The sequence below is a fragment of the Cupressus sempervirens genome, chromosome 3 (assembly GCF_028749045.1).
Source record: "Cupressus sempervirens isolate cs-2001-9-10 chromosome 3, ASM2874904v1, whole genome shotgun sequence".
NCBI classification, from domain to species: Eukaryota; Viridiplantae; Streptophyta; class Pinopsida; order Cupressales; family Cupressaceae; genus Cupressus; species Cupressus sempervirens.
The window spans coordinates 870,465,139-870,537,227 of record NC_143120.1 but is presented as its reverse complement, the minus strand read 5'-3'; the positions used below and the strand labels follow the sequence as shown (position 1 = coordinate 870,537,227).

Sequence of the window (72,089 nt, the reverse complement as noted above, 5' to 3'; positions counted from 1 at the left end):
CATTATCAAGAGCTTTTACCATAGTTGTACAACACTGTTTAATTATTCATGCACACTTCTGAAACTCTATCTCATAAAAATGATTTGAGTCTACTGAAGAAGTTGGGCTCATGTCAACAATGCTTGACTGTCTATCAGAGGCTTCCATGCCTTAAAAAAAACATGGAAAACAATTTAGAAAGCATTATCACCAATTTAAAAAAATAGAACAAATGTATACTTAATGAGAGGGATAAATATTTTATATCAATAATGGTCTTGAAAAAATAGAACAGGTCACTTAGTACAATCAATTGTGGAGAAAATGAATATAAAACCAAATTGTATTAAAATTTGTAATGAAACTTTGGGTATTGAAACATGGTGATATTATGACCATTCATGGATAGTGAAGAATAGACAAACATAGATTTCAAATATTGAGTAGCAATGTATTGGTTGAAAGTAATGAAGCAAAAACATTATGATTTATTTGAATTGAAGAATGCCTTTATAATTTGAAATAATATTATAAACTTAATTTGTGGACCCAATTGATGATCATAGTTAAATTTAGAAATTAGAGAATTAGTATAATAAAATTTTAGCGTAATGGTACTTGCAAGCATTAAAATGTGCAAATAAAAAGGTTATCATGTGAGATTGAGCATATCAAATTATACTTTTCATTAACTGTGGAATATGAACTATCAATGTGCATAATAAGAATAACAACATAATAGTTGATGATGATGATCACATAATGTAGTAGAACAAATAAATCTTTATTATTAAATAATATGTTTCAAAACATCAATGATTTTCAAGACTTCTCAGTCTACATTCTTCTACTTTTCTCTTTGAAAGTTGTTTTCCACTTTTCATTTTCTCATAATAGTGTCCATATTTGGTGCCCCTTTGAGCCATAAGAAGCCGTGAACATGAGGTGAACCACGATGTTGCCATCATATCTACACTAGAAGTCCTTTACTTTCATACCTTTTTCAAGTATTTCCTTCCTGAACATTGTATTCCTTAAGTGCATGTAATAAGTGACAATATGCGGATAGTCGATGATATTCTACCTTATCCATCTTTGAGCCTCTTGTGGATTAGTAGGTGTTGTACCAGGCATTAGTGCATGTAAATCAGGCCATTGCATATCCACTGCACTTAATGTGAAAAAAATTGTAGGTGTGCCAAGCTGGTCAAGCAAGTCAGTTAATTCTGCTTTACATTTTGCCCAATATGATCTTGTTCCTCTTAGACTTGTTCCAAATCGCATCAGCCTATCTGTGAGATTATTCCAAGGCATATTTTCCATATGTTCACGTAATTCATGAATAGTTATTGGTATTTCCTGAAAGCTCCTTTTTGCAAAAACAGATGCTAAACTTTGTGCGCGATGTCTCATTACCATGTTCTGCACAAAATACCTAAACCTTGGATGTTTTCCAAAGCGATGATCCCTATATTTGATCAAATGCTTTACAAATTCATGCAAGTATACCTACTTCATTCTAGGCTCTAACCAATCACAACTTCCATCTGGAAACAATGTTGGGAAAGTCATATCCAACAACCCAGATGTGACATACTCATTGATAGGTGATGCATCTATAGATGGCCACTCAATTAAAGCAGATGGAATTGCATCAGGATTATTAACCCAAGCATGAATTAATTCCATTTCCCTTTGAGCATTAGGTGGCCTTGAAGCCATAGAGTTTGTGTGCTCAATTATATTACCTTCATTTTTCTCCATGAAAGGACCTAGGAATACAACTTCATTTGCATCAGAATCAAACTCCATGTGCACTGTCTTTAATCTATGAAAAATATTCTCATCCCTATTTGAAGGCAAGTCATTAAGAGAACTTTCATCTATCCTGACATTTGCATAAAATTTATCATTTTCAACTATGTATTTCAATGCTCTATAAACACGATCCCTATTCATAGTAAAGTTATATCCTGTACCACGTTGATCCCTTCTTCGAAGAATGATGATTGGTAAATGATCAATTGTGTGTGGCAAGACTTTTGATAATTGTTCAACATGCTGAGGAAAACGAACTTCAACTTTTGTCCCATAATTGAAGTTCATGTTTTATGTATACCTTTAGCATTAACACAGTAAATAAAAAATATTTGATTATTTCATTATAAACATATAAATCAATCCTCAACACAAAGTTAAATATTTCTAAAATATTCATAATAAAATGCATATGATCACATAAATGTAAAAAAAGTAATATTTATTATTCTACGAAATATTTGCAATCTAATGTTTCAAATATGGTGACATTGTCATCCACTTTTGTAAAATTACATGTATTTTTAATTACAACTAACAGTATAATAAATTGCTTACTATTATAATATTTTAAAAATGGCGGCATTGCCTTCCACTTTTCAAAGATTGATGCCTAAAAATGAATTTTGATATTTTTGAAATTGCACATAAATAATAAGCATAAATTAAATGAATATATGGTTACTCTAATTTTCAAATAACAAAATTGAAAGTATAAATTTATTTTTTCTTATTTACAAACAAATAAATTGATATTTTAATGAAAATATATGGCGGCATTATCATCCACTTTTGAAACATTACAAATATTTTTAGATATAGGTAACATTATAATAGATTGCTTAGTATTATAATATTTAAAGAATGGCGGCATTGCCTTCCACTTTTCAAAGATTGATGGGTAAAAGTTACAATTTATTCTTTTAAAATTGCATATAAAAAATAAGCATAGCTTAAAATAAATATATGGCTACTGTAATTTTCAATCAGCTAAATTAAAAGTGTAAATTTGATTTTTTAATTTAAAAATGAATAAATTGGCACTTTAATAAAATATTTGGAAAATGGCGGCATTGCCATCCAGTTTTCAAATATTAATATACAAAGATTAAATTTAATCTAAATGTAAATTACAAAACTATTATAATTGAAATAGTAATCTAATTCAAGTACTTTAAATCAATATACTAATCTTAATGAAAACATTACAAATATTTTTTCAAATATAATTAATATTATAATAAATTGCTTAGTATTATAATATTTTAAAAAATGGCAGCATTGCCTTCCACTTTTAAAAGATTGATTCCTAAAGTTAATATTTATTATTTTAAAATTGCATATAAAAATAATCATTAATTAAAATAAACATATGGTTACTCTAATTTTCAAATAACAAAATTAAAAGTATAAATTTGATTTTTCATATTTAAAAATAAATAAATGGGTACTTTCATAAAATATTGGAAATATGGCGGCATTGGCATCCATTTTTCAAATATTAATATGTAAAAATTAATTATAATCAACAATGTAAATATATTAATTATAATATGTAACAATTAACACAATCTACCCAGAAAACACAGCTAAGAATTAATTATAATCTCAATGTTGATTACAAAATTATTTTGATCGAAATAGTAATCTAACTCAGAATATTAATATAAATCAATATATTAATCTTAATTAAAAAACTATTATAAATCAAACTACTTTTGTAAATGAAAATAGTAATCATTAAATTTATAAATCACTATTTTTAAAAAATATTGATATGGCGGCATTGCCATCCATATGAAATATTATAGAAAAAAAATACAACATTAATCTATAAAAAAAATTGAAAAATATGAAAAAACAATAATCTACACAAATCATATCTAAATATATAACATGCAACTATATATAAATAATGCATGAAACATGCAAATGTAAATTTGAATACAACAATGTAAAAGCTAAGAAATCTAATTTTAAAAATAAATTACAACTAAATGTAAATAGTGTAACTACAATTCTTAATGCGGATAATAATCAAAATGCAAAATAAAACTTAATATAAACAAAAAATAAATAAATAACTTACTTAGCTTTTTGATCTACTTGTTGATCTTCAAATGTAGAATGCTTTTCGAAATGATTTATCTCCCTCTTTTCTTCTCTCAACAAAAACAATGAAGCTTTATTGAAAACTTGTCTTCTGCAAATGTATTCTTCTACAAATGAAGAGCAAAAATGAGAGGAGATGAGTGTTTTATAATGAGACAGAGAACTCTTCATCTCCCATGGAAAAAACTCTTTATCTCCCATTAAGAAACTCTTCAATTTCCACTTAAAAAACCTTTCAATTTCCACTAAAAAAACCTTTCAATTTCCACTACTCCACTCAAATTCAGAATTCAAATTAACATTAAAAAATTAAATTTTTAAAAAATACACATATCAAATGTGTACACGTCGCTACACATCGGCGCTGATAATAATTTTTTTAAAAATGTATAACGCGATGCGTTTCATTTAAAAAAAATTTAAATGAGGTGACGGGCCACCATCCCTGCCACCCCATTCTTACGTAGCCTGCGGCAGTAACTGCCACTGACAGCAGCGGTTGTTACTGTCGCAGGCTGCGGCCACCTTTTATATAATGTTTTGTTCCTTTTGTTTTTTCGTTTTTTTAAATTTTTAAATTTTTTAAAAAAAAATTTTAAAAATTTAAATTTAAATTTTTTAAAAGAAAATTTTAAAAATTTAAATTTAAATTTTTTTTATTTTTTATTTTTATTTTTAAATTTTTTTCACTTAAAAAAAAATTAATTTCGTATTTTTTTTTCATATTTTAAAAAAGAATATATGTAATTTATTAAAATTTATAAGAGCCTATTTTTTCGGACCCTATTATTTCGGGTTCCATTTGGCTTCCTCTTTGCCAGCTATTATTTTGGGAATGTTTTTTATTTAAAATAAAATTTTGTAACCGCTTTCAATTCTTTTTTATTGACAAGGAATTTTGGCATATTCCCGTGCTGGGCATTTGTGATGCCATTGTATAGAACGCCTCTCGGCATAATTAAATACAAGTCAAAAGCATTGTGTTTTATTTGAACTTTGGATTTTAAACAATGACAATGGTGAGTTGTATATGTAAATCAAATCACTCAAGGAAGTTATATGTAAATTGATTTGAATGTTGTCTATGAAAGTTCTGGTATTCCTATAATATTCAAAGTTGAAGAAAAATAATATAAACTTTTACAAAGCATATTCAAATTACCATTTATCTCTCATTTCTTAATAATTCTACATGCTTACATTATTCATATCACCATTTACAAAAGTTATTAATGCTTCTCGAGCAATTGTTGCAACTGGATTAGCTGACTCACTAGTTGACATATTTGTTCCCCTCTCATCAAAGACATCATCACATGTATTATCTTCATCTTGCATATTTAATGTCATATTATGCAATACACAACAAAAATGTATAGTTCTTGGAAGTACTTCAAAATTTGGATGCCACATTTTTTATTCCAAAATTTGCCACATCCCTTTTAGCCTGCCAAATGCTCGTTCTACCACAATACATGTTGTTAGACCTCCACTAAAAGGTGTAATAAACCATGTCAACAATGGATATCCTCCATCACCAATAATATACTCTCTCATATTCAATGAGCCAATTGACACTAGATGCCCATTTAATCTCTCTCCACCTTCACACATTCTATAGAAACCTGAGTTTCGTAGAAGTCTAGAATCATTTACAAAGCCAGGCCATCCTATAAAAATATCTGTGAAATACATATTGCTATCAACAATTGCCGGTAATGACATGCTATAGTTATGATCGCAATCAAACCAATTAGAACAACACTCATTAGGTGGAAGATGAAATTGAATATGAGTCACATCTATTGCTCCACAACAATTTGGAAATCCTCGTTTCCAACGGAAGCCTTCTTTCACATGCTCAATTGAAATCTGATTACTAGGCCATTAGATATGATTTTTATATCAAGCATAAAAAGACATTTATGAACTTATTTACAACTCTTACAATAGTGGACTTACCACAACCAAATAGTTCACTAATGTTAACCATTGTCATTCCAGATGACAATCGTAAAACTGTAATACCAACCTGTTTCTCAACTGAAAGAACCCTACTTTTTATGGAACTAGCCAATGAATATGGTATTACACCTTGCTTCAAGTAATCATTCAAATTTTTGTAAAGGTTTTTGAATAATGCATAAGGCAACCTAAAAATGTTGCGAAAACATTCATCATCACATCTAACTTGAAAAATGTAGTGGTTCCACCAATGTAAAGAGCATGGCTTGATATACCACTCACCTTGAATTCTTCCTTCCCACTAAGAAATAGATAAATCATTCCCAATAATCTCACCTTCTAGCTCAGAATTGGTTGCATGAAGGACTATTTCCATGTCATATGATTCCATGCTTGAAAATTGTATTCTTTTAAACAAATATACTCTACGTTTCTTACAATTGTTTTGTGACTTTTTGAAATCTGACTATCATTCCAAATTTGGATTGCCAAATGGATAACATTTGATGCAACAGCCAGAAGAAATTGCATTTTTTTGGTACAATTAGAATTCATTATGTAGTATTGAACTCCACCCTGCCAAAAAAAAGAAACACAAAAAAATTAAGTTTTTAAGACTTGAAAAAAATTACATAAACAATAAGGTAAGAATACAATTCTAATATGAATATAACAACAACATAATATACGCCAATTTTTTTAACAAAGATAAAGAATCTCTTGTATCAACTGACAAGAATTATTACAAGCTATTGTTGCCATAAATATAGTTCAGATTTCTCATGGATATTGCTGCTACGATTCACTTATGGGCACCCCTGTCCTAGATATGACATGGCATTTCATCATGAAAATCAAATGAGGCAGATCTGTAATCCAACAAAGACTGGTACATTAATCAAAGTTGAAAGAGTATTTCTAAATTGAAAGATAAGAAATTTGATTTATATGGACAAGTGGTAAAACTATCAACAAGGTCCCTACAATAATGAAACAACAATAGTACAAGGGAAGGAAAAAAGTGATGACAGCTTAATAGCATATGAAAATTCAAAGGGATAGAAACAACTAATAAGGATACACTTCTATATCAAACATCATGGAACGTAATGTGTTGCAGCACTTTATCACAATAGTGATGGATAAAAGTTGGATCCAATTCATTTATTCCACAAGATACATTTTGAATCATACAAAAATCTCTCATACCATAACATGTTTATTGCATTCAAACATGAGTACAGGCATGCCAATAAAGTGACAACCATTTTACAATAGGGTTAAGCCAAATCATTTTGTTTACTTAAGAGCTCAGAAATGTCAAACTCTTAAGCTTTGTCTATTTCAAATGCCAAACAAAATATTATTTAAATGTCATACGAAACTTAAACCTATATATACTAAAAGTAAGATGAATCATTTTTCGTTTGAAAATGATTCCAAAATCTTAACCATTGCTTGACCTATGGAATTAAGGGCAGCAACCAAGCTCATTTGCACATTGACCTTTTGTTCTTCCAACTTTATCAATTTTTCATCATTTTCTACTTTCCTTTGCATCAGAGCATGATCTTTTTCATGATGTTTCATGCGACCCTCTTTAGCAACCTATAATGTAGAAACAACTAGTTTGTTGTTTTCAAGAATTGTATCTTTCATGCCAGTTGCTCTCAAATTTGCCTTCCACTTTTTGCCTGTGTATCCTTTTTGACTTTCATTGTCTGTGTATACTAACCCTTGACATGCTCCATTCATTGCATCGAATGCATCCCTTGGAGAGTTTTCATTTGGAATTGAGTATTTTTCACTAGATGTATAAGTGTTGTAAGATGTATCAATAGTAATATTTCCAGGATCAATAACTCTATCAGTCCCAAAATTTGTCTCCATTGCATCCATAAGCTCCTTTGAAAAGTTTGATGTAAGTCTTTTTTCTTCTCTTTCTTTGATTGTCATAATCCAATAACTATCATGACTAGAGGGAATATGTAACTCATAATCTCTTATTCTCTTGTAGTTTGGCAAAACATGCTCCCATCAGTCTCGACATTGATTTTCTATCTGAAAGACTCCATGATGAGAACAATATTCCTCCACAATTTTCCACTTTTCACTAGCTGATGTAGCCTTCTTCATTGGCCCACCATTTGAAAGTGTTTCTTTCTCATTGTGTTTTGCTTCAATGAGGACTATGGTGTCTAAAATGCTCCATCGCGTCCTTCCTTTTCATGTAGAAGAAACCATAGGTGTTTTTTCTTGAACTTTTGGTTGTTCAAATGGAGTACATGGTATTATTTTTTCATTTTCACTCTATATTTTGAGGAATATTAGAGATGAAATTTTCATTCATTCTCTGAGTGCTTGGTACAAAGTCATTGACATCTTCATTTATGGAATATATATCATTATCTTGTATGTCATTTTGTGACAACATTGCTATAAATTTCCTAAAACCACTCTTTGTCGATATTGGACGATGTAGATTTCGATCCATAATAACTCCAACAAATATATTTTTCTTCACACTGCACATAAAGATTTAAAAATTATAATCTTTCAGTAACAAGATTGGATTGAGATGAAGAAAATCCAAAAAAAGAAAGTAAAGGAAGGGGGAATCTTTTTGCAGAGTTTTTGATAAAAACATTTCATGCAGATGATAGCTTTATCAAAAACAATGGTTTTGGGTTTGGTTCTCCAATTGATTGTTGGCAGGCATTCTTTCACAGTTTGTGTTAAAGGAAAAAGCAGAGTATCAGTGGAGAAGCATGACATCTAAAAAGAATTTAATTTTGTCAATTTGTAATTGAAACATATATCTTTATTGATGTTGAAGGATTTATCAAAAACTTGGCTAAGTACCATGTAATATTGTTGTTCCTCAATGTATGGGCTTGACCCCACTGGAATTTGATTATTAAGTATTCTTCTTTTAACTCTGATCCCATTAGAATTTTGAAAATGTGCCATGTACCATCTTATTTTTAATAACATATTAAAATTTTAATTCTCCCTAATTTATATAACCATATTATCAAAATAAGGATTCTTGCGATTTGTCGTTACTCAATTACAATCCGCCAATCAAAGTGGGGTCACAAACCAAGGGCAGCAACAAAGATCAATTCTTTGTGTCTTATCTATGATTTGAAAGGCAAATGTAAGTAGCCAAAGTGGCCACAAATATGGGCTTGTATATGCTGGTGTGGGAGGGTTGTTTGGCAAAGCAAACAAGATCTGCCTGACGAACTTATCTTCCACATCAACTATTTGGGCGTTGATCAACCCACCTTCACTCTCAACTTTTCTAAAGGTAACTAAAATATATTTTTTTGTTTCCATATATCTGAATTATTTTGCACAAGTCAGATATGACTATCTATTTTCTAAATTCCATTGTAGGATCTACAACTATTATTCTTTTACTTCTAGACAAGAATTAAAAATGGACATGAATATTGACAACCATTTTGTTTGACATATTGTTAACACCATATTATAAGCACTGTTTCTATAAATCTCACTCTTTTATTTAATGTCTTTTATTTAATCAGTGTGATCAAGTAAAATTCAAATTATTATTAAATTATTTTGGAAAACACTGAACACTTTTCAGTCAATTTGTTGCACATTTTTAAATTTCTTTCCATTGTCTAAATATTTAGTGTTCAAAAGATATTATGTATGTTGTTTTTAAGTTTGATTATATGATTTTTTTAAATCTTTTATTATCTTGATGAAGATTATGTTCTCTGTCAAACTAGAAAAATAAAAATGTTTGAACTATTGATAAACTGCTTCTACAAAATGGCAGGTGCCAGCCAGATCATTGCGTAGTACTATCAATTTATTCACCTCGAATTCGAAGTTTGATCCCTAAAAGACCTCCAACTAATGTCCAAGGGAAAACTCTAATTATCAACAACAAGTCATACATTTTATTAAAAGTTCACTCTAATTATTCACCTACTAATGTTGTTGTTCGTCAATATATGGGCTTGCCCCCACTGGAATTTGATTATTAAGTTTTCTTCTTTTAACTCTGATCCCATTAGAATTTTGAAAATGTGCCTTGTACCATTTTATTCTTAATAACATATTAAATTTTAATTCTCCCTAATTTATATTACCATATTATTAGAATAAGGATTCTTGCAATTTGTGTTGTTACTTAATTACAATCTGCCAATCAAAGTGAGGTCGCAAACAAAGAGTAGCAGCAAAGGTCAATTCTCTGTGTCTTAACTATGGATTTGAAAGGCAAATGGGCGACTATAAAAATATGAAAATTTATAGAATAATGATGCATGAATAAACAAATTGTCCGATTGACATTATTAAGCATTTGACTGCAGATGTTGTGCAAGTGAACAAAATAGATGAGCAATTGATGTTACAGATGAAATTTGTTGGGCTATGTAAAAGGCTTAGATTGACTACAACCATGATCATTGGATTCATGGGAAGAAACTGGTGAAATAATTCCTTGTCAGGATTGACAATGTGAAAAATGGCATTGGAATCCAGATTATTGGTGGAAAAATGCATGCGATATCAAGATACATTCATCTAATGTATAACCAAAATGCAAGTCAAATAATTTATAGTGCAGGCAGTGAAAATGAAAATTAGAAACATTTTACTACTTGCATTCTCTGCAATGAAGAAAATGAAAACTATTCATAGGAAACAACTGTACCTTTTTTGTACTTCCTCTATTCACTTCCTCCCTTTGTAGTGTGCATTCACAGTCTGGAAGCAAATGAAATGTGAAAATTGTATTTCTTCATAATATTGATGGGATGAATTGGTTTTTGGTAGGTAAATGAAAAAGATTAATTTATTGACAAGTGGCAAAATTTCCCCCTAAACTGTCGGGGCTAATTCCAGCCCCACCCCTTTTTCATCCGCTCAAAATGAAAAAGCTAAAAAGTAGCAGCTCCTATAAAATACGAAAAGATTCTAATTAAAGCTTTAGCCCCCACCAAAAAAATGCATGGGATCGCTAGTTCCCAAAAAATAGAGCCCAAGCCCCCTTCACGGGACCACTGCCTAAGATGCAACAAGGTTGACTGGAAAGCTTAACTAAGTTCATTAGTGAGTGCTGAGCAAGCTAGTTCAAGCCGAGAAAATTTTCAATTAGTGTCGAACAAAAGTAAAATCTAGTGTGTGTCAAGTAATACAAAAGGAGACGAGTGTGTTCAGGTGCTGAGCAAAGTAAAAGGTGTCGAGCATCATAAAAACTTAGTGGATGCCAAGTGAATCCATAGTAGGTGTCTAGCATTAGTAAAATGTAGTTGATGCCAAGCAACACGATGTGTCGGGCACCAGAATTTCAATAGTTTCGAGCTGCTGTGTTATTGGAAAAGTCAAAGATTTTCCAAATCTGAGCCATTACCTCAAATTTTGTGAACCGATTGGAGGATAAGGATGATGAGTGAGTGGCACAAAATTCTATGTAAACCATTTTGGAGAAAATTCAAGAGGATTCTTCATGATGTTTCTAGAAAAAACAAAATATGGGTTAGATTTAATATATCCTACCTAATCCATTCGAATTGGAATTAAAGGAGGGAAGAATCGAGTGGGAAAAGCAATTCTAGACTTCTATTTAAGGAGTCATAGACCAAGAAGCAAGAGTGGCTAGAGCGCCAAATTGTGAAGTGGTTGAAGGGTGTGAAGGAGAAGACATCAAGAGGAGAAGGAAGAATAGGGCACATAGACTCTGCTTCGATAAGTAGTTAGAAGGAAGATTGCACTAGTACATCGAGCATGAAGACTCAAGGAGACAAAGCTTGAAAGGAGGGCAAGCTATCAAGAGTTGCAGAGACTGCAAGCCAGGCAAATTGTGAAGAGCTAAATTGTGATCTAAAATCTGCAAGATAAGTTGTGAATTGTAATCAGGTCAAAACCCCTTATTGTTATTCTTTAGCAATTGTACCTATTAGGGTAAAAGTTCTATCGACTTAGGTTGGTTTAACAACCATTTGCAAATCCTTTAATAGGGTGGCATTCCAAGTGAATGTTCTAAAGTCCTCTAACTAGACCCACTTCTAACAAGGTGGTTAAATCCTTTAACTAGGTCACATTTAATAGTGTATTGTAGCCTTTAACAAGGTAGGCCTTTTACAGGGCATCACTTCAGAAGAGTGAGAATTGAGTAGCATTTTACTGGTGGTTTTTCCCAAATTGGGTTTCCACGTAAATCACTGTGTTATGTGTTAATCTTTTCATGTGTTATGCTTGCATGATGATTTATAGTAACTTGCTAAGTAGGAAAGTTTAGTCTTGGATGAATGAATAGTCTAATAGGCTCACTTTACTTGGCGAAAAAGTTTTAATTAGACATTTGGACCTTGAATAACTGATTCACCCCCCCTCTTGGTTATTCTAAAGCATTTCTAACATATAATATTATTATTATAATATACAAATTATTATTATTAAATATATTAATTAAATAATAATTAAATCTTAAAGACATGTCTCTTCATGAGACATATCTCCTCCTCTCATATTTATATGAGATCCAAATATGGATTTGGAACATTATCAATTACAATGGCCATGTTAGTACATTTGTAGAAAACAATCCATGTTACTTCAATAATGAGCAAGACTACAAACGACATATCTATTTGAAGCAAGAATTGTGAAAAAATCCCTTTGCCATTTCTTTTGATTCTTATGGGGTGATTATTAACTATAAGTTTTTTTTATTACATTCCAAAAATGTTGTACAGATGTTGATTGAGATTGAAGAGCATTTTGTGTGCATGATCTACTTCAAATATTTGGAAGAATAAGATGAAATATGAGATATTTGCAATTGCTTCTACATTTTCACAAGCAAATGGATTGACAAAGACTAGGATACCTACCCTTTTTCTAGATGTCCTTTTTCATGTGATGATCTTTGTTTCTAGATTCAATTCGAATATTTAATGTTATTAACTATTATTATATCAATTTTCATATAAGTTAGTAACTATTATTACTTTGATATTTTTATATAGTTATTAAATTTTGTTTTTGTTTTTTTGTATGAAGTCAAAACAAATAAGGGAGGCAATGGGCTTTAGGACTTAAACCATATGGAAGATAAAACTTACTATTATGTTCCTTTAGTCTCATGGAATTGCTTACAATCTTTTAGGGTACAAGCACAAACCATAAATCATTTATCTATCCTCACTTGGGGGGACTAGCTCCTTGTTAACCTATACTGCCATTTAGGGTAAGTTTATATGTGAGATTTTCCTTGTCCCAGGAGTCTTCGTTAGAAATTACTACTTACTTATGTTTCAACAATGGAATGAACCATATTATTTTCTTAAGAGCATCAGAAGAGTAGGACTAATTCTGGTTTATTTATTTTCCTTTTGGGGATGGGGAAAGGTGTCAATAATGCCAAAGAAAATGAAATTCTAGCGCATAATAAATTCATATTCTTAGGGCATGCTTTAGCTTTGATTTATTTTGGTGCACTATGGATGTTCATCTTATGGTACTTAATGCTTATGTTTTTCATAGGTCTTATCACCAAGGGGTGAAAGAAAACCTTAAGATACAATCAAGCTTGATGCAAATGAAAATCCTTATGGCAAGTAGTCTTCTCATTCTAGAGTACTCTTGTGGGGTGGAATAAATTGGTCTTAAAAACTATTTCACAAATGTCCACTTTTTGACCAATTTTGACACTAAAATCAATATTTTTGACCAATAACGGGTTCCACTTTTTCACCAATTTTGACACTGAAATCAATATTTTTGCAACAAACATTACATTCAAGTGACTGTATCTCCAAAACTATAAATAATTTCAAAATGACATAAACTAGTGATTTTGAGTACTTTGTTCCTACTTTGTAACTATATTTTTTAATCTAAAAAAAAATTATATATGTCAATTTTTTTTATCTCCTCTGAAAAGTGGTATATAATAAAATTCAATATTTTAAAAAGTGTGTAATGCCCTGCTCAAGAACCCAAGAGAAATAAACCTAACATGTTACAATGTTTACTGAACTATTTTTTTTAAAAAGTTTAAACAACATCAAGATAACATTAATGCGGAAGCAATAAGAACATACATATCAAATACACATTTGCAATTATAGATACAGTTTCAATTCCTCAAGGATTCCTTTACGTTGAGTCACATTTAATAATTTTAAATTAATTAGTTTAAGTTCCAAGTACAATGTCTCAAGATCATAAATAAATAACAGATACATAATCGCATAAGAAAAGCATAAGTATAACTAATACAATGAAAGTACATCCAGTAAATGTGAGAATAGATACAATACATCATGATACATGATAACGTATATACATCATCTGAAAAGAAGTCTCTAAGATAAGAAATAAGAATGATAAAGGTACATCTTCTGCAACGAACATCCAACAGCTAGCAATGTGAGGGGAACCCAAATGGTAAGAAGGCACTACCTCCCGACCGCATGGTTACCTAGTCAGGCTTCCAATCCTACCGTGCAGGGAAGATAATGAATGATCCACATATAGTAAAACAAACATAAAACATTCCTAGGCAAGGTACCCCTAATAGCCAAAACTACCTCAAAGGTAATACATACTACTCAAGAAGATAAAATAATCCAGAAGTAAGAACACTCAATCCAATACCGACACCACATAACCAAACATCATACACAAACCAAGTATAAACCAAATACCAAGGTCATAAGATAAAGTCAACAAAAGACAATCACCTCAAGTCAAAAGCCACATGTCAAAAGTACAACATCATGAATCACCAATCATCATCAATGAAAGTAAATAACCATAATAGACACATCCGGCAATAGATACACCACCAACAATAAGTACACCACCAGAGGTACACAAATCTACAGAGGAGACTCAGGCTACATACTAGGGAGTGTCATCACATGGATGCTTGAGTTACCTTGGACCGATCTCTTAATAGACCTCGGACCCTCAAGCGTTGAGTTACCCTGGACTAGTTACTCTGAACCTCGGACCCTCAACATCACACATATGGAAACTAAAAAGCCCTCTCAAGAAGACGAGGCACTCATCTCATTCCCATCCTTAGTCTATACAAGCACTCAAGGCATGGGTGGATCAAATATCTCTAACTTATCTTTTTAGTGCATTTCCCCCCCATAAATTTTAATTACTAGATTATCACTTATTACATAACTTGCATTAGGTTACCCTGGTACTGACCACTTTGGGTCTCAGACCCCTATGCAAGCCACTCCCAAAGTCATGTACCTAGACAACCTCTCCTAAGCACATAAATCCATAGTTGTGTCCCATACCACAACACTCATAATTTAGATCAAATTCGGTTCCTTAATAGGCAACCTGATAATAAGATGGTAAACCTTAGTACACATAATGGCTCCACAAAGTAAATCTCATAAATATAATTTTTAGTTTGAATCACAAGAATATCATGACATCCAGCCACATAAATGGTATCAAAGAAATCTCACAAAAATCTCTGGTGTACGTTCTAGACTGGGCAACACCTAAACAACACCAAAATCTGAAAGCATAGATATTACAAACAAACAATACAATTCATAGTTGGGTTTGATTTGAAAAGACACAAGAGTCAAAAATAACGTTTTCAATTTGCATTTCAATGAACGTTTAAGTGTATAAGATTCTCAATTTATTAAAGTCGTTATTATCGATAATTTAAATAAGTTCAATACTTGATTCAAATAACTTTCTTATATTAATAAACCTTAGTTAAAAATATTTTAACTAATTTAATTAATACATATATATTTTAAGCAAAACCATTCTAATATTATTTAATTTATTAATTAAATAATACTAATGACAATACTTATTAATTAATTATAAAAATAAATAAATTTTAATAACATTTATTAATCAAATTCATTAATTAAAATTTTGTTGAATTTAATATAATTATAAAAGAAATTTATTAATAATTATATTAAATATCAAATAAAATCGATTAATAAAAATTATTATTAAAATATTTAAAAGCTTTTAAAATATATATATATTTATAACATGTCTGTGTGATTAAAGGCTCGTCAGCCTGTTACCTGCGGCAGCAGGGTACCCTGCTGCACGTAGCAGCAGTACAACTGCTGCCTACGGCAGTAGAGGTACCGGCTGCCGTGGCTCATTAAAGCCAGCAGCAGGTACGGGCGGGGGGGGGGGGTATATCCCAACCCCATTTATTATTATTATTTTTTAATTTTAAGTTTTATCAAAATAAAACTTTTAAGATTTATTTGCAATTATTTGTAAATTTAGTTTTATTTTATTTTAAATAAACCATTTTAAAATATATTTTCAATTTTATATATATATATATATATATATATATATATATATATATATATATATATATATATATTCAATTTTACTTCCTTAAAAAAAATTCTATAATAATATCCCAAATAATTTATTTTTTATTTTTATTTTTATTTTTATTTTAAATATAAAGAAATATAGTTTGATAGAGAAAATAATTCTCACCATTTGAATTTCAATCTAAAATCTTCTTTTTATTTCAAACCCTATTCGAATCAAATTCTAATTTCTTCAATCTACTAAACTAGGGTTTTCTTATTAGTTTTCTAATCCCTATGTACACAAAAGAAATAGACACACACCCAGTAAATTTACAACATTAAATGTTCAAAGTTTTATCACAGAGAATTTATGATTCTACTATCCACAAGCACGAAGAAGACAAGAACGAAAGTTGCATAACTCAATTACTGATCAAAACACAAGACCCTACCTAAATCGATGCTAACCTCTAACAACCATATGCAAATTCCTACGGCAAGAAAAACCTTTCAAGCCACGTAAAATTCTTTTCTTTCCAAACCCTTCGAGTTGCTCTCCATCAACCTGTGTGTGCAATAATGACCCTAAAACCTCTAATATAGAATCTAATTAACTTTTAGGGTTTCTCTCTCCACAACTCTAAAATTATAATTATTTTATTTAATTAAATCATTCTTGCACAATTAATTTTCTTTTTAAATTAAAATATTCTTTTATTATTCCTTCATGCACTTTAAGTGAATTGTTAAATTACTTTATTTAACTTTCCACTTTACTTTACTTTAAATTAATTTATTAACTTTAATCTCATGCGCACTATAATAAAATATCTTAATCAAGTTCACATATTTTATCTTTTAAATTAATTTCTATATTTTAAACTCATTCATGCAAACTTAAATCTTTTTCATAAATTAATATCTTTTCAATTTTTAATTTATTTTTGAACGTTTAATTTGATAAATATTTATTAACTTAAATAACAATAATATTTAGCATTTATTTAAAAATGAACTCTAAATATATTATTATTAAATTAAATAAATATTATCACGTTCTAAATTTATTCTTAAAACTTTTATCTTCAAATTCAATTCTTTATATTTAATTAATTTCTCAATTAATTAAATATTAAAATGTCATAATAATTTTTCAATAAATTAAATCATTAATTTAATCTTTTAATTAGATTTAATTAACAGAAAATTCATCAAAGACTCACAAAACAACATATGCACAAAAATACTCACGAGTTTAAAAAAGGTAGACAGTTTGTTATGAGTCCTCCTTGCAGGACAAGTATTATAGGCTTATGGCTAGGATTGGACGTGATCATTATCTTCCCATTCTCACCATTTGAGTATTTGTAATAGGGCATGCTCATCCTGACAATTCAGGGAAGTCAATGCTCGGTACTTGCATCCTACATAAAAGACGAGCATGTACATGTATATAGTTATATCTAAACTAAACAGACAATGGCGGGGAGTGGTTCATCATGTAGATCCTGACTAGCAGGTGACTACGACTCCCTCCCTTAACCACATCAAACACATCAGACAGAAAGATAAAATAAACACGCGCACCATACACATGCAAGTATGGGGTAAGTATCATAAAAATCACAAGTCTAACATCAAATGTGTACATATAATAATGCATTTCTATCAATATAACATAATCATCATTAAAGACATCATGTTAACATTGTTATAAAAGAAACCACATTTACTAATTAGGAATCATTACGACATCATTAACGTCATGTGAAATGAAATCAACTAAATAATTATAACCGATATATTTGTAATTCAAGACATTAAATAATATCATAATATTGTAAATCCAGTATCTCTAAACTAATCAATGCATAAAATCAGCCTAAAGAATTTGACAATGATAACAGAAATGCGAACTAGGAGCAGGCACTACAAAGTGACAGTCCGTTTGACACACATAACTTTTTTTCTAAAAATGATAATGAAGTAACTCTTTCGACGTTAGATTTGTAACATCAATATCCAGAGGATGCATTTGGTTTGATTTATTTTGGTTGAATATTGTATAGTTTATGAAGTTTTGAAGTGACATGAACCGTAATTCAGACATACGTTTTGTTTGACACAGATAATTTGAAGTCAATTTATCATAAACCAAATTTTTTTTTTTGAATAGAAAGGTATCTCAATAAGCCAGTTTCTTGATATTTTTCAAAAATATTTTGACCTAATTTACTAATTTTCCCGAGGTGTCAAAGTCGGTTGATGTTCAATCGGTAATGAATTAGTAATGAACCTATAATGAGTTAAACTCATATTTGAAAGTCTTAACAATTAAAATATGTATTAAAATTATATTCGTTGGAAAGCTTTCTCCGAGAAGCACATTTTGAGATCTTTTATTTTATAGTCGGAGATCATTCTCCTGCAATTATGGATGTAGTGCCTGCCCCTAGTTCACATTTTGTTATCATTGTTGAACTCTTTTAGAGCTAGATTTATGTTGTTGGTTAGCAGCATTCTTTTGAGAGTATCAGATATTGTGCTATGGATTCAGTTTACTATGTGATGAGATTACTTAGACTCTACATTTCATGTATGTATGATGATTATTTTCAGTGTTTTCAGTTATTAATGATGATTAGTAAGTTGATTTATTATCATATGTGTTTTATTATGGATACTTACCCCATACTTGCATGTGTATGGTGTGTGTGTTTTCTTTGCGTGTTTGCTTTTGTATGACATGTTTGATGTGGTTAAGGAAGGGAGTCGTAGTCACCTGCTAGTTGGGATCTACACAATGCACCACTTTTTTCCATTGCCTGTTTAGCTTAGAATATATATATTGTATGTACATGCATAGTTTTTATGCAGGTTGTAGGTACCGGGTATCGACTTCTCTGAATTGCTAGGATGAGCGTACCCTATCACATTATCTCAATGATAAGAGAGGGGAGATAAATTCTCAAGTCCAAATCTCAACCCTTTAAGCCATTTGTTCTAATTGAAAATTAGGACAAGTATCTGAGTTGAGTACCCTCTGAATGTGTCAGATGACGTAATTCATGATATTAACCTTTGATTTGATTTTGTATGTAGTTTGGCTATGATGGGTTTTCATATTTTTACCTTAAGAGTCTTTGATGTATTTTCTATTAATTAAGCCTAATTAAAAGATTTAATTAATGATTTAATTTAATGAAAAATTAATATGGTATTTTAATATTTATTTTATTTAATTAATTGAAAAATTAATTAAATAAAATAATTAAATTTGAAAATAAAAGTTAAAAGTTTAAATTTGGAATGTGACAATATTTATTTTGATAATAATATATTTGGAGTTCATTTTTAAATAAATGACTAAATAATATTATTATTAAAGCTAATAAATATTTTAGCAATTAAGTTTTGAAAATAGAATTTAGAAGTGGAAAATAGATTTAAAATTATTAAAAGATTCTAGATTTCATGTGATTAAAATATAAATATATTAAGATTGAAAAGTGGAATTATTAAAGTGAGTGCATGAGATTTAATAAATAAATAAATTAAATTGGAAAGAGTAAATTAATTATTATATTAATAATGTGCATTATTTTAATATTTGCTCACATAGGAGTTGACAAATTCTCGGGAGTTGTCATGTAGACAACACAAGAGTTTGTACTCTAAGAATGCACTAGTTGTCTACACTTAGGAGTTAGCATATTTTATTTGAGCACATGGTTTCTACAACCTTAAGACACATCTAGAAAGTTGGAGAAGACCCATGCTTGGTTGTCATGCTTATCTTCTAATTGTTTCTAGAGACACTCTAGATGCATCTTAGAGGCCTTTAAATAGGCTCTCCTAGTGTGTTTGGACAAGCTTAAATGGAAGCTACAAGCTACAAGCTTCAAGCAAAAATGGAAGCTTCAAAGCTTACATCTCTTCTAGTCACTTGGAGGTTTTTGATTGGCTTGGATCTTGGAGGAATTGCGAATGATGGAGAGGGAAGGGATTTTCTATGGACTTCTGAGGCATGGCAGATTAGCATCACTGTCCAAGTGCACTCGTGATATTCGCATATTCTCTTTGCACTCTTTCTCTTCCTGTCTTCATTATGTTTGTTATATGTGTCTGAATATATTCTATGATTGAATCTATAATTGAAATTGGAATCTAGATATTTTATTTGGTTGAGAAGAAAATATTAGAAAATCTAAGATCCAATTAAGGAGAAAATTAGATCTAAATCGGGTTTGGGTTCGACATAGAATCAAATTGAGAAATGATGATTTCAAAATTTATAGTTTAACCTGTTGGATGAAAAAAATTATTTTTAAGAGGAAAATTCTTAATCTAAGAAATTTGAAAGCCCTTCTTATTTGAAAGTTATATATGTGTTTTATTTAAATATATAATAGTTGCATACATATTGCAGTAATGATGAATGGCAACTGGATATATATATATATATATATATATATATATACCTATTCAGATATACATATATATGTAAATAGTAAATACATAATAAATCGCAATTGAAATACTTTTAATAAAATTCGAATCGCATTTTGAAATGTCATAAAATATATAATAAATCAAAGAGAGGCGGAGAGGGACAAGCCCGTACCCCCACCCCCTCTCACGGCATATGAGAGTCGGCAACTCTGCTACCATAGATACTGCAACAGCAGTGCTGTCACAGGTCTGCGTCAGCAGACTACTTCGGCACTATTGCTATATATAGCGCACAGTCGTGACGCACGGCCATGGGGTATAGTCTACCGTGCCAATTTTTATGTGGTTAATGTATTAAGTTGTGTTTTATAATATTAATTATAAATTCGGTTTTTATTAAGTATTATATGTATATATATATATATGTGTGTGTGTGTGTATAAATGTATGCATATATATATATAGATATATATATACATAGATATACATATATATATATATATATATATATATATATATATATATATATATATATATATATATATATATATATATATATATATATATATATATATATATATATGTATATATATAATTAATATTGTAATTCGACTTTGTAATTATTATGAAGTATTGGATATTAATCGGTATGTGTGTGTGTGTGTGTGTGTGTGTGTGTGTGTGTGTAATATTAGTAAAATTTTGTTTAAGTTATTAATCGAGTTATTGAAATTTCAATAAAGCAATATAGTTAGAATTTATAACTATTTAATTAGTCTAAAGACTAATAAGAATGTTCTAAATGAATTAATGGAGGATTTTAATATAAACGATTGTAGATAGAACTGATGGAAAGAGATATATTTATATTAAATACAATTTAATATATATTAAATAATTTAGAGATGGTAATTTTATATTACGAAATCATTTTAAATTAAGTGACTCAAATTTAATTGATATTGGACAATGGGTCATTGTTACATTTTGACCTTGTTATAGCATAGCTACGATTTGAATTATTATATTGATTATAAATTATTGATATGCCTTAAAGGTTAGTTAAATATTAACTAATGGGGTTTATGGAAATATAGTTTGATGAGTTTATTATTTATTAATGTTTGTTGGGTCTAACAAACTATTAATAAATAATGGTTTAAATAGTTACCAATTAATTCGATTAGATTTAATCTAGTGGAGATTATTTAATGATTAAAGTTTGTAAAGATATTAGTTTTTGGTTTGAAGTATGATTGATTTTTAATCAATTAATATTCATTGAGTTGTCAATATAATTATGCGATTGAGATTTATCTTGAAATGACTATCATTAATACGAATTAATTAAGGAAACATTAGTATTCATAAAGAATGATGAATGTGATCTATTAATAAGATTCCCAATATAGCTTGTTATTAAATATTAACAAATTATTATTGAATTATTAATATGATCATTTGAGTATTGAATTATAGTTGACTTTTATCTTATAGAATTCTTGTTAGTTATTAGTCAACTGATATTAATTGGAACGCTGCTATGGTTATGCAATTATTAATTAAATCAATTAGAGTCAATTAGATTTAATTAATAACTATTTTATGTAATAGAGATTTAATTGATATAATTCTTTTAATGAGATTGTAGAAATATTGATATCAAGTTGATAGGTCTTATTCTTATGACTTTAGATATTATATGGTTGTCAATGATGATGATGATTAAATTAAAAGACTCAAACTTTAGTAATACTTAATTAAGTTTCTAATTAAAAACTAATAAGATGTTAATAGGTCATGGATGGTGTACCTATGTTAATGGATTGAGATAAATAAAGTTATCTTCTTCTTATTTGAAGATTGATAATTGTTTCTTTTATAAATGAATAATGATCCTTGATTTATGTTGAAAGTTGAAGTAACATTAAAGTTGAAAGGTTAATCAATTAGAATATGGATCATGGTTAAATATAGAGAACAATTTAATTAAAGGTCAATGATGATCAGTTTAGTGAATATTTATCCTTAAGTTACTCATAGAATGTAATTCTTAATAATGGAAGGATAATGCTGTCGGAGAAAAAATAGGTTGACTTGTAGGTCAAATGATGAAATTTAGATACTTGAGATATACTTGCAAATGGAAAACTGAAACTCCATACATTATTCAGCTATGAGATTCTAGTAAACCAAAACATGTGTTTGCATCGTGTATTCTATATGCTTCTTATTTTGGGTTTCTGGGTTGACTAGTGTTGACCAGTCTTAGGTTGTTACCAGGGGCTCGGAGGTTATGAGATGTGTTAGCATGTTGATTTTTATTGGTCTTGATCTTTATTAACCCAACCATGGTAATGTGATCGTATGCTCTATGAAATATTTGTAATTACTGATTGTTATTGTTCATCAGTCTTCTTAAGTGAAGCTGAGTTATTTGTATCTGAGACACTTGAGAAAATCATTTTTGAGTCATCGATCAGTTATCCTTGGATTATTTTCTAGTCACCATGATGGGACTAAAGTGTTGATTTATTTCTTGATGATGTCATGTTGTGACATGTTTTGACTCAACCATTTTGGAGTCTTCGATCAGTATGATTTTGAGATATTCTTGGTTGCTTGTTGAGAACCAATGGATATTGTGATTTATTTTGAGATATATTTTGGTTATTGAGAACCAATGGATACTTATGATTATCAGTGATGCCTTTAGTTGCCAATAGAGAACTGTTGTGGTCATGATTTTCTATGGATGCTTTCCAGATGCTCATGGAGATTTGATGATTCTTATCATGGAGATTTGATGATTCTTATTGTGGATATTTGATGCTTTTATCATGGATATTTGATGATTCTTTTTATGGATTATCTTTTGGATTTTCTTTCCAGTCGCTTGTATAGGACTGTGGTGATTTATGATTCCATGAGCTTAGGGTAGGTAATCTACTTGTAGTGTCAGAAAGTGGCTGCTAGGGTAACTCGTTGTAAGTTTGGTTAATAAGTGATAACATTTACACACTAAATGGGGATTAAATGAACCTAAAAAGATAATTGTTTTGATGTTCTCGCCCATGCCTTGAGTGCTTGTATAGACTAGGATGGGAGTAGAGAGAATACATGGTTGCGACCATGCATTCTGTAGTATGCCTTGTCAGTATGAGAGGATACTAGTGGCCGCATGAGATCAGTATGGACCCGTGGAGTTTAGCTAACTGCCAGGGTAACTTGTACCATGCACTTAGTCCACAATGTTCTAATGATGCTATTTATAGTTGGGAGGAACCATGCACTTAGTTATTTATGTTTGTAATATATGGTTATCTTTTATGATGGATGTTTATATCTTCTATGATGATGTATCATGTATGGTTTATGGTTTCATTATGTTATTGCATCATGGATTAATATTGGATGATGATGTAATTTATTTACATGGATGTTTATTCTTTTAAGCTTTTCATACCCTGTGACTTGTACAATGGGTGATAGAGCAATCTGAAATATAATTCAAAAAAAAAAAAACACTTGTATATTGTTTAAGAACATTGGTTGTATCATTGTTATTTCATAAGGATGTGATGTTAGATGAATAGTTAATTTAGATGTGATACAACGTTAAGGGATCTTTAAAGAATGTAATCTATTATGTTATGTTATGTTTACTTTCAGTTGGATGTTACTATTGCTTCCGATACTATGTATAAATTGTGAATGGTTTATCTTTTATGTTTTAAAAAAAAATTGTTTGGCAAACTTGGTGAAATTCTATGGATCCCTTGGCGGGGCATTACAATGGAAGTCAAAAGATGAAAAAACAAAAAAAGAAACAAAAAAGAAAGGCAAAAAAATTTGAATTTTGCATGTTCGCCCGAACATGACGTTCATGCAAACATGCTTTCCATGTTCGCACAAACATGTGTTCGAGTGAACATGCCCCCAAATATTTCGGCCATCGAAAAAAATATAGGCACATGTTCGCCCGAACATGTGCGATGTTAACGTGTTCATGCAAACATGTTGAAAAATTCAAAAATGTTGCCATTTGTAAAGTCATTTGTCATTCGTAACACTATTTTCCATCAACCTAACATTGAGTAGTGCATTATCCATCTTTGTCATGAATTTTGTTCTCAAAATCGAAGGTGTCAATTTGGTAAAAAAAATTTACATCTAAATTATTTATTTATTTCTCTAATTAGTGAAGTTGTTTAACGAATGCATTGAAGTTAAATTAAAAATTAGTAACGCATTAATGATGTTAAGAAATGTATATTTTTATTGTGTTACTAATGGTCTCCTTGCAGCACGTGGCAATCGTGGGATGAAGACATGATCATAACAAACTACTAATGCTTGCTTTGCAGGACGTTGTCGAAGAACATTGTGTGTTTGTCAAAATCTTGTGTGTGGATTTATTAGATTAAATAACACTTCATTTGGTGCTTAAAATGAATTTTTTATTTTCTGTCTAGTGTATCTACAGTGTTTAAATCCCTAAGAGTTGCATTGGACGTATCCTCTCCCCTCGCCATTCGTGGATCTTGGGCAGCAACCAAGCTCATTTGCACATTGACCTTTTGTTCTTCCAACTTGATCAATTTTTCATCATTTTCTACTTGCCTTTGCATCAGAGCATGATCTTTTTCATGACATTTCATGCGGCCCTCTTCAGCAACCTGTAATGTAGAAACAACTAGTTTGTTGTTTTCAAGAATTGTATCTTTCATGCCAGTTGCTCTCAAATTTGACTTTCGCTTTTTGCCTGTGTATCCCTTTTGGCTTTCATTGTCTGTGTATACTGACCCTTGACATGTTCCATTCATTGCATCGAATTCATCCCCTGGAGAGTTTTCATTTGGAATTGAGTATTTTTCACTAGATGTATAAGTGTTGTAAGATGTATCAATAGTAATATTTCCAAGATCAATAACTCTGTCAGTCCCAAAATTTGTCTCCATTGCATCCATAAGCTCCTTTGGAAAGTTTGATGTAAGCCTTTTTTATGCTCTTTCTTTGCTTGTCATAATCCAATAACTATCATGACCAGAGGGAATATGTAACTCATAATCTCTTATTCTCTTGTAGTCTGGCAAAACATGCTCCCATCAATCTCAACATTGATTTGCTATCCGAAAGACTCCATGATGAGAACAATATTCTTCCACAATTTTCCACTTTTCACTAGCTGATGTAGCCTTCTTCATTGGCCCACCATTTGAAAGTGTGTCTTTCTCATTGCATTTTTCTTCAATGAGGACTATGGTGTCTGAAATGCTCCATCGTGTCCTTCCTTTTTGTGTAGAAGAAATGATAGGTATTTTTTCTTGAACTTTTGGTTGTTCAAATGGAGTACATGGTATTATTTCTTTATTTTCACACTCTATATTTTGAGGAATATTAGAGATGAAATTTTCATTCATTATCTAAGTGCTTGGTACAAAGTCATTGAAGTCTTCATTTATGGAATATATATCATTATCTTGTATGCCATTTTGTGACAACATTGCTATAAACCTCCTGAAACCACTCTTTGTCAGTATTGGACGATGTAGATTTCGATCCATAATAACTCCAACAAATATATTTTGCTTCACACTGCACATAAAGATTAAAAAATTATAATCTTTTAGTAACAAGATTGGATTGAGATGAAGAAAATTGAAAAAAAGAAAGTAAAGGAAGGGGTAATATTTCTGTAGAGTTTTTGATAAAAAAACATTTCATGCAGATGATAGCTTTATCAAAAACAATGGTTTTTTGTTTGGTTCTCCAATTGATTGTTGGCAGGCGTTCTTTTACAGTTTGTGTTAAAGGAAAAAGCACAGTATCAGTGGAGAAGCATGACAGCTAAAAATGATTTAATTTTGTCAACTTGTAATTGAAATAGAGATCTTTATTGATGTTGAAGGATTTATCAAAAACCTGGCTAAGTACCCTGTAATATTGTTGTTCCTCAATGTATGGGATTGACCCCACTGGAATTTGATTATTAAGTATTCTTCTTTTAACTCTGATCCCATTAGAATTTTGAAAATGTGCCATGTACCATCTTATTTTTAATAACATATTAAAATTTTAATTCTCCCTAATTTATATAACCATATTATCAAAATAAGGATTCTTGCGATTTGTCGTTACTCAATTACAATCTGCCAATCAAAGTGGGGTCACAAACCAAGAGCAGCAGCAAAGATCAATTCTCTGTGTCTTATCTATGGATTTGAAAGTTAAATGTAAGTGGCCAAAGTGGCCAAAAATATGGGCTTGTATATGCTAGTGTGGGATGGGTTGTTTGGCAAAGCAAACAAGATCTACTTGACGAACTTATCTTCCACATCAACTATTTGGGCGTTGATCAACCCACCTTCACTCTCAACTTTTCTAAAGGTAACTAAAATATATTTTTTGTTTTCATATATCTAAATTATTTTGCACAAGTTAGATATGACTGTCTATTTTCTGAATTCCATTGTAGGATGTACAACTATTATTCTTTTACTTCTAGACAAGAATTAAAAATGGACATGAATATTGACAACCATTTTGTTTGACATATTGTTAACACCATATTATAAGCACTATTTCTATAAATCTCACTCTTTTATTTAATTTCTTTTATTTAATCAATGTGATCAAGTAAAATTCAAATTATTATTAAATTATTTTGGAAAACAATGAACACTTTTCAGTCAATTTGTTCCACATTTTTAAATTTCTTTCCATTGTCTAAATATTTAGTGTTCAAAAGATATTTTGTATGTTATTTTTAAGTTTGATTATAGGATTTTTTTTAATCTTTTATTATCTTGATGAATATTATGTTCTCTATCAAACTAGAAAAATAAAAATGTTTGAACTACTGATAAACTGCTTCTACAAATTGGCAGGTGCCAGCCAGATCATTGCGCAGTACTAAAAATTTATTCGCCTCGGATTTGAGGTTTGATCCCTAAAAGACCTCCAACTAATGTCCAAGGAAAAACTCTAATTATCAGCAACGAGTCATACATTTTATTAAAATTTCACTCTAATTATTCACCTACTAATGTTGTTGTTCGTCAATGTATGGGCTTTCTCCCACTGGAATTTGATTATTAAGTTTTCTTCTTTTAACTCTGATCCCATTAGAATTTTGAAAATGTGCCCTATACCATCTTATTCTTAATAACATATTAAAATTTTAATTCTCCCTAATTTATATAACCATATTATTAGAATAAGGATTCTTGTGATTTGTGTCGTTACTCAATTACAATCTGCCAATCAAAGTGAGGTCGCAAACCAAGAGTAGCAGCAAAGGTCAATTCTCTGTGTCTTAACTATGGATTTGAGAGGCAAATGGGCGACTGTAAAAATATGAAAATTTATCGAATAATGATGCATGAATAAACAAATTGTCCGATCGACATTATTAAGCATTTGACTACAGATGTTGTGCAAGTGAACAAAACAAAGGAGCGGTTGATGTTACAAATGAAATTTGCTACGTTTGTGTAAAAGGCTTAGATTGACTACAACCATTATCATTGGATTCATGGGAAGAAACTGGCGAAATAATTCCTTGGCAGGATTGACAATGTGAAAAATGGCATTGGAATCTAGATTATTGGTGGAAAAATGCATGCGATATCAAGATACATTCATCTAATGTATAACCAAAATATGATTCAAATAATTTACAATGCAGGCAGTGAAAATGAAAAGTAGAAACATTTTACTACCTGCATTCTCTGCAATGAAAAAAAATGAAAACTATTCACGGGAAACAACTATAGTACCTTTTTTCTACTTCCTCTATTCACTTCCTCCCTCTGTAGTGTGCAGTCATAGTCTGGTAGCAAATGAAATGTGAAAATTGTATTTCTTCATAATTTTGGTGCGATGAATTGGTTTTTGGTGGGTAAATGAAAAAGATTAATTTATTCATGACAAGTGGCAAAATTTTCCCCTAAACTGTCGGGGCTAATTCCAGCCCCACCCCTTTTTCATCCTTTCAAAATGAAAAAGCTAAAAAGTAGCGATTCCTATAAAATAGGAAAAGATTCTAATTAAAGCTTTAGCCCCCACCAAAAAAATGCATGGGATCGCTAGTTCCCAAAAAATAGAGCCCAAGCCCCTTCCATGGGACCGCTACCTAAGATGCAACAAGGTTGACTGGAAAGCTTAACTAAGTTCATTAGTGAGTGTCGAGCAAGCTAGTTCAAGCCGAGAAAATTTTCAATTAGTATCGAGCAAAAGAAAAATCTAGTGTGTGTCAAGTAATACAAAAGGAGACGAGTGTGTTCAAGTGCTAACCAAAGTAAAAGGTGTCGAGCATCATAAAAACTTAGTGGATGCCAAGTGAATCCATAGTAGGTGTCTAGCATTAGTAAAATGTAGTTGATTGCAAGCAACACAATGTGTCGGGCACCAGAATTTCAATAGTTTCGAGCTGCTATGTTATTGGAAAAGTCAAAGATTTGCCAAATCTGAACCATTACCTCAAATGTTGTGAACTGATTGGAGGATAAGGATGATGAGTTGGTGGCACAGAATTCTATGTAAACCATTTTGGAGTGAATTCAAGAGGATTCTTCATGATGTTTCTAGAAAAAACAAAATATGGGTTAGATTCAATGAACCCTACCTAATCCATTCGAATTGGAATTAAAGGAGGGAAGAATCGAGTGGGAAAAGAAATTCTAGACTTCTATTTAAGGAGTCACAGACCAAGAAGCAAGAGTGGCTAGAGTGCCAAATTGTGAAGTGGTTGAAGGGTGTCAAGGAGAAGACATCAAGAGGAGAAGGAAGAATAGGGCACAGAGACTTTGCTTCGATAAGTAGTTAGAAGGAAGATTGCACTAGTACATCGAGCAAGAAGACTCAAGGAGACAAAGCTTGAAAGGAGGGCAAGCTATCAAGAGTTGTAGAGACTGCAAGCCGGGCAAATTATGAAGAGCTAAATTGTTATCTAAAATATGCAAGATAAGTTGTGAATTGTAATTAGGTCAAAACCCCTTATTGTTATTATTTAGCAATTGTACCTGTTAGGGTAAAAATCCTATCGACTTAGGTTGGTTTAACAGCCATTTGCAAATCCTTTAATAGGGTGGCATTCCAAGTGAATGTTCTAAAGTCCTCTAACTAGACACACTTCTAACAAGGTGTTTAAATCCTTTAACCAAGTCACATTTAATAGTGTATTGTAGCCTTTAATAGGGCATCACTTCAAAAGAGTGAGAATTGAGTAGCATTTTACTAGTGGTTTTTCCCAAATTGGGTTTCCACATAAATCACTATGTTATGTGTTAATCTTATCATGTGTTATGCTTGCATGATGATTTATAGTCACTTGCTAAGTAGGAAAGTTTAGGCTTGGATGAATGAATAGTCTAATAGGCTCACTTTACTTGGTGAAAAAGTTTTAATTAGACATTTGGACCTTGAATAACTGATTCACCCCCCCTCTCAATTATTCTAAAGCATTTCTAACATATAATATTATTATTATAATATACAAATTATTATTATTAAATATATTAATTAAATAATAATTAAATCTTAAAGACATGTCTCTTCATGAGGCATATCTCCTCCTCTCATATTTATATGAGATCCAAATATGGATTTGGAACATTATCAATTACAATGGCCATGTTAGTACATTTGTAGAAAACAATCCATGTTACTTCAACAATGAGCAAGACTGCAAATGACAGATCTATTTGAGGCAAAATTGTGAAAAAATCCCTTTGCCATTTCTTTTGATTCTTATGGGGTGATTATTAACTATAAGTTTTTTTTATTACATTCCAAAAATGTTGTATAGATGTTGACTGAGATTGAAGAGCATTTGTGTGCATGATCTACTTCAAATATTTGGAAGAATAAGATGAAATATGAGATATTTGCAATTGCTTCTACATTTTCACAAGCAAATGGATTGATAAAGACTAGGAAACCTACCCTTTTTCTAGATGTTCTTTTTCATGTGATGATCTTTGTTTCTAGATTCAATTGGAAAATTTAATGTTATTAACTATTATTATATCAATTTTCGTATAAGTTAGTAACTATTATTACTTTGATATTTTTATATAGTTATTAAATTTTGTTTTTGTTTTTTTGTATGAAGTCAAAACAAATAAGGGAGACAATGGGCTTTAGGACTTAAACCATATGGAAGATAAAACTTACTATTATGTTCCTTTAGTCTCATGGAATTGCTTACAATCTTTTAGGGTTAAAGTACAAACCAAAAATCATTTATCCATCCTCACTTGGGGGGACTAGCTCCTGATCAACCTATACTGCCATTTAGGGTAAGTTTATATGTGAGATTTTCCTTGTCCTAGGAGTCTTCGTTAGAAATTACTACTTACTTATGTTTCAAAAATGGAATGAACCATATTATTTTTTGAAGAGCATCAAAAGAGTAGGACTAATTCTGGTTTATTTATTTTCCTTTTGGGGATGGGGAAAGGTGTCGATAATGCCAAAGAAAATGAAATTCTAACGCATAATAAATTCATATTCTCAGGGCATGCTTTAGCTTTGATTTATTGTGGTGCACTATGGATGTTCATCTTATGGTACTTAATTCTTATGTTTTTCATAGGTCTTATCACCAAGGGGTGAAAGTAAACCTTAACATACAATCAAGCTTGATGCAAATGAAAATCCTTATGGCAAGTAGTCTTCTCATTCTAGAGTACTCTTGTGGGGTGGAATAAATTGGTCTTAAAAAATATTTCCCAAATGTTTGACCAAAACTTCAAGCTGAAACTAGAGCAAAAGATGAGAAAACAAAACATTTTGAGGGGAAGGAGGAATTTTTGGAAGTGTTTCACAACTTGGCTGAAGAAATACCCTATAAAACAGATGATAAAACTAGTGATGAATTATCCATATTGTAGGTAGTTATTATTAATTCAAAAATCTTATTTTTGACATTCATTCATCACACATTAAACTAAAGAATCTAATCTCTGACATCCTTCCATTCCACATTAATGTCATATTGATCATAAACATTGTTAGAGTAAAAAAGATATCCCTTAATTTATGTTGGACCATCTAATGCAACAAGTCATCTCCCTCAATCTATGCTCAATTGTTTGATGCAACAATCTTGGAAATGAAAAATATGCCTTAATCTAATAAAAAACTGATAGTTAGAGACAAACTTACTAATATTGGCACTTTGAACTATTCACCTAAGATACAACATTAGTTTCCTTCAAAATTAGCTCCTCAATCTTTTTGCACAATGAGTCTTCATTGTACCCATAAACGAGAAAATGTGAAAAAGCTTTTTAAAAAATATTTTAAATTTATAAAAAATAAAGACATTTCAAAAGATAATGACCTTCAAAAATCAAAGTATCTAATTGGATAACCTTAAAAGAAAAAAAAGCATGCAATATGTAGTCTTCTTTGAAAAGGTTAAACAACAACATTTAGAAATTAGAGTTTTACTTGTAAGTGAATAGCCTAGTTGAAAATATAAGTAATCATTGTTAAATAATTTTCTTACATGGTCATAAGGCCTATAGTCTTTTGCTGAAGTTGAATGGTTCTATATGAGCCCACCAAGAACCAAGGGATAAATCTAAGTGCAGACCCAACAGCCTTGTTTGAACCTAAGAACTTGTGTTTGTACATGAGATAACAAAAAGTACTTGTCAATGATTTGAAGCTCCCCATAAAATTATGAGTAAATATTTTTGCTTCCCTACATTTTACCAATTCCCTCAAAATTAAAATTTGTCAAATATCTTGATATTGTAATATTTTTTATAAAAAAATCAAATATCTCAAGTTTTAACAAATATAATTTTTCCATGTATTTTATCATTTCCCTCAAAACTTAAATTTGTCAAATATCTTGACATTGTAATAAGACAAAAAAAAACTCTAATACCTCTACTTTTAAAAATAGAAATTGGCCATGTATTTTACCATTTTAAAACCCAAATCACCACAAATATCTCAACTTTTAAAATAAAATTTCTCATGCAAGTACGAACATAATTAAGCAGATAGGCTTAAAGGTGGGAGCTTTGCTCCTGTATTTTGCAATTTCCTACTAGAAATTTGTTAGCCCCTATCATTAAAATTTATTCTAACTATTTTCTGATTATATTTTGTTTTAATTATTTCCTTATGACCTACCACTTTAATTATAGAAATAATTTTTCCTTTGTATTTTTGTTAGATTTTTTAATCACATCTAGTTTATTCCTCCCCTATGCTTAGCATTTTTAGATTTCCATGTATTTAGTTACAATTTAGGGTGAGGTTTCTTATATGTTGTGTTTGCACTACAAACTACAATTTTTGTGCATTTAAAGTTTGTGCAAAATGATATTAGATCAACCATTTTTAATGCATTATAATTTTTTGATAGGTAGTTATCTAATCTATGAAAATAATACATCATCTCCTACATGCATTTCAATTGTCTGAATGTTTGTATGTTGCAAATGTATATATTCCTTAAATTGTCTATTTTTTTGGCTAAATTTTTCTATATATTTGAGTCACAAATTTTTAGAGTCTAAGAAGTTTAATAATGTGCAGATTTATAGTATTTCACCTTAAAAACCATGTAGTTCAACTATGAATGCTACAAGTCTTCTCCTAGGTATGTTTCCATGTGAGGGATACACTCTTGTGGAGGATAATGGTGCTATAAAATTGGGTTGGAAGGACCTTTCTCTTCTAAGTGCCTCTTCTTGGAGACCCACTCCCCATCATGCACTCATCTAATACATTGGTAACTTCAACTCTCTTTATTGCTCAGATCATAACTAGTTCTATTTTCCTCTCACAACAGCTTCATTCTACTTGTTCATATGTTTGAAACATGACAAGTTGTTAGTTAGAGTTAGTATTTTTGTTGATGCTTCATAGATATGAGATATATATAGTAGTAATATTAATGCAATTGCAAATAAAATTTTTATAGACTTATCATTTATATGCATTTCTTGTCCCTTACATGCAAAAGAGGACAAAAAATTACATTATTTTGAAATGATAATCTAGTATCAAATCATTGTTAATAACAAAATGGAGATAGATTTTGTTGCCATTATCTGATTCTTAAATATGTAATGAAGTCATAATTTTTTCTCCTTCTTGTTTCTTTCACTGATTGCAGTGGGCACTCTGTACCTAAATAATAAACCAAAAATATTGTACTAGAGCATGGTAATCTTTATTGCTTTGAACATTGTCTACTTCAATCAATTTCTTGTTTACAATTCCTTGTATCCACCAACATTGATTAGAAGTGTACCTAATAAAATAATTTGTCTACAAATACAATTTTATCGACCCATAATTCTCTCGAATTTCTATATTTATTACCCGATGCTATATATGCATATAAATAACATCCACATCATTGTAATGGATCTAGAATATAGCCTTCAAAGGAGATGTTAAGAATAGTTTAATATCCTCTTTTATAAATCTTCACTAATAAAATATTGAAGAATTTTTCTAGTTTCTATATTTGCAACTCTGCCTGTAAATATAAGTAAAAATGGGGAAGAAAAGATAATGCAAGCGAAGTGTTTGATGAAATGCTTAAGCCTACAAATGTGGTCCCTTGAATGTCATGATTGGAGAATCTGTATAGAATAGAATTCAAGGCTAACACTACCAACTAAATAATTTGTCTAATTTATAATTAGTCTTTAACAAAAGAAAAACAAAAATCAAAGTACATGAAAGGAAAGTTTAGTTTTCTACTTTCTTAAAGCATTGAAAAAATTATCTATAAATTATATTTAATTTTAAAATGATTTTAGTTTTGGTTTTATAAATATAATAATAAACAAAAATGATTTTTGTAATTAGATTTTCATAATGAAGAATTAGCTTTTTGAATAAATTAAAATTAAAGTACATGAATGTAGAGTTAATTTTTTAATTTTTTTAAATGATGAATTATTTTATATTATATTTAATTTCAAACACAATTTTTTATATTTTTATAAATATAATTTTAATTTTTCCCAATTAAATTTGAATGATAAAAACAACACAAAATCAAACTGTAGGAAAGAAAGTTTATTTTGAATAATTAAGATTGACTATTAAAATAAAACAATCTCAAATACATGAAAACACAACTTAGTTTTTCTATTTTCCTAAATCTATGAAAAAGTTATATATAAATTATTATTTTTTAATTAAACTTAATTTTAGATTAGATTTTTAATTTGTTGAATACAATAAATATATATTATTTCTATAATTAGACTTAAAGAAGTGCATAAAAGAGAGTTTAACTTTTTAAATAATTTTCTTACACCATTGAAAAAGTTGGTGAATAAATTATTATATATTTTTACTTTTAAAAATTTATTTTGAATAAGTGGTCTAGTGATATATATATAGACTTCATTTTAGAATTAGTAAAAATTCTTATAATTTGAAATGATTTCAATTTATTATTAAAATATAATTAAAGTTATGAATAAAATATTATATTATAGAGAAAGTTGAGTAAATCATCATACTATAGTTTTAAATGGGAAGGGAGAAATTATTTATGCTAAATGTAGAATTTTTAGATTTTCTCTGTATAGAACAATTATTCAAACATAATTGCAATAGAAATTTTATTCTTATATATGGATTTTAATTTGAATGCCAATATATCTGCTTCAAGTAACTTTTGAATGTCAATATATTTGTCACTTCTACAAGTAAATTTTGACTTGGAATTTTTTTTTACTTCTATCGGCTTATCGTTGTATGTACAAGAACATGCAACTACTAGTATATATTATTGAATGAACCATCGAGCTTGATACAAAACTTTCTATCAATTATCCATAGAAATATTTAAATGCATAAGTAGAGCTACTCTTATTATAAGGATTGAACCATGACATTTTGCTCATAGATTTTCAAAGGGAGGATTGTTCAAAAGGGGCCAGAGCTTCTTGCCCTAGAGTATGTTTTATTTCAAGCTGAAACTTTTGCATGGCTTCAATGGGAAAACACATAGGTACTAGTATTCCCTCAGTTCCATCACTATTTCAATGAGGAATAAAAAAGGTAATGATGTCTGCCACAACACCCACCCCACCTTTGGCAAGTCTGCAATATATTGCCTTACCCAAACCGAAGTCCGCATCTCCATACCCAAGCTTGTTCACATCAGAAATTAGAAAACTCCCCACCACAATAACATGTGGTTGACCCTTAACCTCCATCAAGTCTATCTTTGAAAGCAAGTATTCATTGTTAACAACTTTTTTGGCCTTGTTAATTAACTTCGCTGCATAGGCCAAAGGCTTGTTTGCCAGCTCTCTAGTTGTGGTCTTGGCACGAGCAAAGCTGATTAAGTTGCCATAATAGCCTCGTGGAATTGGGGATTCAAATCTAGAGTGAGCGTATAATGGGAATAGGAAACGTATCTATTGATCTACTGCCATGTTGAGGGACCTAGTTCTTAGACGCCACAAGCACCCTGATAACAACTCAAAGGTTGAGGTTTTCATGGACACTTGTCTTTTCAATGATGTAATTTCTTTGGGCTCGAAGTAGAAGGGAGCATGGATCATGTCATTTACAGACACAATTTTCCCAGGGACTTGATCATATTCATAATGAGAGAAGTTGATCAAGAGTTTTGGGTGGGGTTTTAGGATTTCCCTTTCCCATACAGGAGGGACTAATAGATTGCTTGCTCCCATGGCCATTTCACCCAAAGCTGTCACGAACTGGATTAATCCCATTGCATCTGCCATGCAATGGTTCAACAACAAGGAAAATATAAAACCTTTGAATTTCAAACATGTCACCTGAAAATTCATCAGAAGTATTAAAAACAAATGAGAAATTTGAATCTCTACTTACTATCCGTATCTCTTTACAACTTAACATCTTAGCTACAACAAGATGTTAACACTATAAAGTCGTTACATTTCAAACATGTAAAATACAAATTCATCACAAGTAACATAAAATCGTTAAAGAAATTGAATCTCCAATTACTATCCATATTTTTTAACAATTAATATACAAAAAAAAAACTAACTAAAGTATTATAATGGTTTCCCCTTAATTCACAGATCCACTACGCACAACACCAAAACACAACACAAAAATTTGATATAAACCCAAGATGATGATGGATCATAGAGTATGACGTGTAACATTGATTCAAAAAATTTCACACAATCGAAAGGAGAAACACTATACACGAATAAACCCAAGATTCCCAAACCTGAATAAGAATAAGGGGCGAGTTGATGATAGTCTGAGGGCTGAGAATGTCATGCAGTAGGTCGTCAAAACAAGGAATGGGAGGTTGAATATCTCCAAACTCAGCAAGAGAAACATCTGCATCTGCTTCAACAAAAAGAACCCCTTCCCCTGTACTTTCCACCACCAACTTCCCGCCAGGTGCCTCTCTCAGAAAAATACGTAGTGTAATATATAGTATAGTGGAAAAACATTTTGTAAAATAAGTTTTGTAATTGGTTTCACAAATATATTATATTATAGTATCTTTTTAAAAAAAAAAAAATTTTTGAATTTTTCTAATAAATATAATATGTTATTTTTTTTTAAATATTAAAAAAATTCATAATTTTTTTACTATGCAGTTGCTTGTGAAAAAAGGGTTCTTATAGTCTACAACTTTGTTATTAGTACTTGTCAACTGTGTTAATTACTCATTACAAGTTTTCCTTTATCATTGAGATTTTTAATTTAATAATTTCTAGAAAATATTTTTCTTATCATTTCATTGGATGAATCATTTTAACTCTTATATACCCATTTTCAATAGATTTAAAACATGAGTTAAATTTTTAATAATGTGATTAATATCATTTTAAATTGGATTATAAAACATGATACTTTGATACTTTTTAAGATTATATTTTACATATTATTTTTTGCATTCAATTAAAAAATTAATATATACTTATATTATACAAACTTTTAAGAAATACTATTATATATATTATTATTATAAACATGTACTTATATTTTTATTAATTTAAATTTTTTATATACTATGATAGATTTATCAAATGAAAACTAAATTTATACTAAAACTAAACTAAGCCATTATATAACACTTGTTAAATTTGCAATAACATCAAAATATGTTATTATGAAAAAGATTAATAAAATTTGAATGTTTTAAATTGTATCTTTTAAATATTATCATTCTAAATTTAGCACATTACAATAATTCATTTTTATTTTAGATTCTTTTAATTTTTAAAATTATTTTAACAATTACATGTCTATCATTGTCAAATTCCAAAGTCTTTTTAGACCTTTATATATATAATAGGAGACATGTTATTTATATTTTGTCTAAGTATTTTTTACATAGATATGTCACTTTGATTTTTTTGAATTTTAGATAGAAAAAAATTTAATCTAACAAAATTGGAATCATTATTTGTTATTAAAATATGAAATTGTTAAAAATATTATTGAAAAAATTAAACTAATTAAATCAATTGTTACTCATAAATTGTATTTATTGACTAAAAAATAAAACAAAAAGTTAAGCTAATAAAAACAATTTCAAATCTTGCCCATTATCTATTTAATAGAGCTGGTTTCTATTTTTCTAATACTATTTTTAATAATAAATTTTAATTCTAAAGATTAATATCGCTATCTTGTATATACAATTAAATTATTACAATAAACCTTTTAAAATATTTTAATAAAAAAAAATGTATTGATGTATATGTCATACACATTATCTATTGAAGTTATATTGATAGATATCTATACAATATCTATATAAAAATAGTAGGAAGTTACAAAAAACCACAAAAAAACTCTCCTCAACTATTAATATATGGTTCAATAGATTTGTAAATCAATTCAATTTCAAAATATACAAAATTGTATCTCATTGTAGTTGTAGGAATCAGCTATATTATATAAATAAAATTAGCCAATCACCATTAAGAAATAATGTTTCATTTATTCTACACAATAACAACACTCCTCACAAATGACATATTTCTAAATGCTTACTAAGACACAATTTTTGCATTCTCGTAAATCACCATACTTAACACTACAAGCATTTAGAATAGTTATGGTTCTATAAGTACCATTTGGTTCTTTAAATATCATTTTGTATACAATTCTTTGTCATTAAACTTGTAGATGCTTAAAATAATCTCAAACACTATGGGTGATCCCACAATAGTGGGTGCCACTTTTGTGTCACGAAGAAATTGTTAAATGTTGCAAAAACTAAAATATTGAAATTCCCTATATTTGTGCAAGCATATCTATTATGTTTGTGCGAACATATATGATAGATATGTTCGTGCGAACATATCTCAACAAAAAAGGTTATGTTTGCACTAACATAACCTTAACATATGTTCACTTGGACATTGGAGTGACTGTATCAAAGTGCTGAGCTGCATCATTTTCCTCCAAATTTTGGTCATTGAGCTATTTCGAGTACATTTATATGTGATTATTTGAATTTTTAAATTTTTTTTAATGTTTTCAAAGAATATTTTAATGTTAATTTAATATTTTTATTTCTTATTAATGTTAGTTAATTTTTTTTTTCATTTATAAGTTTTTTAATTTTTTAATTATATATTAGTGTTATTAGAAAATATTTAAAAATATTAATCTAGCATATTAGACAAATATTAATTTAACATTAGGAAATAAATTTAGAAAAAAAATAGTGTTAAATTAGATAAATATTAGAAATTACATTACAAAATATTAGAAAAGCATTACAAAATATTAGGAAAACATTAGAAAATATTTAAAAATATTAATCTAGCATATTAGACAAATATTAATTTAACATTAGGAAATAAATTTAGAAAAAAAATAGTGTTAAATTAGATAAATATTAGAAATTACATTACAAAATATTAGAAAAGCATTACAAAATATTAGGAAAACATTAAAAAATATTTAAAAAACCAATAGTCTAGAACATTAGAAAAACATTAGAAAATATTAAAAAAATGTTAATCTAGAATATTAGAAAAATATTAGTATAGTTCATAATGAAACAAATTTAGAAAAATATTAGTCTTATTAGAAAAAAAATTAGAAAACATTAGAAAAATATTGAAAATTATTAAAAAACATTAATCACTAATATTAAAAAAATATTAGTATAACATTACGAAACAAATTTAGAAAAATATTATTGTTATTAGAAAATTATTATAAAAAACATTAGAAAAAACAATAGAACATATTAAAAAGACATTAGTCTAAAATATTAGAAAATATTAGAAAGTATTAAAAAAATATTAGTCTAGAATATGAGAAAAATATTAATTTAACATTAGGAAAAAAATTTAGAAAAAAATAGTGTTTAACATTAGACAACGTAAAATAATAAGTTAAATAGTCTAACCCTAAGCCTAACCCTATATATAACCCTTGTTATAATCTTAACCCTAACCCTAAGCCAAACCCTAACTCTAACTCTATCTCTATCTCAAAATTAAACACTAACTCTAAGCCTAATTCTTACCCTAACCCTAACCCTAACTCCAGCTCTTACTCTAACTCAAACCCTAACTCTAATTGTAACCCTAACTGGGTAATGAGCTAACACTAACTGTAATTCTAACCCTAACCCTAACTCTAATTCTAACTCAAACTCAAGTCCCAATTAGAGAACCCTTTAATTCTAATCCTAACCCTAAACCTAGTCCTAACTCTATATCTAATCATAATACTATCTCTAATTGCACCCCTAACCCTAACATTAGAACCCTTTATATAACCCTAGTTCTATAATCCTAATTCTAATCTTAATTCTATCTCTAACTCTAGCTCGAACCCTCACTACCTCTAACTCTAATTACACTAACCCCAATTTGCTAACCCAAACTTTAAATATACCCAAGCTATTGTTAACCCTAGAACTCTAATTCTAATTCTTAACCCCAACCCTAAGCCAAACCCTAACTCTAACTCTAACTCTAACCTTAACTCTAACCCTAATCTAACCCCAACCCTAACCCCAATCCTAACTCTATCTCTAACCCTAACCCTAACTTTAATTCCACCCCTAACCCTAACCCTAACAGGCTATATATAACCTTAGTTCTATAACCCTAACTATAATCTTAATTTTATAACTCTAACTATAACTAGATAGCTTGAACCCTATCTATCTCTAACTCTAACTCGAACCCTAATTATATCTCTAATTGTAACCCTAACTGTAATGCTAACCCAAACTTTAACTATACCCCTATTGTTAACCCTAGAACTATAATTCTAATTCTTAACCCTAACCCTAAGCCAAACCCTAACTCTAACTCTAGCTCTAGAACTCAAACTCAAACCCCTAACTCAAACCCTAATTTAACCCTAACCCTGACCCTAACAAGCTATATATAACCCTAGTTCTATAACCCTAACTATAATCTTAATTTTATAACTCTAACTCTAACTAGATAGCTTGAACCCTAACTAGCTTTAACTCTAAATAGAACCCTAATTATATAACTCTAATTATAACCTAGACCATAAGGCTAACCCAAACTTTAACTATACCTCTATTATTAACCCTACTATAATTCTAATTCTTAACCCTAACCCTAAGCCAAACCCTAACTCTAACTTTAGCTATAGAACTCAAACTCAAACCCTAACTCTCTCTCTCTCTCTCTCTAACCCTAATCCTAACTCTAGCTCTAACTCTAACTCTAACCCTAACTCTAATTTCAACCCTAACTAGGTAAAATAAGCCTAACTCTAATTCTAACCCTAACCCTGACTCTAATTCTAACTCTAATTCAAACTCTAACTAGATAACCCTTTAGTTCTAACCCTAACCCTAACCCTAGTCCTAACTCTATCTCTAATCATCTTATCTCTAATTCCACCCCTAACCCTAACCCTAAGTCTAACTCGAGCTCTACAACTCAAACTCAAACCCTAGCTCTAACTCAAACCCTAACTCTAATTGTAACCCTAATTAGGTAATGAGTTAACCCTAACTCTAATTCTAACTCTGACTCAAACCCTAACTAGATAACCCTTTAATTATAACCCTAATGCTAACCCTAGTCTTAACTCTTTCTATAATTGTAATCATATCCCTAATTCCATGCCTAACCCTAACCCTAACTCTAACGCTAGTCTAACTATAACTCAAACTCAAATTTAAACCCTAACTCTAACCCTAACCCTAACCCTAACAAGCTCTGTTTCTCATGTATGATATATTGATGTGTAGATTAGATGACATGTACAATTTGTATCTTTTAAATATAAATTTGTGTACTAGACTACATGTATGTATATGTGTAAATTTACAATATATATTGGCTCAAGCATTGTAGATATGACTTCACACAAGCAGACTTTTAAAGTATTCTAAATACATTAAAGAAATGACTACATCAGAGATCCTCTACCATGGTCCACTTAGGGACATGCTCCTCTACTCATATATATGTGTGAAAAATGCTAAGAAGTATATCAATAAAATTGACAATATATAGATTCTCAAGCAATAGTTCAATATTCATTATAGTTTTCATATTTATATTACTTCATAGCAGTGATCACTATACTTACTATCTTAGTAAATAAAGGTTTGCAAATATCAATACATCTGTGATGAATAAGAATCCACTTTTAAATAGAAATATCTTATTCATTTATAAATTCAGACTTGTTACTTAGAGGAAATAAATGTATACAAATTCTCTATTAGGAATCTTAGGCTTTTATCATTCAAACCCTTCCAGCCCACAATTATTCATTGTGATAATTAGGGTTGTATCAAGCTTTTAGTAAATCTAGTTTTTTACAATCGATCTAAGAATATTGAAATAATTTATCATTATATTAGGGATATGGTAGATTGAGATGTTATCAAACTATAATATACCCAAGTACAAATGAACAGCCAATGGATGTATTTACCAAACCTCTTGCCAAGTCTAAATTGGAATATTTTAGAGGCAAACTTGATATGATTAAATTGTAATTGTGAACATTGAAATTAAGTATCAATTGTTCTTATATATATATATATATATATATATATATATATATATATATATATATATGTATGTATGTATGTATGTATGTATGTATGTATGTATGTATGTATGTATGTATGTATGTATGTATGTATGTATGTATGTATGTATGTATGTATGTATGTATGCTAGCATTTCATGGTTGCATCAGATATGTAATCAAAGATGACTATCTTTCATTTACATATATGCAAAAGGTAACCTTTGTAAGGTGATGATCTTACAAATGGTAGACCTGTTATCATGACTGATTATATTGTTGTTCTGAATAACTAAAAGTCATTGATAATGAATGTATTATGATCAAACTTCTTTTAGTTATTGTCCCACAACATCAAAGATTATAATACTTGTCTTGATTGAGTTCATGATTTTCTCATTTCAATTATTTGATAAGTCACTAATTCATAGTGTTAAAATTAGATAATTTGTTCTCCTCAAAGGTATCATTGAAATTGATACTAGTACACATATTAAGAGAACTTGAGAAATTGTCATATCTCACATCTCCCTCACCAAGAGGGAGTGTTAAAGTGTAGCTTCAGTAGAAGTGAAGTACACTAAGTATACATATTAGTGTTTCTCTTATATATATACATACATACATACATAAATATATTCATTCAATTCTTGATAATCATCATATACTTGTTCAGTGTTTCTATGTTAGTAGTTTTATATATACATATATGTGTATATAAATTCACACACACACATATGAGATAGTATCTTAATATTCCAAGAAATTAGCAATATATGGTATTAGACTTTTAAAGTATTCTATATACATTAAGAAATGATTACATAAGAGATCCTCTAACATGGTCCACATAGGGACATACCCTACGCGGCCATTGGCAACATAGAGTCATGTCCCTACAATGACATGCTCCTGTACTCATATATATGTGCGATCAAATGCCAAGAAGTATATCAATAAAATTGGCAATATATCTTCTCAAGCAACAACTCGATATTCATTACAATTTTCATATTTATATTACTTCACAGCAGTAATCTTTATACTTCTACCTTCCCAAATAAAGGTCTACAAATATCAATACATTAGTGATCAATAAGAATCACTTTTTTAATAGAAAGATCTAATTCATTTATAAATTCAGACTTGTTACTTAGAGTAAATAAACATAAAAGTTCTCTATCAATGAATATATGTAAATGAAAGATTGTCACCTTTCATTACATATTTGATGCAACCATAAAATTGTAGAATAAACACACACACACACACACACACACACACACACACACACACACACACACACACACACACACACACACACACATGCACATAAAAGAAAAACTAAAACTTAATTTTAGTGTTTATAGATACAATTTAATCATACCAAGTTTGCCTCCAAAATATTCCAATTTAGGCTTGGCAAGAGGTTTGGTAAATACATATATTGCATGTTCATTTGTACTTATGTATTCTAGTTTGATAACATCTCAATCTACCATATCCCTAATATAATGATAAAGTATTTCAATAAACTCAAACCAATTGTAAAAAAATGGATTTACTGAAAGCTTGATAGAACTCTGATTATCATAGTTAAAGTTGTAGCTTCAGTTAGATTAATTCGATCTACAATACATTGTTGTTATTGGTAAGTCGTCATTTCCTATATATATATATATATATATATATATATATATATATATATATATATATATATATATATATATATATATATATATATATATATATTCATGTAATGATAATATATTTTATTTTATCTATTATAGTATATATTATATATGTATTATATTATATAATACACACACACACACACACACACACATATACATACATGTATATATATTATACAAATTATTATTATTAAATATATTAATTAAATGATGATTAAACCTTGAGACATGTCTCCTCCTCTCATATTTATATGAGATCCAGATCTATGTACATTTGGAACATTATCAATTACAATGGCCATGTTAAAACATTTGCATAAAATGATCCATGTTACTTTGGCATGGTATTAGAGCCATGTGGAAAATGTAAGATATGTTAGACTTCAAACAATAATAGAAAAACTAATATTATAGTTGCAGACCTATAAAATTTACCAAGCAATTTTTGAAAACCTAAACGTAATGTCTTGATTAAATTCACTACTTGTGGTGTTTCCTTGCTAGTTTCACATGTTGGTATCTTAAAAGATGGAGATGTTTAGATTCAAGCAGTTGTGAAAATTTGACATCTTTTTGGGAGAAGTTTGGTACACAGGGGTCTTTAAAAATATTCATATTCAATTATGCATCGAGCTACAAATTCTGAGGAATAACATCAATATTTTTTAGTGAATGAATCATATCAACATATCACAAAATAAATCTTCTTTATTTGAGCTCAATTTGAGAGGATTGTCAAGCTTGAAGTGTTGCTCGATATAAGACAAGCTGCTTGATTAGAGGATAATAATATATTCCTTCTATTTATAGTAGTCTTAGGAAATACATAAAAAATATTTCTACTCTATTTCCTTCATAAAATTATCAAGATCTTTGAAAATTTTGGACTAAAAAGTGGGATCAAGTAGAGCAGAGATGTGTAGGTAGAGAAGCTGGAAAATCTAAAACGTTTTGGTGAAGAAATAACTACTGAAGATCCTCTCAGATTGAGTTTTTTAGTAATGCTCTTCTATGGATATGTTTTAGTTTTGTGAGCAACAATATTATAAGTCATACCCTAGTTTAGAAGATGACTTAGAATTTGCACTCACAATCATCCATATTTTCAAACAAGTTGCTAGAAGATGTTATGCCATCAAGCACCATACATGAAACAATAAATAATTTCTAGGCTCATGGTAACTTCCATCCTAGAAATTATTGCTATCTTTGGACGTGCTAAAGAACTTGAGAAAATTTTGCAAGCTAGTAGGGCATCCTTGAATTTTTTTAGTTTGCATAGCTTGAGGAGAGATATTCATTAGTTCAAATTGCTAATGATAAGTGACTATGAATAAGAGGTGGACTCCATTTACATATCTAAATAGTGGTGGAAGATTGACATGATTCATATGAGCATTATTGATAATAGATAGCAAGTGCCCCCTTTGTTTGTCTTAATATACTTTACTAGTTCTATTAGGCATATTGACCAAGGCTAATGAATTCCTTCTATGATGAGAATTTTTTTTTTGATCAATTGATTTGAAGTAAAATTTTTGGTTGATTGATTCTATCTATTTGATTTAATTAATTTTGAGACATTAAAACAAGAATTCCAAAGTGGACATGAATCAGGTTGAAAGAATTCCACAATGGCCCACCATGTGTAAAGACATATTATTTAGAACATGACAAAACGATATGAAAAGGAGCACATGAGTAGTAATGGGGTCAAAGTACCCTATGACACCTATTATTCCTATAGTTAACATCATACTAAGAGAGGTATAATAAATAAAACATATATACTCCAAGTTATAAGAAATATGAAATGTGGCAAAGACCTTGAACAAATGTCATACAAAAGAGGGCATACCAAATAATAGAAACAACCTCTTAAGAAAAGTAATGGTATATCAAGTAAGGTAAGAACTTGGATACCAACCACTTAAGGTAAGTATACATGATAAGTCATTATTATTTATTATTTAAGTTTTTTTTATGTTATTATAATGTGTTATATAAGTTATTAACACATAATAGATATTCTAATAGATGTAAAACTATATGTTTGTTGTAATCTATAAGGATGCTATTATATTTCAATAATAAAATTTAATAAGGAAATATTGTGAAGTATAAAATATAAAAGAAAAATTTATATCACAAATTGATTGACAAACATAACATATTATAATATAGAATAATATATATATATAGAGAAGTTTGAACATATGTGTGTATGTTCAAAATATATTTTATCTATGTTTTATTATAATAGCCTTATTATGTAGAATTATTTCTTACCTTTGAATAATTTTTTAGTCTCTCTCTTATTTTATTTATTTTTGATACATATTATAAGAGAAATGTGCCTTGATCTTTTCTTTGAGAATGTTATTATAGTAAGAGAAAGATTGAAATTTAGAGGGAGATTGACATTTGAGGCAACCTTAAAAGAGAGGGAGCATGTAGAGGATATGATTTAGTCAACCTTTGGTGATCTTGATCATATCAATTCAAAGGGAGTAAACCATATTGTAATGGATTCACTAATGATATAAATTTGGAATACATAGATTGCAAGATGTGCATAATATAGGTTTAATCAAAATATTAAACAAATACCTTTTCATCAAGAAAGGAAACTTGAGTTGTTGTGAGATGTTAATGAACCTTTTAAGAATTTAATTGAACCACATACAAATCTCTCTTTGACTAATGAAACTCGACATATGACTTGTAGATTCATTCATGTGGCACAATCATACTCAATCAATGCATTGGCATATTGTGGATGAGTTTGAGAAAATGGAAGGACATGTTCACTTCTACTATTAAGCTAAATAATTTTTTGGACCTTCAATGGATGAAAAGACCAATTTGGAACTTAGAAAGGAGTTTTAATATTTGATAAAATTTTTTGCAACAATATAATAATGACTAGGAATTTTACATTGTGGGGGGAATAATAGTCAATGTTCCATTCCTACTTGAACCTTCTTTAGAGGTGAGATGTTCCATTCTCAGATAATGTAAGAAGACAATTTCTAAATCTTCATGTGCATACTCAATCTAATGATTGTAGCTCCAAAGACCTTGATGATCAAGATGGATAAAGTGAGGCTCTTGAAGCAAACATTTTTAATGATTAAGATTATGAGATTCTTTTACATTAAGAAGGAGTATGCCACTTCTTTGAAGGAAACACATAAGCTTAGAAGATTGATACTCAAAGGGAGTCTAGAAATACATGTGTGTGACTTCATGATTTTTATGGGCCTGCTCCTATGTATACCATGAGGAAGTGATGACTTACCACCAAATTAGAAAATTGATATTAGATTCAAAGTGAGTTTGTGAAGAATCATTGGGGGAAGAGAGCCTCTAAGGGAGTAACTACTAGACCTGACTTCCCAAGATCATAGTTTAGAAAGAGAATTTTTTAGTTTCAATCCTTTGTGAATGACATCTTCTCTATGAGGATAAGTTCTAAGTGAAATTCCTTCTAATGCATTTTTCTGTGTGAGAGAGAATTGAGATGAAAGCCTTTGCACCACCCTCTGACTTGGTTTATGGTAGTTACTATTTCACATATAATATGTAATGAAAGGTGACAATTTTCTGTTGACATATATAAATAAAAGGTAACCATTGTAAGGTGACGATCTTATACATTGTGGAACAATTATCATGAAAAACTTCATTAAGTTATTGTCCTAGAGTGTTGGAAGTCATGATAAAAAAACATATTTAAATAGAAGGTAACCATTGTAAGATGATGATTTTATAAATGGTAGACCTATTATCATGACAACAGTCATGATAACAAATGTATCATACATAAAGTAACCATTGTAAGGTGGTGATCTTATAAATTGTAGATCTATTATCATGATAGACTTCATTAAGTTGTTGCCCCAGAGTGTTGTAAGTCATGATAACGAATGTGTCATGATAAAACTTCATCAAGTTGTCATCCTAGAGTGCCAAAGATCATGATACTTTTTATGGTAGAGGTCATGACATTGTGATTTCTTTTTATCCAATATACTATTTTAAATTGTTGTCCCGAAGTACTGAAAATAAAATAACTCATATCCATCTAGGATATAAAATATTATTTTGGTAGGAATCACGAACTTAATGCCAGTGCACATACCAAAATAATATACATATGATGAATATTTAATGATTGATATTTCTTGTTGAATCACACTTCAGATTATATTGAAAGATAACATCTAAGTTAATAGATTTATGTTGATATCGTTAAATTTTTCATTACAAAATTATCATATTGAGATAATATCTCTCCATATTCTTGAGAGTATAATGTGCTTTATAAATTCTTCCTAGCTAAGAGGGAGTGTTGAAATTTGAGCTTTGGTTAGATTAATTTGGTTTGAGGTATATTGTTGTAATTGCTAAATCATCATTTCCTATATATGGATGTATGTATGTATGTATGTAATAATACTATATATTATTTTATATATTCTAGTATATAATATTATATATAATACATATAAATACACACACACACACACACACACACACACACATATATATATATACATATGTATTATACAAATTATTATTATTAAATATATTAATTAAATGATGATTAAATCTTAGAGACATGTCTCTTCATGAGACATATCTCCTCCTCTCATATATTTGTATGAGATCCAAATATGGATTTGGAATATTATCAATTACAATGGCCATGTTAGTACATTTGTAGAAAACAATCCATGTTACTTCAACAATGAGCAAGACTACAGACGACAGATCTATTTGAGGCAAGAATTGTGAAAATATCCCTTTGCCATTTCTTTTCATACTTATGGGGTGATTATTAAGTATATGTTCTTTTATTACATTCCAAAATGTTGCAGAGATGTTGATTGAGATTAAAGAGCATTTTGTGTGCACGATATACTTCAAATATTTTTAAGAATAAGATGAAATATGAGATATTTGCAATTGCTTCTACATTTTTCACAAACAAATGGATTGATAATGACTAGGATACCTACCCTTTTTGCAGATGTCCTCTTTCATGTGAAGATCTTTGTTTCTAGATTCAATCGAAAAATTTAATGTTATTAACTATTATTATATCAATTTTCATATAAGTTATTAACTATTATTCCTTTGATATTTTTATATAGTTATTAGCTATTATTATTTCATTTTTTGTATGAAGTCAAAATAAATAAGGGAGACAATGGGCTCTAGGACTTAAACCATATGGAAGATAAAACTTACTATAATGTTCCTTTAGTCTCATGGAATTGCTTACAATCTTTTAGGGTTAAAGCAAAAACCAGAAATCATTTATCCATTCGCACTTGGGGGGACTAGCTCCTTATCATCCTATACTGTCATTCAAGGTAAGTTTATATGTGAGATTTTCCTCATCTCAAAAGTCTTCATTAGAAATTACTACCTACTTATGTTTCGAGAATGGGATGAGCCATATTATGTTCTTAAGAGCATCAAAAGAGTAGGACTAATTCTAGTTTATTTATTTTCCTTTTTGGGATGGGGAAAGGTGTCGATAATGCCATAGAAAATGAAATTCTAGTGCATAATAAATTCATATTCTCAGGGTATGCTTTAGCTTTTATTTATTATGGTGTACTATGGAAGTTCATCTTATGGTACTTAATTCTTATGTTTCTCACAGGTCTTGTCACCAAGGGGTGAAAGAAAACCTTAAGATACAATCAAGCTTGATGCAAATGAAAATCCTTATGGTAAGTAGTCTTCTCATTCTAGAGTATCTTTTGGGGTGGAATAAATTGGTCTTGAAATCTATTTCACATATGTTCGACCAAAACTTCAAGTTGAAACTAAAGCAAAAGATGAGAAAAAAAAACATTTTGAGGGGAAGGAGGAATTTTGGGAAGTGTTTCACAACTTGGTTGGAGGAATACCCTATAAAACGGATGATAAAACTAGTGATGAATGCTACATATTGTAGGTGGTTATTATTAATTCAAAAATCTAATTTCTGACATTCATTCATCGCACATTAAATTAAAGAATCTAATCACTGACATCCATCCATTGCATGTTGATGTCATATAGACCATAAACATTGTCAAAGTATAAAAGATATCCCCCAATCTATGTTGGACTATCCGATGCAACAATCTTGGCAATGGAAAATATCCATTAATCTACATAAAAAAAAAACAATTAGAGAAAAATTTACTAATATTGATACTTCTTTGAACTATTCATCTAAGATACAACATTAGTTTCCTTCAAAATTGGCTCATCAATCTTTTTGTACATTGAGTCTTCATTGTACCCATAAACAAGGAAATGTGAAATGGCTTTTTAAATTTTTTTAAAATTTATAAAAAATAAAGACATTTCAAAAGATAATGTCCTTCAAAAATCCATGTATCTAATTAGATAAGCTTAAATAGGAAATAGCATGCAATATGCAGTCTTCTTTGAAAAGGTTAAACAACAACATTTAGAAATTAGAGTTTTACTTGTAAGTGAATAGCCTAGTTGAAAATATAAGCAATCATTGTTAAATAATTTTCTTACATGGTCATAAGACCTATAGTCTTTTGCTGAAGTTGAATGGTTCTATATGAGCCCACCAAGAACCAAGGGATAAATCTAAGTGTAGATCCAACAACCCTGTTTGAACCTAAGAACTTGTGCTCCTATAGGAGATAGCAAAAAGTACTTGGTGAATGATTTGAAGTTCCTCATAAAATTATGAGTAAATATTTTTTCTTCCCTACATTTTACCTATTCCCTCAAAATTAAACTTTGTCAAATATCCTGACATTGTAAAAAAAAATTATTAAAAAATCATGTATCTCAACTTTTAACAAATAGAATTTTTCCATGCATTTTATCATTTCCCTCAAAACTTAAATTTGTCAAATATCTTGTCATTATAATAAGAAAAAAGAAAAGAAAAAAGCCTCTAATAACTCTTCTTTTAAAAATAGAAATTGGCCATGTATTTTACCATTTCGCTTAAATTCCAAACCACCACAAATATCTCAACTTTTAAAATAGAATTTCTCATGCAAGTATGAACATAATTAAGCTGATAGGCTTATATGTGGGAGCTTTGCTCTTGTATTTTGCAATTTCTTACTGGAATTTTGTTAGCCCCTATTGTTAAAATTTATTTTTGAGTATTTTCCAATTATATTTTGTTATAATTATTTCCCTGTGACCTACCACTTAAATTATAGAAATAATTTTTCCTTTCAATTTTTGTTAGATATTTTTATCAAATCTAGTTTGTTCCTCCCCTATGCTTAGCCTTATTAGGTTTCCATGTATTTAGATACAATTTAGGGTGAGGCTTCCTATATCTTGTGCTTTCACTACAAACTACATTTTTTGTGCATTTAAAGTTTGTGCAAAAATGATATTAGATCAACAATTTTTGATGCATTATAATTTTTTGATAAGTAGTAAGCTAATCTATGAAAATAATAAATTATCTCCTGCATACATTTCAATTATCTAAATGTTTGTATGCTGCAAATGTAGATATTCCTTATTGTCTATTTTGTTGGTTGAATTTTTCTATATACCGAGTCATAGATTTTTGGAGTCTAAGAAGTTTAATAATGTGTGGGTTTATAGTATTTCACATTGAAAAACATGTAGTTCAACTATGAATGCTACCAGTCTTCTCTTGGGTATGTTTCCATGTGACAGATACACTCTCGTGTAGGATAATGGTGCTATAAAATTGGGTTGGAAGGACCTTTCTCTCCTGAGTGCCTCTTCTTGGATCATAACTAGTTCTATTTTCCTTTTACAATAGCTTCATTCTGCTTGTTCTTATGTTTGAAACATGACAAGTTGTTAGTTAGGGTTAGTATTTTTGTTGATGCTTCATAGATACGAGACATACATAGTAGCAATATCATTGTAATTTTAAATAAAATTCTTATAGACTTATCATTTATATGCATTTCTTGTCTCTCACATGCAAGAGAGCAAAGAAATTGCATTACTTTGAAATGGTAATCTAGTGTTGAATCATTGTTAATAGAAAAATGGAGATAGATTTTTTTGCCATTATTTGATTCTTAAATCTGTAACGAAGTCATAATTTTTTCTCTTTCTTGTTTCTTTCACAGACTATAATGGGCACTTTGCACATAAATAATAAACCAAAAATATTGTACTAGAGCATGGTGATCTTTACTGCTTTGAACAATGTCTACTTCAATCAATTTCTTTTTTACAATTGCTTGTGTCCACCAACATTGATCAAAAGTGCACCCTATAAAACAATTTGTCTACAAATCCATATTTATTACCCAATGTTATACATATAAATAACATCCACATCATTTTAATGGATCTAAAATATGGCCTTCATAGGAGATGTTATGAATAGTTTAATATCCTCTTTTATAAATCTTCATTAATAAAATATTGAAGAATTTTTTTGTTTCTATAGTTGCAACTCCTCCTGTAAATATAAGTAAAAATGGGGAAGAAAAGATAATGCATGTGAAGTATTTGATGAAATGCTTAAGCCTACAAATGTGGTCCCCTTGTGCTGTGATTGGAGAATCTGTATAGAAAAGAATTCAAGGCTAATACTATCAACTAAATAATATGTTTAATTTATAATTAGTCTTTAACAAAAGAAAAAACAAAATCAAAGTGCATGAAAATATAGTTTAGTTTTTTTACTTTCTTAAAGCATTGAAAAAATTATCTATAAATTATATTTAATTTAAATATGATTTTATTTTTGGTTTTATAAATATAATAATAAATAAATATAAATTTTGTAATTAGATTTTCATAATGAAGAAAAACAAAATGAAAGTTTATGCACTTTAGCTTTTTGAATAAATTAAGATTAAAGTGTATGAATGTAGAGTTTATTTTTAAATTTTTTTAAATGATGAATTATTTTTATTATATTTAATTTTAAACACAAATTATATATTTTTCTAAATATAATTTTAATTTTTATCAATTAGATTTGAATAATAAAAACAATACAAAATCAAACTATAGGAAAGAAAGTTTATTTTTGTTTTACTCTTTAAGTATTGACAAAATTATGTATATTATTTTTATTATTATATGTAATGCAAATTTTTTTATAGATTTTTTATTTTTTCAGCATAATAATTCTTTTAAATAATTAAGATTGACTATTAAAAATAAAACAATCTCAAATACATGAAAACACATCTTATTTTTTCTATTTTTCTAAATCTATGAAAAAGTTATATATAAATTATTATTTTTTAATTTAATTTAATTTTAGATAAGATTTTTAATTTATTAAATACAATAAATATATATTATTTATATAATTACATTTCAAGCAGTGCATAAAAGAGAGTTTAGCTTTTTAAATATTTTTCTTACACCATTGACAAAGTTGTTGAATAAATTATTACTTTTTTGACTATTAAAATTTTATTTTGAATAAGTGATCTAATGATATATAGACTTTATTTTAGAATTAGTGAAAATTCTTATAATTTGAAATGATTTCAATTTATTATTAAAATATAATTAAAGTTATGAATAAAATATTATATTATAGAGAAAGTTGAGCAGATCATCATACTATGGCTTTAAATGGGAAGGGAGAAATTATTTATGCTAAATGTAGAATTTTTAGATTTTCTCTATATAGAACAATTGTTCAAACATAATTGCAATATAAATTTTGTTCTTATATATGGATTTTAATTTGAATGTCAATATATCTGCTTCAAGTAAATTTTGAATTTCAATATATTTGTAGCTTCTACAAGTATATTTTGACTTAGAACTTATTTTGCTTTGATCGGCTTATCGTTGTATGCATTGACTTATCGTTGTATGTACAAAAATATGCAATTGCTAGTATATATTATTCAATGATGAACCATGGAGCTTGATACAAAACTTTCTATCTATTATCCATAGCAATATTTAAATGCATAAGTAGAGCTACTTTTATTATAAGGATTGAACCATGACATTTTGTTTGTAGATTTTCAAGGGGAGGATTGTTTAAAAGGGGGAGCTTCTTGCCCTAGAGTATGTTTTATTTCAAGCTGAAAATTTTGCATGGCTTCAGTGGGAAAACACATAGGTACCAGTATTCCCTCAGTTCCATCACTATTTTGATGAGGAATGAAAAAGGTAATGATCCCTAGCACAACACCCACCCCACCTTTTGCAGGTTCGTCGTATATCGCCTTACCCCAACCAAAGTCCACATCTCCAAACCCAAGCTTGGTCACATAAAAACTTAGAAAACTCCCTAGCACAGTAACATGTGGTCGACCCCTAACCTCCATCAAGTCTATCATTGAAAGCATGTATTCATTGTTAACAACTTTTTTGGCCTTGTTAATTAACTCCACTGCATAGGACAAGGGCTTATTTCCCAGCTCTCTGGCTGTGGTCTTGGCACAAGCAATGCTGATTAAGTTACCATAATAGCCTTGGGGAATTGGGGATTCAAATCTAGAGTAAGCGTATAATGGGAATAGGAAACGTATCTCCTGATTTACCGCCATGTTGAGGGCCCTAGTTCTTAGATGCCACAAGCACCCTGATAAATACTCAAAGGTTGAGGTTTTCATGGACACTTTTCTTTTCAATGATGTAATTTCTTTGGGCCCAAAGTAGAAGGAAGCATGGATCATGTCATTTATAGACACAAACTACCCAAGGACTTGATCATATTCATAAAGAGGGAAGTTGATCGAGAGTTTTGAGAGGGGTTTTAGGATTTCCCTTTCCCATATAGGAGGGACTGATAGATTCCTTGCTTCCATGGCCATTTCACCCAAAGCTATCATGAACTGGATTAATCTTGTTGCATCTGCCATGCAATGGTTCAACAACAAGGCAAATATAAAATCTTTGCATTTCAAACGTGTCACCTGCAAATTCATCACAAGTATTAGAAAAACATGAGAAATTTGAATCTCTACTTACTATCCATATCTCTTTACAACTTAACAACTAATCTACAACAAGATGCTAACACTATAAAGTGGTTACATTTCAAACATGTAAAATACAAATTCATCACAAGTAATATAAAACCATTAGAGAAATTGAATCTCCAATTACTATCCATATCTTTTAACAATTAATAAACAAAATGTATTATAACAATTTCCCCTGAATTCACAGGTCCACTCCCCACTGCACCAAAATATAGTGTGACAATTTGACATAAATCTAAGATGATGATGGATCATAGAGTGTGATGTGAAACATTGATTCAAAAAATTTCACACAATTGAAAGGAGGAACAATATACATGAATAAACCCAAGGTTTCCAAACCTGAATGAGAAGAAGGGGAGAGTTGATGACAGTCTGAGGGCTGAGAATGTCATGCAACAAGTCATCAAAACAAGGAATGGGAGGTTAAATATCTCCAAACTCAGCAAGAGAAACATCTGCATCTACTTCAACAAATAGAACCCCTTCCCCTGTACATTCCACCACCAACTTCCCAGTAGGTACCTCTCTCAGCCTCACTGCAAAAGGGTAGTAATGCACTAGAACTTTTGCCAGAGCTTCTTTGATAACTCTTGCAGGATCTTGATACTCCTTCAAATAATTATGCTTATAAAATTGAACAAAAGGGATATGAAATCTGAGCGTTGCTTGATCATCAATGTTAGAAAGATACAGGAATTCTCTGGGAGTAGGCAAAGAAGGAGCCAAAAAAATAGCTTCATGCTTTCTCACATTGAATTTGAGATATGCCATTTACACAGAGCTTATGCACAGGGAATATAAAACTTCAGAAAAAGAACTTTTAGGAAAGAAAATATGATCAGGTCTTATAAATTTGCAAAAATAGAGCTAATAAAACTTAAAACTAGATCTTTTTAAAAAAGAACATATGTAACTGAAGAAACAGAGCAAAACCTCTAAACTTTGTTAAAAAAGTAGAGGAGGATTGAGAAGTGTAGAGAGATTTGTCTAAGCAAGGCTATTTATAAGGAAATTTGGGTTCTTGATTTTAATCATATAATGTGATCTAGGCTTGTCTGCTATTGGCTTCTTCCCCTCATTAGTATATTAATTCCCACCTAATTTATTGGCAGCAAATTTCAAGGATTCTAGAACAGATTAAAAAATCGCTAAAAGCAACATTGCTTCTACATTTTTCACAAACAAATGGATTGATAATGACTAGGATGCCTACCCTTTTTGTAGATGTCCTCTTTCATGTGAAGATATTTATTTCTAGATTCAATTGGAAAATTTAATGTTATTAACTATTATTATATCAATTTTCATATAAGTTAGTAACTATTATTCCTTTGATATTTTAATATAGTTATTAGCTATTATTATTTCATTTTTTGTATGAAGTCAAAATAAATGAGGGATACAATGGGCTCTAGGACTTAAACCATGTGGAAGATAAAACTTACTATAATGTTCCTTTAGTCTCATGGAATTGCTTACAATCTTTTAGGGTTAAAGCACAAACTAGAAATCATTTATCCATCCTCACTTGGGGGGACTACCTCCTTATCAACCTATACTGCCATTTAGGGTAAGTTTATATGTGAGATTTTCCTCATCCCAAGAGTCTTCATTAGAAATTACTACCTACTTATGTTTCAAGAATGGAATGAGCCATATTATGTTCTTAAGAGATTTAGAAGAGTAGGACTAATTCTAGTTTATTTATTTTCCATTTGGGGACGGGGAAAGGTATCAATAATGCCATAGAAAGTGAAATTCTAGCACATAATAAATTCATATTCTTAGGGTATGCTTTAGCTTTGATTTATTATGGTGCACTATGAAAGTTCATCTTATGGTACTTAATTCTTATGTTTGTCATAGGTCTTGTCACCAAGGGGTGAAAGAAAACCTTAAGATACAATCAAGCTTAATGCAAATGGAAATCCTTATGGCAAGTAGTCTTCTCATTCTAGAGAACTCTTTTGGGGTGGAATAAATTGGTCTTGAGATCTATTTCACAAATGGTTGACCAAAACTTCAAGCTGAAACTAGAGCAAAAGATGAGAAAGAAAAACATTTTGAGGGGAAGGAGGAATTTTGGGAAGTGTTTCACAACTTGGTTGAAGAAATACCGTATGAAACGAATAATAAAACTAGTGATGAATGTTACATATTTTAGGTGGTTATTATTAACTCAAAAATCTAATTTTTGACATTCATTCATCACACATTAAATTAAAGAATCTAATCTCTGACATTCATCCATTGCACATTGATGTCATATAGACCATACAAATTATCTAAGTATAAAAGATATCCCTCAATCTATGTTGGACTATCTGATGCAACAAGTCATCTCCCTCAATCTATGCTCAATTGTTTGATGCAACAATCTTGGCAATGAAAAATATCCCTTAATCTACATAAAAAACTGACAGTTAGAAATAAATTTACTAATATTGGTACTTCTTTCAACTATTCATCTAAGATACAACATTAATTTCCTTCAAAATTGGCTCCTCAATCTTTTTGCACAATGAGTCTTCATTGTACCCATAAATGAGGAGATGTGAAAAGGCTTTTTAAAAAATATTTTAAATTTATAAAAAATAAAGAGATTTCAAAAGATAATGTCCTTTAAAATCCATGTATCTAATTGGATAACCTTAAGTAAAAATAGCATGCAATATGCAGTCTTCTTTGAAAAGTTTAAACAACAACATTTAGAAATTAGAGTTTTACTTGTAATTATATAGCCTAGTTGAAAATATAAGTAATCATTGTTAAATAATTTTCTTACATGTTCATAAGACCTATAGTCTTTTGCTAAAGTTGAATGGTTCTATATGAGCCCACTAAGAACCAAGGGATAAATCTAAGTGCAGACCCAACAACCCTGTTTGAACCTAAGAACTTGTGCTCTACATGAGATAGCAAAAAGTACTTGTGAATGATTTGAAGTTCGCCATAAAATTATGAGTAAATATTTTTGCTTCCCTACATTTTACCTATTCCCTCAAAATCAAACTTTCTCAAATATCTTGACATTGTAATATTTTTTTACAAAAAAATCAAATATCTCAACTTTTAACAAATAGATTTTTTCCATGTATTTTATCATTTTCCTCAAAACTTAAATTTGTCAAATATCTTGTCATTGTAATAAGACAAAAAAATAAATAAATCAGATAACTGTACTTTTAAAAATAGAAATTGGCCATGTATTTTACCATTTCACTTAAAACCCAAATCACCACAAATATCTCAACTTTTAAAATAGAATTTCTCGTGCAAGTATGAACATAATTAAGTTGATAGGCTTATATGTGGGAGCTTTGCTCCTATATTTTACAATTTCTTACTAGAAATTTGTCAGCCCCTATTGTTAAAATTTATTCTGACTATTTTCCAATTATATTTTGTTATAATTATTTCCCTGTGACCTACCACTTAAATTATAGGAATAATTTTTCCTTTCTATTTTTGTTAGATTTTTTTATCACATCTAATTTGTTCCTCCCCTATGCTCAGCCATTTTAGATTTCCATGTATTTAGTTACAATTTCTATGCATTTAAAGTTTGTGTAAAAATGATATTAGATCAACCATTTTTAATGCATTATAATTTTTTGATAAGCAGTTAGCTAATCTATGAAAATAATACATTATCTCCTGCATGCATTTCAGTTGTCTAAATGTTTGTACGCTACAAATGTATATATTCCTTATTGTCTATTTTGTTGGTTGAATTTTTCTATATATTGAGTCACAGATTTTTGAAGTCTAAGAAGTTTAATAATGTGTGGATTTATAGTATTTCACATTGAAAAACATGTAGTTCAACTATGAATGCTACAAGTCTTCTCTTGGGTATGTTTCCATGCGACAGATACATTCTTGTGTAGGATAATGGTGCTATAAAATTGGGTTGGAAGGACCTTTCTCTCCTGAGTGCCTCTTCTTGGAGACCCACTCCCATCATGCACTCCGCTAATACATTAGTAACTTCAACTCTCTTTATTGCTCAAATCATAACTAGTTCTATTTTCCTTTTACAATAGCTTCATTCTGCTTGTTCTTATGTTTGAAACATGACAAGTTGTTAGTTAGGGTTAGTATTTTTTTTTGCTTCATAGATACGAGACATACATAGCAGCAATATCATTGTAATTGTAAATAAAATTCTTATAGACTTATCATTTATATGCATTTCTTGTCTCTTACATGCAAGAGAGCACAAGAAATTGCATTACTTTGAAATGGTAATCCATTGTCGAATCATTGTTAATAACAAAATGGAGACAGATTTTGTTGTCATTATGTGATTCTTAAATCTGTAATGAAGTCATAATTTTTTCTCTTTCTTGTTTCTTTCACAGATAGCAATGGGCACTTTGCACATCGATTATAAACCAACAATATTGTACTAGAGCATGGTGATCTTTACCGCTTTGAACAATGTCTACTTCAATCAATTTCATGTTTACAATTGCTTATGTCCACCAACATTAATCAGAAGTGCACCCTATAAAACAATTTGTCTACAAATATATATTTATCGACCCATAATACTCTCTCTTATTTCTATATTTATTACGCAATGCTATATGTATAAATAACATCCACATCATTGTAATGGATCTAGAATATGGCCTTCAAAGGAGATGTTATGAATAGTTTAATATCCTCTTTTATAAATCTTCACTAATAAAATATTGAAGAATTTTTTAGTTTCTATAGTTGCAACTCCTCCTATAAATATAAGTAAAAATGGGGAAGAAAAGATAATGCATGTGAAGTGTTTGATGGAATGCTTAAACCTACAAATGTGGTCCCCTTGATTAGAAAATCTATATAGAATAGAATTCAAGGCTAACACTATCAACTAAATAATTTGTTTAATTTATAATTAGTCTTTAACAAAAGAAAAAACAAAATCAAAGTGCATGAAAGGAAATTTTAGTTTTTTAACTTTCTTAAAGCATTGAAAAAAGTATCTATAAATTATATTTAACTTAAATATGATTTTAGTTTTGATTTTATAAATATAATTTTTGTAATTAGATTTTCATAATGAAGAAAAACAAAATCAAAGTGCATTCATGCAGTTTAGCTTTTTGAAATAATTAAGATTAAAGTGCATGAATGTAGAGTTTATTTTTAAATTTTTTTAAATGATGAATTATTTTTATTATATTTAATTCTAGACACAATTTATATATTTTTATAAATATAATTTTATTTTTTATCAATTAGATTTGAATAATAAAAACAATACAAAATTAAACTGTAGAAAAGAAAGTTTATTTTTGTTTTATTTTTTAAGTATTGACAAAATTATGTATATTATTCTTATTATTATATATAATGCTAAATTTATTATAGATTTTTTATTTTCTCAATATAATAATTCTTTTAAATAATTAAGATTGACTACTAAAAATAAAACAATCTGAAATACATGAAAACACAACTTAGTTTTTCTATTTTTCTAAATCTAGGAAAAAGTTATATATGAATTATTATTTTTAAATTTAATTTAACTTTAGATTAGATTTTTAATTTATTAAATACAATAAACATGTATTATTTCTATAATTACACTTCAAGAAGTGCATAAAAGAGAGTTTAGCTTATAAAATAATTTTCATACACCATTGACAAAGTTGGTGAATAAATTATTATATTTTTTTACTTTTAAAAATTTATTTTGAATAAGTGGTCTAATGATATATATATATATATATAATTGTTCATATTTTAAGACTTTATTTTAGAATTAGTGAAAATTCTTATAATTTGAAATGATATCAATTTAATATTAAAATATAATTAAAGTTATGAATAAAATGTTATATTATAGAGAAAGTTGAGTAGATCATCATATTATGGTTTTAAATTGTAAGGGAGAAATTATTTATGCTAAATGTAGAAGTTTTAGATTTTTTCTATATAGAACAATTGTTCAAACATAATTGCAATATAAATTTTATTCTTACATATGGATTTTAATTTGAATGTCAATATATCTGTTTCAAGTAAATTTTGAATGTCAATATATTTTGTAACTTCTACAAGTAAATTTTGACTTACAATTTTTTTTGGTTCTATCGGCTTATCATTATATGTATTGGCTTATTGTTGTATGTACAAAAACATGCAACTACTAGTATATATTATTCAATGATGAACCATAGAGCTTGATACAAAACTTTCTATCATCCATAGCAATATTTAAATGCATAAGTAGAGCTACTCTTATTATAAGGATTGAACCATGACATTAGTTTGTAGATTTTCAAAGGGAGGATTGTTCAAAAGGGGGAGCTTCTTATCCTAGAGTATGTTTTATTTCAAGCTGAAACTTTTGCATGGCTTCAGTGGGCAAATACATAGGTACCAGTATTCCCTCAGTTCCATCACTATTTCGATGAGGAATAAAAAAGGTAATGATGCCTGGCACAACATCCACCCCACCTTTGGCAGGTCCACCATACATCGCCTTACCCCAACCAAAGTCCACATCTCCAAACCCAACCTTGGTCACATCAGAAATTACAAAACTCCCCACCACAGTAGCATGCGGTCGACCTTTAAGCTCCATCAAGTCTATCATTGAAAGCATGTATTCATTGTTAACAACTTTCTTGGCCTTGTTAATTAACTCCACTGCATAGGACAAGGGCTTATTTGACAGCTCTCCGGCTGTGGTCTTGGCACAAGCAAAGCTGATTAAGTTGCCATAATAGCCTCGTGGAATTGGGGATTTAAATCTAGAGCGAGCATATAATGGGAATAGGAAACGTATCTCCTGATCTACTGCCATGTTGAGGGCCCTAGTTCTTAGACGCCACAAGCACCCTGATAACAACTCAAAGGTTGAGGTTTTCATGGACACTTGTCTTTTCAATGATGTAATTTCTTTGGGCCCAAAGTAGGAGGAAGCATGGATCATGTCATTTGCAGACACAATCTGCCCAGGGACTTGATCATATTCATAATGAGGGAAGTTGATCGAGAGTTTTGAGCGGGGTTTTAGGATTTCCCTTTCCCATACAGGAGGGACTGATAGATTGCTTGCTCCCATGGCCATTTCACCTAAAGCTGTCATGAACTGGATTAATCCCGTTGCATCTGTCATGCAATGGTTCAACAGCAAGGCAAATATAAAACTTTTGCATTTCAAACGTGTCACCTGCAAATTGATCACAAGTATTTAAAAAATATGAAAAATTTGAATTTCTACTTACTATCCATATCTCTTTCCAACTTAACATCTTATCTACAAGAAGATGCTAACACTGTAAAGTCGTTACATTTCAAACATGTAAAATACAAATTCATCACAAGTAATATAAAACCGTTAGAAAAATTGGATCTCCAATTACTATCAATATCTTTTAACAATTAACAAACAAAAACAAAACTAACTGAAGTACTATAATGATTTCCCCTGAATTCACAGAGCCAATTCGCACAACACCAAAACACAACACGATAATCTGATATAAACTCAAGATGATGATGGGTCATAAAGTATGATGTGTAACATTGATTTCACACAATCGAAAGGAGAAACACTATACACGAATAAACCCAAGATTTCCAAACCTGAATGAGAAGAAGGGGAGAGTTGATGACAGTCTGAGGGCTGAGAACGTCATGCAGCAGGTCATCAAAACAAGGAATGGGAGGTTGAATATCTCCAAACTCAGCAAGAGAAACATCTGCATCTGCTTCAACAAACAGAACCCCTTCCCCTGTGCATTCCACCACCAACTTCCCGCCAGGTGCCTCTCTCAGCCTCCCTGCAAAAGGGTAGTAATGCACCAGAACTTTTGCCAGAGCTTCTCTGATAACTTTAGCAGGATCTTGATACTCTTTCAAATAATTATGCTTATAAAACTGAACAACAGGGATATGAAATCTGAGCGTTGGTTGATCATCAATGTTAGAAAGATACAGGAATTCTGTGGGAGTAGGCAAAGAAGGAGCCACAAGAACAGCTTCCTGCCTTCTCACATTGAATTTGAGATCAGGCACTGACAGAGAGCTTATGAATCGGGGATATAAAACTTCAGAAAAAGAACTTTTAGGAAAGAAATTATGATCAGGTCTTATAAAACTGCAAAAACTAGATCTTTTAATGCAGAACATATCTAACTGAAGAAACAGAGCAGAACCTGTGAACTCTGTTAAGTGTAGAGAGATTTGTCTAAGCAGGTCTATTTATAAGCTTGTCTGCTATCGACTTCTTCCCCTCATTAGTATCTTAATTCCCACCTAATTTATTGGCAGCAAATTTCAAGGCTTCTAAAGCAAATTAAAAAATCGCTAAGTCAAGGTCCATTGGATAAAATAGGCTAAAAACAACATTGCTTTCCTTCCAGAAACAATAACTTTTTCCCAAGTGTGGGGATTTTGAGACCAAATAATTTTTTCAAATCAGGAATAATTGCTGAGTTTTGGTACTTCTGCGTCAAGAATCAAGATTATTTGGATAATCATGGCATTTCTGAAAATTAGTTGTGGTATACAAATTCTAGTTTTTGGCAGTATACAAATTATAGTTCTTTTTTTTTGGGTTGTTGGTTGGGGGTTGGAATGTCTATTACGTCATAATTAGTTCTCACATTCAAAATTAAATCTCCAATACATATTTAATATGAAACTCTAAATTACGCTGATGCTTGTATGAGTAAAATATTTGCAAGTAATTATTCGTAAAGAGCCGGCCCGCTTGGCCCAAAAACTCTCTGCAATGCCTGCGGTGTGCGGTTCAAATCCGGCCGGCTCCTTCGACAGTACACGCCGGCCGTAAGTCCCACTTTTCTCAGCGATGTCCATTCCAACAGCCACAGGAAAGTGCTAGAGCTCAGACGGCAAAAGGAACAAGAGGATCAAATGCAAGTTTTTACGCCTCTCCCTCATGAAGAAGAGGAACAGACGTAAGTCAGACCATTCAGGAGAACGCGCAGAAGAGGGGAAAGATTTGCAGACTAGACACACAATACATAGATTTTTTTTCTCTATCATGTGACGAAGATTTTTTCTTTTTAAATTATTAACTCTGTAACATGTTAGTTGCAGTTTTAGGTTAGTTTGGTCATGAAGAACAAACACACCATTAACCCCAGTTGGGTTTGGCTAGTATTGGATTAATTGCTGGGAATGTGAAGGAAAAGGTGGTATTTTTTTTTTGGTTAAGCGCTCTGTAAGTAACTTTCTTTGTTTCTGTCTTCTGGTTCGAAGAAGCCCGTGTCTAGATTTAGCAATCGTACCTATAATGGCAGTGTTCTCTAAATTTAGGCATAGATACGAAAAGTGATATTGCATATACAAGGGGTTTTGTGCAGGTGAAATTTGTAATGTTTGAACGACTTAATCGTGGCAACAAATATTCTTTTTTATAAAATTGCATGGACATTCGTGTGAGGCGGCTTGCTTGCTCTTACCAAGCCCACTTTCTTTCATGTCCCAATGCATATTCCCCCACCACTTCTCCTTGGTTCCATTATGAGAAACACATTGTTAGCAAGTCTACTTTTTCCACCCAACCACATTCGCCACACCATTAAGTGCCACTTTCTTCTTACTAAGTCTATTGCAAGAAAATTCTCTTCATTTTTAGATATATCATCTTTTTCTTGCTAATTAGTTGTTTTAATTTGGAAGGGCTCGACATGTGCATTGTTTGTGGTCGTTCTTTGCTTGGTTTAGGGTTTAGGTGGTATAAATGTATATTGATTTTTTCCCTCTAGCGATGAACATAGTATGAGTTTGAAATAAAATTGTTTTGGAAGGTTCCATATTTTAGTTTTTGAGTGAATTTCGTAATGTCATGAATTCTATTTCTAATGTTGCTTTTGGTTCAATTGAAATGAGTTTTCATTGTGAACATTCAAAATAGGCAATGTAAAAGGAGAAGAATCATTTCCTACAATTATTTGAATGACATTCTTTTGATTTAAATTAAACACCAATTTATGTTCAAATTGGATAGTGTTTTTTTGGGAAGTTTAAGACAATCAACCCTTATAGAATATTGGCATTTTCAAACCATGATTCCAAGCATTGGGTATGCAGCAAACTATTCAAGATTTGAGGATTTTTTTATAGAACCTCATGTCTATTGAAGAATTCGTAGTATGGTTTCAATTACTCAAAACAAATCTGTACTTTGTAATTGGTTTAGAAGATATGGTTTGTAATTAATTTATCGTCTTGGGAAAGTAGAATCATGTTGATATATTGTAGACATGCAATTGTATTCTCCTCACAATATGTCAAGGACATGTAAGTGGTTTCTATATAAAGAAGACATGTTGGTGTTGGATTCTCACATCTTACAAAAGATGTATTAGCTTTGCCTTTGGCTCTACCATCACTTCTGATTGTAACTATTTGTCTCCTACACCTTGAGAGCTACTATCTCATGTGCATATTCATAAAATTGAATTTATTGAATTTGTATTATTTAGGGTTGCATTTAAATGGATTCTACAATTGGGTGTCTTCATATTTCCTAGGATCACACATAAATACATTCAATAATTTAAACAAAAGTTGAGACCATTACAAAACAGTTGAACATAGCATTATTCACTTTGAAATAAGATGCTTAAGACTTATAGGTAAGATTGAATTATACATTTCAATATTTATTTTAATTATATGTTAAAGAAATACTTAACTAGAACTACCTCTTTCTCTGTCAAACATGCCTATCAAAGAAGAAGACAAACAATCTCAATTAAGCGTCATTTTGGATGAAGTAGAAAGTGAGGAGGAGAGCCAAGTAGAAATAAATGCTCAACATAATGGATTGTAGATAAGAGTGGTGCAAATGCCACCAGATGGAAAAAAAAAATTTAGAGCCCTAGCAGATCAACTTGAAGGTGACCAAGAGCAACACTCAAAGTATCATAATATGGTAGTGGAGTACATTATGGAGAATCGTTCATACTTTAAGCCTTTCTTTTCTTAGAAAGATGACATGAATTTTGAAGAATACTATGAAAAAATGGCAGAAGATGGAACTTGGATAGACCATTATGAGATCTATGCAACATCCATGGTGACTCAAACTAACATTCATGTGCACTATTTGAAAGGCCAAGAATCCCAAATCTGCAATATTCATAGCTCAGAAACGCCCACACTTCATCTCTCATATCATTATGGGAACCACTACAATAGTTTGTACTTCATTAATAACAATGTCAATGCTCATGTAGCACCCATGCCTTTGGAGGAGGATAAGCCATGTACATGCCATAATGACCAAGATGCTATCAAGTTCATGATAGATGAAAAAGGGTGCAAAGATACAAACAAAAGTTGCGTATAAGTTAAATTATTGAAAAGAAAGGACAAACATCAACGAAAGAAAGGTTTAATAGGGTGTATTCCATGGTTTCAAAGGAAGAAAAAATAATAAAGATTTTAGAAGTATCTTTATAATGTTCTACTGTCTATAGAAAATCTTATTAGAAATTTTTTTGTGACATTAGATAATAATGCAGATGGAATAATGGACATAAATGAATAGGAAGCTTTCTCTCAAATGGGCCCAACAAGTATAATATCACTAAATGACCTTGATATACTCAAAAGATGTGAATTTAATAGAAACTATAAATGGGACCATAGTACAGTCACACAAGATTTACATGAAATTTCTACATGTTTCATAAATTTAAAAAAATAAATGGATGTAGTGAACCTAAACCAACAATAACCAGACATCATATATCAATGTTATCACCAGAATAGAGACTAGAACTCAAAATTATTGAGGAGCACAAAAAATGTCGATCTAATAAATCATTGCACATGATCATACAGGGCAACACAAGTATAGGGAAATCATACATAATTTCATGTATAAGAGAGGTTTTGACCAGCTCTACATCACAAAGTAAGAACAAATTACTTACACTAGCAACAATAGAAATGGTTGCATTTAATATACATGCTTCGAAAATACATGCAAGGCTTAAAATACCTATTAAAGATATGCAACCATTACAGAACCAAGCATTAACCACATTCCAAGAAGAAATGAAATATATTAAATGTATCCTTATAGATGAGATGAACTCCATAGAACCAAAGTTGCTTCTCAAAGTTGATAGCATACTATGCGAAGGCTTCCCCCATCGACAACATGAATATTTTGGTGGTGTTTCAATGATACTATTTGGTGACTTAGCCCAATTACCACCTGTAATGAGCAAAACTATTTATACATCACATTCTACTACTAACTTATTGTAGGATCAATTCACAATAGTCATCACTTTGCACACAATGTTTCGACAAGTAGGCGCAATGTATTGTCTAAGCAGTAACAATAATCTTTTGGAGGAAGAATGACTTGCAAAACATGTGCTCTTTTGTAAGGGGCAACGCATCATGCTTAAAACAAATATATGGATAGATACAAGAGTGGTGAATGGAGCCCTTAGTGAGGTTGTTGAAATTATTTATGAGCTAGGTTGTAAACCACCAAACCTTCCCTTATACGTTACCACATGTTTCAATAATTTTAGTGGGCCATCATGGGATGACTATGATTCAAAGACCATACCAATTATTGCTAACACTCTACAAAGCAACAGTTGGCATAGGTAGACTAGAAAGACAAGGGATGATATTTACACCTATGTTAAGGGTACAAAAACCTTAGATAATCTTCATATTCAGCCCACTTTTACCTTTTAAAGGTATGCAAAAATTAGAAATAACACATACACAACTAAATAGAAGAAAGAGGAATCTCACCTCGATCAACTAGCAGTAGAAACAAGATGTAACTATTTGCATCCATGAAGCAAAACTAAATAGATAAATCACCATCAACATAACCTTGTCGGGGTTACTGAAAAATTATCCTATAGTCAAATACTGCAACATCATCTCATATATCAAACTATTGGCATTATCCTTGCACCCTTCAAAGGTGCAAGTGCTAGTATTAGATCATGGACACCACTATGCCAACACTTTTTTAGTGTCTTTGATCTTTCCTGACATAGTTAAATTAGCCTATAATATTTTCTTGCATTCAAGACAAGCCATAGATTCTCCCATTTGATAGCATATCATTTTGGTACTTTTAGACACTAAGGAATCTAAAATTATATAGGTGAATATGTTTCTCAATATATTTGTGTTCACATAACATAAACTGGTGTACAATAGAATAGATTTAGTGTTATTTACAAAATCTATGTTTATGTTTAATTTTTAACTAGATTAGTCAAACATCCAGAATTCAATAGCCACTCCTCACTTGTCATTAAAAAATTTATCAACCACCAAAGGGCAAGTGGTGTAGAAAAAAATATCAACCTTAATGAAAGATACAGTTTCTTTGACATGATGATTTCCTACATTAACAACACACTCCATACAAATATCATGGGCTACTTTAACACATATTTGAGTTCTCAAAAATAGTACAATGCTCTACTATAAAACTTAAAAGATTTGTGTTCTACATGTATGAAAAGTATACAGACAACATTTTTGTGCATTCTACAAGTGGAGATCACTAATGAAAATCACTTCTATTCCCAAAATCACTAACTGATAATTGTAAATGGTTGGAGGGACTAGTCAGCAATCAACAACCTTATATCATATTGTTGCCAAAGCTAACAACATTTCTCACAAGCAACAAATGTTACTAATTTCAATGAAATAAAAGTGCTTAATGAAAACAAGTGTAATTTGGGTTTATGTATTGGGTCTGTGAGAGGTTAAGTTTTCTAAAACACAAGAGTTGCGTACAGCTAGAGTCCCTACCTTAAGTCAGGGATTAAATGAAGAAGGAAGTTAGGGGAGAAGATAGTGGTGTAGTTGCAATTAATTAAAAAGAGAATCAATGATGTTTCCATGGGGTAAGGTGTAACATAAAGTTTGACAAGGAGAACAAGTGGAGGGATATGTAGATAGTGATTACGGAGGAACAAAAGAACTAAGGTATAAGTTACAATCATGAGCACAACAATTGAGTAGAATGATTTGATTGTGTAAATAAATAAGATCTACAACATTAAAAGCTACAACCACCAAGAAACTATCCAAAGCTATGAAAGTTTTGGAACACAAAGAACACATCCAAAATAAAATGAAAAGATAAATTCTTTATAGTTGAAATCTATCTAAAATGTGAAACCAGTATTGAGATTAAAAATGCTTTTGACAATTTAATGTAGTAATAACTGGTTTGAACTTTTGGGAAAATATTTCTGAGACCTCCTCCTCAATATATGATAGAATAATCATAATCGTACCATGACTTCAATGAAGATTTTCCCTTCTATGATGAAGCTACAATTATAACTTTTCCATTTGTAATCTTTTTCTCATTTTCACTTTCTTCAGTTGTTGTTGCCTTGCTTGAGACCTTAGCAGATGCCATTGCAGAGGAAAAGGAAACCTAGTTGCATGCAAAGCCTCATCTCACAACAGTTGTGTGTCATCTTCCTCCAAATCTTCCCTTACCCTTCTAGATTTAGGAAAAAACATCAAACCTTAGATATTCAATAGTTTGTGCTATTGCCAATAACTTTCCTTTAGAGTTTTTGTCTCATAATTTTGTCTAATCTCCTAACTAGGCTTCTCTAATATGTTATTTATACACAACATGTTACTGTGTAGCACATGCTAAATAAACAAACTTTGTAGTTTGAGACTACTACAAGAATCAACAAGAGGCACCAGATGACCATCATGACATGTAACTGTAGTATAAACACAAGCAGTAACATTACTAATATAGTTAAAAGGTATACAATAAAAATATAAATCAAAGATCATCTACATCAGTTACAAGTTGCCCCTTCACAGGTTCTTTAAAAAAAAAGTACTTATGAGGAATATCATTGCCTGTTTAGGTCAATTAAAAAAGATAATTTACAACACTTAATATTTGTAAATTGTTTTATTATAGGGAAGAAAAGATAGACATGGAATAGGTAGAAATGAAGCATAAGGTGAGTTGTATGAAAATCATAAGCAACATAAAACTATTCTAAGACATGTTCTTGCAATGATTGTCTAGAGTGCAAGAGCTATATGAATTTGCAAGGTTAAATCCATTAATCATGACCTATAGTTATTTGGTAAGCACAACAATCGGGGTCCTATATGTATCCAAAGCTCAAGTCACTTAATGCAATATAAATGTTTAAGTACATAATAAGCATCACCTAGTTGAGTTGTCAAACATTCTTAAAGGCTTCCTCTAAAAATTGATGGCTACTTTTTAACAACATCAAAATAGTTTTATGGACTGAAAGGATTGTTGCACTAGTGCAAATCCCATAATAAAAATTATACTAAGTAAAAGAAATTCCAAAAATAAAATTAAAATATTCAAAATGCCTAATATTTGTACATGAAGTTTGCCTCATATTCAAACATCTAGAACTAAATGAAAAGGATCCAAACCATAAAATTTTCAAAAACGTAAATCCTCAAGTTCTCTGAAAATTTTTAGTTATAATTCATTGAGCTCCCATCAATTCTCAAAATCAAGCAATTCAATGTCCTATGAATTGTAAAGTATACATTATAAAGCAAAAGACTTTGTTATAAAACAACCTTTACACATCATAAATTTTAGTTTCACACCATGAAAGTATTTACTGTATCATCCTAAACAAATGGTAAGAATAAAATTCAAATATCCAACACCTTTGAATGTGTTTGCCCCACTTAACTTCGAAAGATTACCAACTAAATAGTAAATATTAAAACATAAAGTCTTTGAGTTCAAAAGTTCACTAAATTTCCAACTTCAAATAACCAAATACTTTTTAAATCTTAGTATTTCTTCATGTTATTATATTCTAAGATAAAATAAAGGCATTTGAACCATAAATAGAAACAATTCTTCATGTAAAATGAAATGTAAAGTAGGGAACAAATTTAAAATTTAATTGAGTCTTTGCAATTTTGATTTTGTAGGGAACAATGAATCAAATTGGGAATCGACAATATCAAAATTTTGGTATAACGCTATACTTAATGTGCCTTCTTGTAAATATAAAGTTATAAATAAAATCACATCTCTTCTCGAGTAAGAAGGCATTTAGTTGTGCTTGTTCCTTCATTTATTAATAGTTGCATTTGGGATTGATTTTTGCACCAACTAGTTACCTGCCATAAGAAATATGCATAGTAGTATGGTAAAATGGATAGATCATTTTTGGTAAAATGGATAGATCAATTCTCCTTGCATGTTTGAAAAATGTAAAATTGTAAATGAGACACGTATACTATTTTGGAAAGGCCACCACATGCATTATCTATAAATACACCAGACGTGTGAGTTGTTTTAGGAAAAGCCATTTGACACCAGTTTAGATCTTGGGCAAATTTTTCAAAGAAGGAATGAGAAATATCAATGAGAAAATAGAGGATAGCCAATAGAAAAATAGAAATTAAAAATAGTAATTTCATTTTAATAGAGAAATTCATGTAAACCATAAGATAAAATAAAAGAAAGCTATGCAATTTCCAAGAAACAATTTAATTCAATTGAGTGCAATGAAAAATTTAGTCTCCTACCTTATAAATAATGTAGGTGTTGATAAGATTAAAGTAAGTTGGCTCAATTTTTGGACCAGATAAAGCTCTTTAGTGCTCTTTAGTGTTTTCTTTGGTATTCAATTAAATTTTTACCCCTCTTTTAGTATATTAAAAAAAGATTAAAGTAAGTAATGGTAAATATAGT

General features: G+C 29.9%; 1 protein-coding gene, 1 long non-coding RNA gene and 3 pseudogenes across 2 annotated transcripts; 1 reads left to right on the top strand and 4 right to left on the bottom strand.

Annotated features, from left to right (window-relative positions):
• LOC149569556 (benzyl alcohol O-benzoyltransferase-like) overlaps positions 1-1,399 on the bottom strand; it is a 9,025-nt pseudogene extending 7,626 nt beyond the window's left edge.
• A 25,515-nt stretch (positions 1,400-26,914) lies between these two features.
• On the top strand, positions 26,915-27,646 carry LOC149569555 (uncharacterized). The gene is made up of 2 exons (XR_016361756.1): positions 26,915-27,051; positions 27,552-27,646. It is a non-coding gene; the product is annotated as an uncharacterized LOC149569555 (long non-coding RNA).
• A 7,924-nt stretch (positions 27,647-35,570) lies between these two features.
• LOC149569554 (benzyl alcohol O-benzoyltransferase-like) lies at positions 35,571-37,935 on the bottom strand (annotated as a pseudogene).
• Positions 37,936-54,385: 16,450 nt separating this feature from the next.
• Positions 54,386-56,125, bottom strand: LOC149569553 (benzyl alcohol O-benzoyltransferase-like; annotated as a pseudogene).
• Positions 56,126-61,497: 5,372 nt separating this feature from the next.
• On the bottom strand, positions 61,498-63,536 carry LOC149569552 (benzyl alcohol O-benzoyltransferase-like). Its single transcript, XM_089817762.1, has 2 exons — positions 62,951-63,536; positions 61,498-62,534 (listed from the first exon to the last, which is right to left on the bottom strand). The coding sequence occupies exons 1-2, from the start codon at positions 63,494-63,496 to the stop codon at positions 61,671-61,673; spliced, it is 1,410 nt and encodes a 469-aa protein (XP_089673888.1). The 5' UTR covers positions 63,497-63,536; the 3' UTR covers positions 61,498-61,670.
• Between the last annotated feature and the right edge of the window lie 8,553 nt (positions 63,537-72,089).

Coding starts and splice junctions, on each gene's coding strand:
- LOC149569552 (XM_089817762.1), bottom strand. CDS start 63,496: ATGTTCTGCATTAAAAGATCTAGTTTTTGCAGTTTTATAAGACCTGAT. Junction 62,535..62,950: donor CTCCCCTTCTTCTCATTCAG/GTTTGGAAATCT, acceptor ATCAATTTGCAG/GTGACACGTTTGAAATGCAA.